This window comes from Lycium barbarum, chromosome 12, assembly GCF_019175385.1.
Source record: "Lycium barbarum isolate Lr01 chromosome 12, ASM1917538v2, whole genome shotgun sequence".
Lineage (NCBI taxonomy): Eukaryota > Viridiplantae > Streptophyta > Magnoliopsida > Solanales > Solanaceae > Lycium > Lycium barbarum.
The window spans coordinates 66,921,418-66,993,506 of record NC_083348.1 but is presented as its reverse complement, the minus strand read 5'-3'; the positions used below and the strand labels follow the sequence as shown (position 1 = coordinate 66,993,506).

Genomic DNA, 72,089 nt, shown 5'->3' with positions numbered 1-72,089 from the left:
CTTGAAACGCCTATAACTTTCTACTCCGATATCGTATCGACGAACGGTTTGTAGAATTGGAAACTAGACTCAATGAACTTCTACTTACATATGTTATTCATTCCATAACTCATCATATTCTAGTAGATACATTTCCCTCAAGTTGGGCCAGAATTTCCAGTCATTATGGGAAATTAGATTTGCTTGATCCCGAACCTCTAGACACTTGCTTAGCACCTGTTAAAAGTATTCCTGTAACAACTTTTCCGGTCGTTATGGGAAATTAGAACTCCGTTGGAAATTACGAGGCCACGGTTGTATTCGTAGGGCGTCGTTTTGTATATGTGCATGTTTGTTTTGAATTTTTGAGGCCTTAGATGAAATGTGGAGTGATAGGGGGAAAACTAGACAAAAGTCGAGTTCACTGCCAAAAATATACCGCTGTGTCGGTGGGAGTACCGTTGCGGCGGTACCGTTATGGCGGTTATCCATTTTACTTGGTGGTCGCTGTGGCGGGCACGGTACCGCTATGGCGGCACGCTATAGCGGTGGATGGACCGCCATAGCGGTCACAGCGATTTCGGGGTGGGCCGCTATAGCGGTACCGCTGCAGCGGCGTGATGACCGTTGTAACGGTCGACATAAAACAATAGCCCAAATTTTATATACTCAGTTTTATTTTCTCTTTTCACAAAACACCAGCACACTTCCGAACAAGCACCTAGGGTGAATTTTCAAGCTAGGGCAAGATACTTTGAGAGGTAAGTTCCTTTGATTCCATTCTATCATTCCATTCTCCTTCATTATTGTAATCCTCTTCATGGGTCTTTAATGGTTAAATTGAAATAGAAACCCTAGAATGTTAATAAACCTTCTAAACTTGATGGGTTATGGTTATTATCGCTTAGTTATCATCCAAATGCATTTGTTAGTTGCTCATGATCATAAATTGAACAATTAGAGACATAAACTAAGTGATTGGAGACGTAGGGTTCTATAAAAAAAGGTATCTTTACCATAAAAGCTGCTTGTAATGGGAATGTGGATAGAATATTGTTATGAATTAATGATTAATGATTAATGATTTCTAAGGGTCTTGATAGGTTGTTTATCACCTAGAAGATCATCCACCCCTTGGAATGGGGTAAGGGAAGGGTATTCTTGCTTTGGTACCTGTAAATTGAGTATTGTGACTCATTGAGCCTTCTATTGCTAGACTGTGAGCATACTGAGGCTTTAAGGAAAGGAAAGGTTGTAGCAGAGTGACCTGTATTGTTCCAGCTCTGCTTTGAGGTAGGTTACGGTCCACTTGAGTTAGACTTTGGTTAGTTGATTGTATGTTTTGTGATTTCCTCAGGAGAAAGCATGTCTAGTTTTTACGCATGTTATTGTGTGGTTAAACTCCTATGTGAATGTGAATTGAGTGTTTGTGTAGGCTTCATGCTATTTTTCCTGTGTGATTGAAATTGCAGTGGATGTATTGTGATGAGAAGCTAATATAATCTTCTCGAAGGTATTGTGACATGAAATGACGAGTTGAGTAGTGATACTGAAAGGTAAGAAGCATTGTTCTGTAAGAGGTATGGAAAGGCACATATGTGACATAGATTATGGGCTTGCGGTCCAAGGATAGTTCCAAAAAAGAGAGGTACTTTGATATATCCCACGTCCGAGGTTCGTTCCGAAGCGGAGGTGTGTGCTCGGGTCTGAGAAGTATTCCGAAACGAGTGGTAGATAGACACCATGGGTCCCCTGCAGGTCATGACTACTGAGCAATGACATCAGTTAGCATGTGTGTATAGTGAGTGAGGTTATTATGGTAAATTTATTTCCGTTGTGGCTTACGTGATTGTGATTCTTGACATCTTGGTGATTTGATTTTGATTATCCTTGGTTGATTTGCTGTGATCTATTGATATTCATGTATGTTGACTGGCTTGTTTATTCTATTGATTTGATGAAATATGCATGATACTAATCTTATTCGGCCTATTTATCTACCGGTACATAGTGTTTGTACTGATACTACCTTGCTGCATTCTTTTGAGTGCAGATTGTGATACAGAGACCGCTACTCGCCCTAACATTTAGCTTGGAGGACGTTTGCTGACAGATTTTAGAATGAGCTCTTTCCCATGCCAGGCCGCCCGAAGATCTTCCTTCTATGATATCTTTTCGTATTCTGGACATTATGGCTATTTATTAGTCAGATTGCATTTCGTAGACATATTTTAGATTAAAATCTTGTACGATGACTTTCGGATTTTGGGGAATTTTTAATAGTTAGACTTCCGCACTCGTTTCAGTATTTTATGGCATGACTTACTTAGTTTATTTTGATGCGTGAATGAGTATAATCGTTGGACTTGTTTAATATAAAATCAGACTTGAATGAATAGAGATCTTATGTGTTGGTTAGCCCACTGGGATTTAGTTGGGTGTCAGTCATAGCGGGTTGGGTCGTGACAAAGTTGGTATCAGAGCTTTAGGTTCGTCGATCTCATTGTACATGGACATCTCTAGCAGAGTCTTGCGGATCGGTACGGAGACGTCTGTACTTATCTTCGAGAGGCTGCCGGACATTAGGAAAACTCCCTTTTCATTCTTTCTTTTGTGCTACTTGATTACAATTGGTATCTGCTGATTCAAATAGGTATCTGACTATCCTTCATTCTCTCGCAGATGGCAAGAACACGCGCGGCAACAGCTAGAGGTAGAGGTGGAGGCAGAGGAGCTGGCAGAGGGGTGGCCCCAGCTGGGGGCGGCGTCCTCGTGGTTGACCCCGTGCCTCCAGTGGTTCCTAACGAGGCAACAAGAGATGCAGTCGCACCAGCCCAGCCAGTAGCAGTGCCAGTTCCACCCAGAGCTGCAGCTGCTCATGGTATACCAGATGCTATGGCACAGGTGCTAAATTGGTTGCATGGGTTAGCACAGGCCGAAACTATACCAGCCGGTCCAGCAGGTCGGGGCACAGGAGTAGCAGACCCAGGTCCGGACAGCGCACAGGCTCCGGGGGTTCAGCATGCAGCAGTAGCACCTCGCTTGGAGGAAGTTTCGGGTTTTGAGGCCTTTCCGAGGCCAGTTTCAGGGCCGGTGATGACTGGCGAGGAAAATGATCTATTTTGGAGGTTTACTAAAATGAAGCCTCCTGTGTTCTATGGTATTGAGTCAGAAGATGCATATGAGTTCATCATCGACTGTCACGAGAGGCTTCATAAGATAAGGGTCGTGGATAAGTACGGGATAGAGTTTGTGCCCTTCCAGTTCTTGGGTGATGCCAAGCTTTGGTGGAGGGCTTATGTGGAGTGTAGGCCAGCTGGGTCTCCTTCGTTGACTTGGATTCAGTTTTACTCTATCACGACCCATTTTATCCTAGGTTATGCAGGCACCTACCATTCCCACCTCGGTAGGCGAACCCTTAACTCAACGTTCACAATCAATAAATATAATAAATAGCGAAAAAAGTAAATAACGTAAGTCTCACAATATAGCATAATATAGATAAGTGCGGAAGTAAATGAATCCATCCTAGTATCTGGTCTAGTCATATAAGAGCATCTAAATCCGAATAACTCTGGTCTGAATAATAATACATAAAATGTCTCAAATCATGTCTTGAAAGAAAAGTAAGATATAAACAATAGAAGAGTCTTCGAGGTTAGAGGACGCCATGCTCGCCCTGGAAAACTCAAGTAGAAGCTAAGGAGTCGATCAGCCACGAGTCAGAGAAGTAGATCCGGCCTGTTACTCTGCATTCATGAAAGAATGCAGCAAGTGCAGGTCAGTACAAACAACAGTACTGGTAGGCATCATAGGCCGACTAAGCATAGTTAACACAATTCAGAAAATAACGCAGATAAATAAGTAAAACAATCACACATGAAGCAATATAATTGTAACTGAGTATCCATCAACACCTATGTAAGTATCTAACCCCAATATAATAAGTCTGAGTATATCAAATCATGGAACCATCAACACCATAAAATCAACCACACAATCCACCACAATACAGTCATCACGACATCTCACTCAAGTCATAATGCAATGCAATAATGGTATGAATGTGATGACATGCCATGCTATGCAAATGAGATGTACACATCTACTCCGGACAGAAATATCGACGCTGGCAGTACAACCTAGTGTGACTCGCAAAGTCTGAGTGCCACCCGTCCCGGATCTTTGCCAAGCAGACAGACGGGACTCTGGCTAATTGCTCATAGGGGGAGTCTTACCGGCACCACTCTGAGGGACTCGCAGAGCTCATGCACTACAATCGAATCCGGGATAACATCGGAAACGGCCATGCACAACGATGTCCGAATATAACCATCGGACATCGGCCTCCGCAAAATCACTCTAAAGAGTTGTCAATATTAGTTTCACAAATCAACGATTCCGGAATTGAACCTCGGACATCGGCCTCCTCACAATCACTCAAGTAAAAAAGTTTAGCAAGTATCAGTTTCATATAAATAACGATTCCAGAATGGATCTTAGGACATCGGCCTATTTCACAATCACTCAAGTAAAAAAGTTTATCAAATATCAGTTTCGCTCAATAAACGATACCGGATCATCACCGGATATCGGCCATGCATGATAATATGAGAGAATGTGTGCAATGCATATGTCAATCATCAACAAGTAAGCTCAATATCACAAGTACCTCAACGAGGTACGCCAACAATGTATCATAGTACAAATACCAACAATAGGTATGCCAGTCCTATCCCAAATCATGACAACAAGCGACATTCGATATCTAATAACTACACATGGCATCAAGCCAACACAATCAAACACATATAACGGGGTGGCTAGTCCCAACACACATCAGGGCCCAACCTAAGGTAATATTCATCCTAAATTCACACCCGACGATTCACATGCTGTCTCCGACATCATAATCTAAATATGTGATTCACTATACTAAGTCTCACCAAAGGCAAACCATAACCTACCTGAACTGCCGAACTGCAACATTAACAAGTCACTTTATCGCCTTGCCCTTCCTCTGAAGCTCAGAACCAAAGCAGTCTAAGCATAATCAAATTCTAAATTATAAATCATGAATAATGATACTACTATTGCTATGATATCAATTAGGTCCAATTTAACCCTAGAAATTGGGGAAACGGGTCCACAAGGGAGAAACGGGAAATTCACGGGTAAAATACCAAATTGAATCCTAGGTAATCATAACCCAATCATTAATTGTTCATTTAGCTCAAGAACTATCCCCAAATTTGATTTCTAGTAAAACCCCCAAATTGGGTATGAACCATAATTCCCCAAATCTGAAATTCAACGTTAAAAGTAGAAGATATGGGGTTACTAAGCTTAGATTAGTCACATTTTAGTGTTAACATCATTAATTTTATCAATTATAACCCTAGGGAGAAGTCTCCCAAAAATCCTTTTTCAAATTCTATTTCTAAGGGATTGAAAAGGAAAGAGATGATTCTAAGATGATAATGATTAAACAGAAGTAAGTGATTTCACAAAGCTTTACCTCCAAGAAATTCCTCAATTTATCCCCAAGAACAGCCTTCCCCAGCTCCAATATCGAGTTATGACATAATGAGGGTCTAGGTCTTATTTTAAGACACATTTAATGAAATTCCCCTGCTCGTGACTGCCACAGCGAAAGAAGGACCGCTACAGCGACGCCGCTACGGCTTCTGGGGCGCCGCTGTAGGGGTAAGACCCATTTTACTCATGGTCACCCCAGCGGTCACTACACTACCACGGCGGTACCACCGAGGCGGCTCTGGTGCCGCCGTTGCCAGCACAAGACACAAGAAATCCCTAAATTCTCTGAGTCTTCCATCGAATTTCCGGGTTATTTCCGAGGCCATATGCTTTTAATATGACCACCTAAACCCATACAAAAATAATCTAAGAACACACTCGTGGTCTCAAATTTCTAACGGATGTCTCGTTAACCGAGTCAACCACCGATGCCTACTTCCTATTTCCCATCTAAAGTCTCGAAATGCACCAAAATGTATTGGGAACCGAACCAATCATACATACAAGTTCTAAACAATCATCCGGACCTCTCGGAATTGACGAAACTCCGGAAAAGGTCTGTTTTCCCAGAAGTCAACCTCGAGTGAAAATGAGTCAATAAACCCTCGGAAGTGGAGAAAGTGCCAAAAGGACTATAACGACCAAACAGGTCGTTACATACTCTGTGTTTCTAGATAAGTATGTTCCGCGTAATCTAAGGGACCGAAGGAAGGATGAGTTCGCTACTATTGATCAGGGGAACTCGTCGGTTGCTGTGTATGAGTCCCGTTTCCACTCCATTTCCCGTTATGCTCTTCAGTTGCGTCCCACTAAGAGGGAGAGGATACAATGGTTCATAAAGTGGTTGAACACTGGGCTTCAGTTATCGGCTCTTCAGTTTGTAGCCAATGGAGCTTCATTTCAGGAGATAGTGGCGCATGTTCGTATTATTGAAGGTATTAGGCAGGAGAGTCAAGCGAAGCAGGTAGAGAAGAAGGCCCGTAGGGATGGAATATTCAGTAACTCTTTCTCGAGGGGTCAAAGTTCATAGGTATACTCAAGGCGTCCGGTTCAGTCCGCGATGCAAGTGTCAGTAGGGGGCCCATCAGGGGCAAATTATCAGGCTTCAGGTCAACATGGAGGCTACACTGCTTTATCATCTTCTGTTCAACGGCCTACGCTGGACCGTGCTTTCTTCGAGTCTGGTGAGATAGGGCATATCAATAGGTATTTCCCCAGACGTAGACAGAGTAGGCAGGGTACTCAGTATAAGGCTCCCCGAGCTCCATTAGCACCAGATCGTGGAGCTAAGGATCGCGCACTGGCAAGGCGGGCGGCCACATCACTGGTAGTGGTGGTTCCCAGCCTAACCGAGGCGGTCCCCGGGTAGGTAGAGGTGGACAGCAGCCAGGAAAGAGCGGGCCTTATATTAGTAATAGTAAACGCGGTGGTTCACAGGCGACGGGAGGGAGCTGTCATTTGTACGCCTTTCTAGGTAGACCGAGGTTGAGGCCTCCGATGCAATTATCACAGGTAATATCTTATTCTATGACCGTATGGCTTTTGTTTTGTTTGATCCAGGCTCCACTTTTTCCTATGTATCTACCTATGTTGCTATGGGTCTGGATACGATGTGTGATACCCTTGACACCCCCATTTATGTATCTACTCCTGGTGGGGACTCTGTGGTGGTGGATAACGTTTACCTGTGTGCAATTACTTTTATGGGGTATAGTACTTGGTCAGATTTGATGATCTTAGACACCGTAGACTTCGATGTTATTTTGGGTATGATTTGGTTGTCCCCGCATTATGCTATACTTGATTATCAATCTAAGAATGTTACACTATCCATGCCCGGGGCACCTAGACTCGAGTGGCAGGGTAACCTTAGTCCCCTCTCTAAGAAAGTAATATCCTTTGTTCGTGCTAGGAAGCTAGTAGAGAAGGGTTACCTAGCTTATCTGGCACCTATCCATTATAACAGTGCAGATACTCCATCTCTTGATTCTGTTCCAGTGGTACACGAGTTTACGGATGTATTCCCCGCGGACTTGCCTGGTACGCTACCGGATCGTGCCATTGACTTCAGGATCGATTTAGACCTAGAGACTCATCCTATCTCTATCCCACTTTATAGAATGGCGCCAGCAGAACTTAGGGAGTTAAAAGAGCAGTTGCAAGATCTTCTGAGTAAGGGGTTTATTCACCCGAGTACCTCTCTGTGGGGTGCTCCTGTGTTGTTTGTTACCATCAACTGAATAACGTAACTGTCCGAAACAAGTATCCCATTCCCCGTATTAATGACTTGTTTGATCAGTTATAGGGAGATTCTATGCTCTCTAAAATTGATTTAAGGTAGGGTAGCATCAGTTGAAGATTCTGGCAGAGGATGTTCCTAAAATTGCTTTTCGGACCAGGTATGGGCACTATGAGTTCTTGGTTATATCTTTTGGGCTTACAAATGCCCCAACTGCGTTCATGGATTTGATGAACAATGTGTTTAAGCCCTATTTAGACTCATTCATAATAGTGTTCATTGATGATATCCTTGTGTACTCTAGGAGTAAGGAAGAGCATGAGAAACATTTGAGAATTGCTCTTGGGGTGTTGCGAGAAGAGGAGTTGTATGCTAAATTCTCAAAGTGTGAATTTTGGTTATCTTCTGTGTCTTTCTTGGGGCATGTTATTTCGAAAAAGGGTATTATGGTGGATCCTCAGAAAATTCAGGTAGTCAGGGAATGGGCTAGGCCCATATCAGTGATCGAGATGCGTAGTTTTGTGGGCCTGTCTAGCTACTATCATCGGTTTGTGAAAGGGTTTTCCTCTATTGCTTCTCATTTGACCCGTTTGACTCAAAAAGAGGTACCATTTTAATTGTCCGACGAGTGTGAGGAGAGCTTTCAAAAGCTCAAAACATTGTTGACCACAGCACCGATTCTGGCATTGCCCGTGGAGGACAAGGATTTTGTTATTTATTATGATACTTCACGTTCTGGTTTGGGTGCTGTTTTGATGTAGGAAAGGAAGGTGATTGCTTATGCTTCTCGACAGTTGAAGGTGCATGAAAAGAACTATCCTACGCATGATCTAGAGTTGGCAGCGGTGGTGTTTGCATTGAAAATCTGGAGGCACTACTTGTATGGTGTCCATTATGAGGTGTACATAAACAATCATAGTTTGCAGCATGTGTTCACTCTGAAGGTTCTGAACTCTAGACAGCGGAGATGGTTGGAGCTGCTGAAGGATTATGACATCACCATCTTATATCACCTTGGTAAGGCAAATGTGGTAGCTGATGCATTGAGCAGAAAGTCGGCTAGTATGGGAAGTCTGACTCGTTTGATTTCTTCTTAGCGTCCGTTGGCTAGAGAGGTTCAGACTCTAGCTAACAGTTTTATGAGACTGGATATTTCTAACACAGGCAAGGTGTTGGCTTATGTTGAGGCTCAATTGTCATTTTTAGAGCAGATTCAGGCTAAGCAGTTTGAGGATGCTAAGTTGTGTAAGATACGTGATAAAGTATTGTGTGGTAAGGCCAAAGAGGTCGTGATTGATGGGAAGGCATGTTGTGAATCAAAGGGAGAGTGTGTGTGCCATGGGTGGGTGACTTGATCAAGACCATTCTGACAGAGGCTCATAGTTCGAGGTATTCTATCCATCCTGGTGCTACTAAGATGTATTGTGATTTGAGGCAACATTACTGGTGGACGGGTATGAAGCGTGATATAGTAGGGTTCGTTGCTCAGTGCCTGAATTGCCAACAGGTGAAGTATGAACATCAGCAACCTAGGGGTACATTGCAGAGGATGCCCATTCCTGGGTGGAAGTGGGAAAGAATAGCCATGGATTTCGTGCTGAGTCTTAAGAAGGTGTTAGGGAAGTTTGACTCTATCTGGGTTAGTTTTGATAGGTTGACTAAGTCTGCCCACTTTATTCGGGTAAAGATAACTTATGATGTGGAGAAATTGGCTAAAGTCTATATTCGTGAGGTGCTTAGACTCCACGGGGTTCCTATCTCCATCGTGTCCGACAGGGGTACCACGTTCACATTCAGGTTTTGGGAGTATTTGCACGAAGAGTTAGGTACGAAGTTACATCTTAGCACATCCTTCCACCCTCAGACTGACGGGCAGTCTGAACGGACTATTCAGGTTCTTAAGGATATGCTTCGTGCGTGTGTGATAGATTTCGGTGGGCATTGGGATCAATTCTTGCCTTTGGCCGAATTTGCCTATAATAATAGCTATCACTCAAGCATTTATATGGCCCCATTTGAGGCGTTATATAGAACGAGGTGTAGGTCTCCGATTAGATGATTTGATGAGTTCGAGGTGAGGCCTTGGGGTACCGATCATTTGAGAGAGTCCCTAGAGAAGGTGAAGGTGATTCAAGCCAAACTTCTAGCAGCGCAGAGTAGGCAGAAGGAGTATGCAGACCGCAAGGTCCGAGATCTTGAGTTTGAGAAAGGAGAGCAAATGTTGTTGAAGGTCTCACCCATGAAGGGTGTGATGAGGTTTGGGAAGAAGGGCAAGCTTAGACCGAGGTACATTGGTCCGTTAGAGATTCTCAAACGTATGAGACAAGTGTCTTACCAGTTGACTTTACCTCCGGGTCTATTAAGCGTTCATCCGGTGTTCCATGTATCGATGTTGAAGAGGTACCATGGCGATAGATCCTACATAATCCGTTAGGATTCGATTTTGTTAGATGAGAATTTGTTGTATGAGAAAGAGCCTGTTGCTATCTTAGACAGGGATGTTCGCAAATTGAGGTCTAAGGAAATAGCTTCTGTGAAAGCTCAGTGGAAGAATCGCCCAGTAGAAGAAGCTACTTGGGAAACAGAATCTGATATGCGTAGAAAATACCCTCAGTTTTTCGCCGAGTCACTTCCCTCAAGTTGGGCCAGAATTTCCAGTCATTATGGGAAATTAGATTTGCTTGATCCCGAACCTCTAGACACTTTCTTAGCACCTGTTAAAAGTATTCCTGTAACAACTTTTCCGGTCGTTATGAGAAATTAGAACTCCGTTGGGAATTTCGAGGCCACGGTTGTATTCGTAGGGCGTCTTTTTGTATATGTGCATGTTTGTTTTGTGTTTTTGAGGCCTTGGATGAAATGTGGGGTGATAGGGGGGAAAAAAAAGACAAAAGTCGAGCTCACTGCCAAAAATATACTGCTGTGGCAGTGGGAGTACCGCTACCAGCAGCCATCCATTTTACTTGGTGGCCGCTGTGGCGGCCACAGTACTGCTATGGCGGCACTGCTATAGCGGTGGATGAATCGTCATAGCGGTGACAACAATTTTGGGGTGGGTCGCTATAGCAGTCACTTGACCGCTATAGCGGTACCGCTGCAGCAGCGTGATGACCGCTGTAGCGTTCGGCGTAAAATAGTAGCCCAAATTTTATATACTCAGTTTTATTTTCTCTTTTCACAAAACACCAGCACACTTCCCAACAAACACCTAGGGTGAATTTTCAAGCTAGGGCAAGATACTTTGAGAGGTAAGTTACTTTGATTCCCATTCTATCATTTCATTCTCCTTCATTATTGTAATCCTCTTCATGGGTCTTTAATGGTTAAATTGAAATAGAAACCCTAGAATGTTAATAAACCTTCTAAACTAGATGGGTTACGGTTATTATCGCTTAGTTATCATCTAAATGCATTGGTTAGTTTCTCTTGATCATAAATTGAACATTTAGAAACATAAACTAAGTGATTGGAGATGTAGGGTTCTATAAAAATGGTATCTTTATCATAAAAACTGCTTATAATGGGAATGTTGATAGAATATTGTTATGAATTAATGATTAATGATTGCTAAGGGCCTTGATAGGTTGTTTATCACCTAGAAAATCAGCCACCCCTTGGAATGGGGTAAGGGAAGCGTATTCTTGCTTTGGTACTTGTAAATTAAGTATTGTGACTCATTAAGCCTTCTATTTCTAGACCGTGAGCATACTGAGGCTGTCACACCCTAATCTCCCTAGGGTGTGATGGGCACCCAACCCCATATCTGGAGCCGAGCGAACCCACAGACTCTTATTACATACATAATCTCTTCGGACTCTGAAATCGAATAAAAGTGAAATACATAGTAAGCTTTCAAAAATCTTCTTTCATCATTTGATTCTGTTAATCAGTGAAAATGACAAACATTATAAATGCTTTTGGAAACTTTCAGAAACAAGTCAAATCTGTAATCACACAGAATTTGTAACATAACATAAAATGACACATCGGCTGATGGAGCCGCTTACAAAACTGACATCCTATACCCACGACTCTGTCTGCAAAGTCTCTAACTTCGAACAAAATATCATAGCACATATACTCTGACTCGGCAACACTCCAGGAGCAAATGGAGTTGCCAATCCAGCTGAAGCATCTTCTAACAATGTGCATTACTCATCTGGGTGTACCAGCGTGGCATGAAACGCAGCCCCCGAAGGAAAGGGGGTCACTACGGAATATGTACTGAGTATGTAAAGCATGGAATACAGAAAACAGAACCATAATCGAAACAAACAGTACAAAAGTGAGTACATTTTCAGAATACCAAAATACTTAGTTTTCAGAATGCAAATCGTGTACACCGATGTCATGTGTCAGCAGAAGTACAGAAAATAAGTAGATCATCCAGAGTGCCAAAATGCGTATTTTCCAAACACAGACCGTACGTGCCAACATCGTATATCATCATATACATACACACATAACTGATTCATATGTAACATAATAGTGCCGAGGAACGTACGGCCGGATCCATATATATATATAACATATTAGTGCCGAGGAACGTTCGGCCCGATCCACAAATGTATTTGCTGCGGAACGTGCAGCCCGATCCATATATACATATTATATTGCTGTGGCACGTACAAAAGGTTAGTACATTCAATAAGCACGATATGCAGAATAATGAAAACAACTTACTGGAAACACGAATCATGAATGTCAGGAACGGTATCCGGCCCCTTACGGGACCCGGGGAACGTGGCGCCACCCTGCCTTTGGCGCCACACACATCATACTCCAGAAGTTTTGCTCCGTAATCTCCGTCACACATCATAATATCACATCATAGGATCAGAATATACATATACACATATATGGTTCGGCGAACCATGAACACATCATAACACCGTAACACACCATACTCCGGAATTCATATATGGCACCCGGCCCTCAAGCAAGGGACCCGGCGAACCATGCGCACGATGTATACCGGCCCGGGACTCGGCGAACGATATAATATTAGTATGCACGAACAGAGTAGTGAGAAACCATATGCACATAAATCAAGACTCAATGAATAAGTATACTTACCGACCCCTGAGGGCTCAGAAACAAGTTTCGGATCAATCCGAATTAGTATAAGAAAGTTATGACCGTTTGAAGTACAGAACGTTCTACAAGCGTTTCGGAAGCCATTTTTGGAAAATCAAAGCCATAATCATGTCAAGTACCTTTCGGATATCGTTATGGATCAAATCAAATAGAGCTTTTGGGACCATATACCCATATCAAAATGTATCAAAGACTCGATGGAATAATCGTACGTGCTAGCATTTGAAAATCAAAACTTTAGTCATATCAATTATCTTTCGAATGCCCTTTGGAACATATCAACAAAATTCGGACATCATAGATATGCAACAAAACCATATGAAACAACTTATGGAAGTCAAGAATATTAGCCATCCTAGTGGCTCTAAGAATAGGAAATTTCTTTGAAATCATACATATACGTCATTTGCTCGTTTCACAAAGATCATGCCAAAAGAAAGAAAGGGTAAGCCTTACATACCTGCTCCACGTCCTATTAGCTACGTTTATTCGTCCAAGATCGTTAGTCTACATTCAAGGAGATTTACATAATCATCAGACATATTGTCACACACTTGCCTTAATCTTTCAAGTAAACTCACTTATAACTGCCGAAATTTCGGCAGCATTTCCCCTGTAAATACACCATCCCCGAGAATCTAACTCGGCCAAATCAACAATCAACTATCCGAGAATTTAACTCGGTCAAATTATTAACAACATTACCAACAATCATACTAACAACTTCAACAATCAATCCCAAAACATATTCTAACATCAACAACTCTTGTCACACAATTCACGGCATTTCATTTATATTCAATTTAATCACATATATTCAAGCTAACGCCAATGATTCCACATTCAAGTATTAATCCGAAATCTTTCTAACATGACTCAAGAATATTTCAAATAATTCACATAATATTCAAAACAACCCATTCAACAAACTACCTCACCTGAAACCTTCCAGATTCAACAAGAACAATAACAACACATTTCTTCTCTTCCAACTTCATAAATTACACCAACAATTCACATGCTAGCAACATTATTTTCCATAAACACAAGAAATGGTTTTAAGATCACATTAGCTTCTAAAACAACTTTCTGACACTTACAACTTCCACTAGAATTATTAAACATTCATTTTTTTCATAGAGTCCATCACAACAACAACCAAAATACTAAGAAAAATTGATTCATTCTCCCCCATACTACACAATAACCACACGGTCACACACTACCTTCACACGGCCACAACATAACTTCCATATTTTCATAAATTTCATTCATTTCTACACTCAACAACATGCATAAACCATTCATAACATATAAAAGCAGATTAATTCTTACCTTTTTCCCTTAACTTCTCACTTGACTATAATTATGAACTTGCAGCAAAGAGAGGATTTCTTGCTCCAACAATTGTACCACGTTAAAGAGGACCTTTGAATTAGTGGGAATACTAGAAGAAAATATTTTTTTGGATCAAAATTGGAAGCTTCAAAAAAAATTTTCCGTGGCCGAATATGGCCCTTGTTTGGGGTCTTCTCCAAGCTTCTTCTATTTTCCAAGTATTAAGAATGAAAAATGTGACTAAATAGTCATCTTTTTGGGAATATATATTAGGCCTCCATGTGGGCCTTGGGCCACCCCACATGGCCGGCCACTTTGGCCCAAATTAGTCAAGCCGCCTTTCTTTTCTCTTTTTTTTTTTTTGTTTTGTAATTCATGAAAATTTATTTTCCGAATTCCAAATTTTCCCTTGGCCTTCCTCCATATTTCTATGAGTCATCTTGCGAATTTCCCTTTTTACCCTTAGCCTTTCTCAATATTTCCATACTAGTAAACAACTTGTTCATCGAAATAATTTTGGAAAATAGTCTTGCCTTTGACTTTTCGCAATTATCTCGAATTATCAGAACGTACAAAATACGGGTTATAACATCGGCTTTGAGAAAAAGAAAGGTTGTAGCTGAGTGACCTGCATTGTTCCAGCTCTGCTTTGAGGTAGGTTACGGTCTACTTAAGTTAGACTTTGGTTAGTTGATTATATGTTTTGTGATTTCCTTAGGAGAAAGCATGTCTAGTTTTCATGCATGATATTGTGTGGTTAAACTCCTATGTGAATGCGAATTAAGTGTTTGTGTAGGCTTCGTGCTATTTTTCCTGTGTGATTGAAATTGCAGTGGATGTATTGTCATGAGAAGCTAATATAATCTTCTCGATAGTATTGTGACATGAAATGACGAGTTGAGTATTGATACTGAAAGGTAAGAAGCATTGTTTTGTAAGAGGTATGGAAAGGCACATATGTGACCTAGTTAATGGGCTCGTGGTCCGAGGATAGTTTCGAAAATGAGAGGTACTTTGATATGTCCAACGTCCGAGGTTCGTTCCGGAGCGGAAGTGTGTGCTCGGATCCGAGAAGTATTCCAAAACGAGTGGTACATGGACACCATGGGTCCCCTGCAGGTCATGACTACTGAGCAATGACATCAGTTAGCATGTGTGTACAGTGAGTGAGGTTATTGTGGTAAACTTATTTCCGTTGTGGCTTACGTAATTCTGATTCTTGACATCTTGGTGATTTGATTTTGATTATCCTTGGTTGATTAGCTGTGATCTATTGATATTCATGTACGTTGACTGGCTTGTTTATTCTATTGATTTGATGAAATATGCATGATACTAATCTTAGTCGGCCTATTTATCTACCGGTACATAGTGTTTGCACTGATACTACCTTGCTGCATTCTTTTGAGTGCAGATTGTGATACAGATACCGCTACTCGCCCTCACATCTAGCTTGGAGGACGTTTGCTGACAGATTTTAGGGTGAGCTCCTTCCCATGCCAGGTCGCCCGAAGATCTTCCTTCTATGATGTCTTTTCGTATTCTGGATATTATGGCTATTTATTAGTCAGATTGCATTTCGTAGACATATTTTAGATTAGAATCGTGTACAATGACTTTCGTATTTTGGGGAATTTTTAATAGTTAGACTTTCGCACTCGTTTCAGTATTTTATGGCATGACATACTTAGTTTATTTTTATGCGTGAATGAGTATAATCGGTTGACTTGTTTAATATAAAATCATACTTAAATGAATAGAGATCTTGTGTGTAGGTTCGCCCACTAGGATTTAGTTGGGTGTCATTCATGGCGGCTTGGGTCGTGACAATTCCTTAACCTTATAAGGGTTCCATGAACTCTCTGAGCTTACGTTAGTTAACTTACAATGCAAACGACGCGAAAATTTTCGATGTGTAACATTCTTCCCCTTTTAAAGACATTCGTCATCGAATGTTAAACACTTAGAGATCTTATGGAAATTTTGGCAGAGCTTCCTCTGTAACTGTAATACTACCAACCTATCATGCAGCAAACCAACAGCACAATGCCACCCAGGGCTATAACAATCAGTAACAACAATGGCCCCACACGACCAATGATAGTAACTAACAACATATACGTACCTGAAGGCTATGATATCTTGGTCTGAACCTCCTCTGGGAGTGATAACTATTATACCCCACATTCTTTTCATATTTTAAAGTGCGTCGTAACTTAGTTAACGTAAGCTTAGGAGAACAAGATTGTATTTTAAGCCTAAATACGAAGATTCCTATTATGAAATAAGTGTTACGTACAAGTTAAGGTGGATCAGATTTTTCTTGAATGGAACATTGCACAAAGAAGTGACCTACTAGCTTAGGATATTAATTTGGAATTTATGGGAAAGTAGTAAGTGGACAGCAAGTACAACATAGATATGCATAAAGCTAAGGTTGCCACATAAGTGATGACTATTAGGAGATTTGGTCTACAAGTGACATGTGTCAAGGGAGGATGGGTGGCACGTATAATATTTTTACACTTCAGTGAGAATGAAATTGAAGCACAATAACGAGATCGGTGTATAAAAGGATGAGGTCCCGTAATTATTTAGGACTTAAAAAGTATGACGGCAGGGATTGAGAATAATATTTGGTTTATGTATAAAGAGGCTATGGACTAGTTCTACCACATGATTATGATATTGAGTATATGAAGTGTATTAGAAATAATTGGTATTAAAGTGAATTGAGATCAAGAAATTAATGGAAATAATTGGATAATTATTAAGTGGACATAATCCACGTGTCATGGTAAGGCAGCAAGTGGGTATGTGTCACAAGGCTGTGACAACCTTAGTTACACAATACACCAAAAGTTGCCAAGTGTGAGGTCAAACAAAGATATGCATTCTTTATCTCAATTTGGTGAATTCATACCAAAATAATCATAATTCACAGCAGCAACGTGATTGTAGAACATAAAGGAATTTCTCATAGTTAATTGGGTGGATTCATTGTATAACAACCACACAACAGCAAGTTCGTGGCAACAACACTTTCTTCTGGTTCTAGCGGATCGAAGGTTACTTCATAGTGAAGCAAGGTGGAAGAAGATTATTTCTTGGAATATAAGGTAAGAATTCTCCTCTACTAGATATATTTAAATTCATCCCCGTTATAGCTAAATTAAGAGACGGAAACTACGAAATTAATTGCGGGAAATCGGATAAATGGTTGTTGTTATCATGTGGACTGTTTGGTGGTTGTTATAAATTGTTTGGTGTGCTAGAATATCGTGGAATTGGCTGTAGTTATTGTTATTGTGCTTGTTGTTATACTATGTATATACGAAAATAAAGAAGTGTATACAAGTATCGATATAGGAATTGATGAAATAAACGCGAACTTACAAATAGAATTATCATTTGATAGAGTTGGAGTTGTGGGCTGTTTTTCTTGTTGTAATTATGTGATATAAAGTTGTGATTTGTGGTAAATGATGCCCTTATCATATTGAGAATATTTTTAAGGTTAAGAAGAAAACATACGAAAAGGTGCCATGGAGTATACGGATTGTAATTCGAGCTTGTCACTCGTTATAGAGTATTATGAAGTTGTTATGGACATGCATGTTGTGTTTTTGGGATTTATTTGTTGTTGGGCTGTTGTGGTGATATACCAAATTGGGAGATACTAATGATATAGGGGAGATGCTGCCTGTTTCGTTTTAAAATTAAGTTATCAATTAATATATATGATATACGAAAGTCTTCTTAAGTCACGTGCATATTCTTACGATTATAGGTTTAGCATATTAATTGTGGAAGTACTTGGCTGGACTGAGCTCTTGAACGTCGTGAGGTATGTTAAGGCTATCCCTTCTTTCTTTTTTGGCATGGTCTATATGAAACAACCAGACGACGAACGTATAAACTCCAAAGAAGCTCCTATTCTTAGAGATACTAGGATGGATAATGTTCTTGATTTCTAGAACCTATTTCATTATGTCTTGATACGTGTCTATGATTCTTGAAGTTCTATTTGATATAATCCATAGTGACATTCGAGGGGTACTTGACATGACTGTCGTCTTTGATACTCAAGTGTTAGTTCATTCTACTTATTCTATTGAGTCTCAGATGATGATTTAGTTTGCATATGGTTGCTCACTACTCTGCTCGTGCATGCCGTTAATATATCTTTCACCGAGTCCCGGGCCGAGTATGTTTTCGTGCACAGTTTCACTGCATTGTTCACCGAGTGTCTCACTAGAGGGCCGGGTACGGTATATATATATATATATATATATATATATATATATATATATATATATATATATATATATATATATATATATATATATATATATATGATATGATGATGTGATGATGGCACCGATACCCCTGATGAGCCGGGCATGGTATACATGTATACGACTTTATTCACCGAGTCCATAATGGGCCGCATATGGTATATGATATGGCTATGCATGATTTTCACTTCATAAGGCACAAGTACAGTGGTATCTTGAATGTCATACTTGTCTCCTGTAATCTCTATTTCAGTCATGATCTTCTTTATTGTATTTCATGCTTTATATACTCAGTACATATCTCATACTGACCCCCTTTTCTTCGGGGGGCTGCGTTTCATGCCCGCAGGTACAGATACTCGATTTGGTGATCCTCCAGCTTAGGACTTTTGCTCAGCTAATTGGAGAGCTCCATTGTTCTAGGGCCTAGACTATTTTGGTACAGATCTTTTGATATAGACTTACGTATATGTCCAGGGGTACGGCGGGGCCCTTGTTATACCCCGTATGTTCATACGTCAAATTATTCGCAAGCAAGTTGACTCAAGTTAAATGAAGAATCATTTTCGGACACGAAATAGAAATCTTTTAATTTGCAATTTTAAGTAGAACATAAATTGTTTATAAATTTTATTTAGTGTAAAAATATTATTGGAGATTAGGGATTAAATAATTGTGATTAGATTACTAAGTAGGAATTAGTAATTAATTTAATTAAGTCTAGTGGTCCCCACCCGAATTAAATAAATAAATAAAAAGAATGGATGACTTATTAGGTTGGACACGTGTAGGATTTAGAGGACCTATATATATATAAGTCAAGAATGACTCATTGAGTCATCACTTTCACACTTCAATTGAACAATAATGGAGATGGAAAGAAAAAACAAAAAAAGGAGCAGCCTTGGCTGCTACTGTTCACGGCCAGCCATGGCTGTTGTAAAAAAAACAAATTGCTTTGATTTAATTCCAAGGTGAATTACAAGTTCAAGGAGGTGATAGCAACATTGGATATTAAGTCGGAGAAGAAGAAATTGTAAAATTGGAGCAATTGAGCGTAGAAATTCTTCCGAGACAAATTTGGTCAGATTTTCTTATTTTATGGTGTAATTGTGTTAATAATATTGTAATGGAATTATTAAAATTGGATTGGACGAAATTGGAAGTAAGAAAATGCATGAAATTGATGTTATAGGAAATGGTGGGCTGAAATGAATTTAGAGAAGTTGTTGGGTTGTTAGAATTGTTATGGGCTGAATTGTGAGAATTTTATGTGTATATCGTTGTTGTTGGTATTTCTGTGTTGACAGGAGGACAATTAGAAATTCGGGTTCGGCGGATATATAGGGGAAATGCTGCCCGATTTTCGTTAAGCCCTTAATTAATGGAAAACCCTAAACGAGAATGTATAGGTTAAAGAACAAGTTCTACAAAGTGATGGGCTACGGATTTACGAACTAGAAAGTATAGTTACTGACGATAACGTTATCTTTATGTTAACTAGGCTAAAAGAGTGACAAAGCGAACGGTTTTGCGATTAGTCGTCAACAAGTATGTAAAGATGTCCCTTCTTTCCTTTTGCATGTCCTAGATTTAAGTGATGAACGATATGAACTTTGGGGTAATTCCATTCATAAGCTTTGAGTGATATTTATGATTCTTATTCACTTCTTGATGTTACAATTCTCAAGTGCTTGAGCCTCCCTCTTCAGTTTTCTGTACGTTGGTTAATAGTCGATATATATCTGTTCCTATTCTTAGGAACTCTATAATAACTAGTGACATATGACTATGATCCTTAAGGCTTTGTGATATACTTATGATGACGTCAAGGGATGTTTGATATGTTTTCGATGACCTTCGAAAGGTATTTGATACGACTATTGTCTTGATTTTCAAATGGTAATTCGTGTTGATTATTCTATTGAGTCTTTGAAAATGTTTTTAAATTGCATATAGTTTCTCACTACTCTGCTCGTGCATGCCTCAATATGTCTTTCACTGAGTCCCGGGCCAGGATATGTATTTGTGCACAGTTTCACTGCATTGTTCACCGAGCCCCTCACTAGAGGGTCGGGTACGGTATATATATATATTATGGTGTTATGCTGTGTTATGGTGTTATGTTGTGTTATGGATTTATGCTGTGTTGCGGAGTTATGCTGTGTTACGGAGTTATGCTGTGTTATGGAGTTATGCTGTGTTCTGGAGTATGCTGTGTTATGGCGCCAAAGACGGGGTGGCGACCATGTTCACCGAGTCCCATAATGAGCCCGATATGATATATGATATTGACATGCATGATTTATGTTCAAAGGCAAGCATTTTGGTATTCTGGTTATTGTACTCGTTTTCTGTACTCCTTATTTCAATTATGATCCTGTTTACTGTATTTCATGCTTTACATGCTCAGTACATATTCCGTACTGACCCCCTTTCTTCGGGGGGGGCTGCGTTTCATGCCCGCAGGTGCAGATACTCGCTTTGGTGATCCGCCAGCTTAGGACTCCCTTTCTGCTGTCTTGGAGAACTCTGTTGTTCCGGAGGCTAGACTTTTGGTTTGAATCTTATGATATATATATATATATATATATATATATGTTATCCAGGGGTATGACGGGGCCCTGTCCCGTCATATTTTGCTATTCGTACTCTTAGAGGTCTGTAGACATAAGTGTGTCGGTTGTGTATGGGTTCTATTCAGCTGTGTCTATACGATGTGCTGTGGTATGATGTTCGTCTCTAGTAGCAGCCTTGTCGGCTTGCATACGATATTGATATGTGATGGCAGCCTTGTCGGCTTGGGTATTATTTCATGATATGATTAGTTGTGACTCCTCAGGAGACCGTTGATCTGGAAATATATATATATATATATGATGAAGTTACGAACTTTGGAGTTCCTTTATAAGTTTCCGTATTGTCGTAGTTTCAGTTTGATGTTATATGTAACAGGTTGGTATACGGGTGCCCAGTTCGGGCACCAGTCACGGCCTCGGGGCTGGGTCGTGACAAAAGTGGTATCAGAGCAGTTCGTCCTCGGAGTGTCTACAAACCGTGTCTAGTAGAGTCTTGTTTATCGGTGTGTTGTGCACCACATCTATAAACAGGAAGCTACAGGACATTTAGGATGTTACCTTTCTTTCATATCTAAGATCGTGCGATAGAGCTCAGCCATAGGAAATGAAATTCCTTATACTAACCTTTGATTTCACCTGAAGAACGATATCGACAGAAGGAAGCGACTGACGATATTAGAAGCTACAAAGTACACAGGTAAGTAACGGTGCGAAAGAGGCATGTTGGATAAGGTAAGAATATTGAAATATGATTGAAATGTAAAGTTGAAGAATGAAAGAGTAGGTAGATAGTAAGGTATAACAGGACGGATCGTTAAAGGATCAGGTACGTCTCGAGGTGCGATATGTGAGGTAAGTTTCGATACCTTTATACTTTTTACTGGAAATCGGGAGCCCTGTATGGCTATGATACGATATGATATAAGCGTATATATGTTGGCCCTGTGAGGCTTTGTTGGTATTTCCTGCGTGCAAGTTTTGGGATAGTAAGAAATACAGAGGAAACTCTGCCCAAATTTTTCCAGAAATAGAAAAAAGAAGAGAATGGGATATAAGTTCATAATATGTCTTGAAAGTCGATACCGATAGGGAAAATTTATTATGCTGGATTAAAGCTTTAAGAGATACCCTCCATGTCATCCGTAAGAGGCATCATTGTTATTTGAAAGATTTTATTTCGAAAAAGCCTATATGAGCAGCAAGGTTTGGAATTCATCTGAATGGACCAGAATGCTTTCCAGCCACACTTTTGCCTTAGAAAAAGCTTATGTTGAAGGGCAAAAACGTCCGGTAATTAAGTTTCACTTTTATTGAAAAGTACAAATCATACAGCCAGTATTTTATGAACTAAATGATTCGTTCACGACTCAAGAATAAATCTGGAGGTAAACCATGTGAATCAAGCACTAGAAGTCCTGTGGTGCTTGTCGGATTCTAGTTTTCTTCTGGTGGTGGTTGGAGAATGCCTCATGGTAACATTTTATTAGTTCTCAATCAACTAGTTGGAGATGGAATTTGTGGAAGGAAAACTTAAATTTGTGGGCTGTCTAGGATCATGTATTTCATATGTTGTTGGTGAGATGCTAGGATGATTTGGAAGGGCTTCTGATACTAAGGGATGATTTAGAAAGAGGTGGAAACTCGTAACAGAACATTTTATTGAGGTATCAAGTGAACCGATAAGTAGGGGTAAATTACGACGAGTTTACAGTCAAAAGGAGCAGTAGTATGATTGAGACAAAAGTACGGGGAAGGAAGAGTTATGACAAATTATGAAGGTATTGATAAGACAGCATGTGAGATATTAAGGGTAAAGATTGATCAGAAAGAGTGACGGGTTAAGTACGCCTAGTCCATATAGTGTAATTAAAACATAGTAAGAATCGTGAATAAGATTAAGAAGTGTTACGTTATAGGATGGATTACGAATAGGATGTAATGTGAATACCATAAGGATTGCTATAGAAATGAGTAAAGCCTAGCAAGGAAGTAACTAAAGAATACGATGTGATTAGTGTGAAACGGAAAAGCAAATGTAGAACGAATAAGGAAGACTTACAAAGTTCTACAGGGAAAGTTCAGAATGGAGATCAAGTGGTAACAAAAGTGAAAGCCAGCACAGGAAGAGAAGGAGTTAATTGAAAGAAGATGATAAGAAGAAAGCGAGTGGGATTACAGTATAGCGATGTGTTATGACGTATAGCTAAGAAAACGAGTAATATAAGCGACAGAATTGTGAAAGCCCAAACTAAGGGAAGATGAGCAACGGGACAGAATGAATGCCAGAGATGACTGGTATGATAAGAACAAATAGGGATGAACAGAATATACTATGGAAATAAGAAAGGGGTTATGTAGAAGTAGTGTTTTCTGAAGGATACAGGAGTAGCATAAGAATCCTCGTGTACAGAATAAAAGATGGACATAGACTGGAGAAATGAAATGAATACTAAATGAAGCACTCAAGACGGACGTAATTAATTAAGTATGAGTATAGGACAAAAGGGAAATATATAGTTATGAACTTAAGGTGTAGTATGACGAGAAGGTGATAAGACAAGACCACTATTAAGACGAATTTGATATGATTTTGAGTAAGTTAGAAGTTAACGTTGGGTATACAACAAGGGTGAAAGAGCATGAGGCATAAAGGAGTACTGCATGTGTATGACTTCACCTTGGAAATGGTGAAATCCTTAAAGGACAAGGATTACGGATTTGCGAAACAACTGATGTATTGTAAATATATTAAAAGAAACAGATGATATCCGTTGGGATAAAGATAGTGTTATGAGAAAGCTTGAGACACTTATCATTAGAATATAAGTGCTACCGAACGGAGAATTTGAAACGACGATAAGAACTAGCTAATTACTGATTGGAATGAATGGAATGTGACTTCGGATAAATTGCTACATCAATTATATTACTCGAGTACCAACCATCAAATAAGATTTTGTATTATATATCGAGAGTTCTCGTCGCCTTATGATTGTGTTGGGGTTTCATACATGGGTAATCTAAGTTATGGGGGATATAAAGGAAGACATGGATGTGGTGCAGTAACCAAATGTATTGGAAAAGAATCATATGAATTTGAAAATTGGAAATGGGGGCATAGAGCGGAATATAAATAGATAAGGATGTAGGTACACCCTAAAGGGGGGAAGCGGATGAGAAAAATGCAAGTGTAAGGTGAAATCAACTGACACTGCAATACATTTGATGTGAAAACTTAAACTTTAAGTGAGATCCCTTGCTGAAACAAGTTAGCGAGATTTGAAGGCCAACAATAAACGGATAGAAGCCAAGATAGTATTTGAGACAGTGTAGAGAATTATTGGTAAAGATCTTGGATAATATGACATCAGAAGGTGGATGCTCCTAAAAAGGAAGAATACGACAAGAAAATGGCAACGAGTAACTTAAAAGATATTATAAAAGATAGCAAGGTCATACTAGATTAGAGGTTAAGATGTGGACAACAGAGTTATTGGCTAATGATATTGTGACAAATAAGTAGCAAAGGAGAAAGGATAGGAAATCTCTCCTATAGTAGGATATGAGAAAATCAAATGGCGAATAAAGGAAGGGAAAGGAGCGTGACAAGATAGACCGCAACTGAGTTTTAGTACAAATAAGATATGCAAAACGGGATGAACCAGGAGAGAGAAGGACTATGACTAAGATTCGATATACTTTGTACAAACTGTACAAGTAGAACATAAATTGTTTATAAATTTTATTTAGTGTAAAAATATTATTGGAGATTAGGGATTAATTAATTGTGATTAGATTACTAAGTAGGAATTAGTGATTAATTTAATTAAGTCTAGTGGCCCCCACTTGAATTAAATAAAAAAAAAGAATGGATGACTTATTAGGTTGGACACGTGTAGGATTTAGAGGACCTATATATATAAGTCAAGAATGACTCATTGAGTCATCACTTTCACACTTCAATTGAACAAAAATGGAGATGGAAAGAAAAAGAAAAAAAGGAGCAGCCATGGTTGCTACTGTTCACGGCCAGCCATGGCTGTTGCAAAAAAAAAAATTGCTTTGATTTAATTCCAAGGTGAATTACAAGTTCAAGGAGGTGATAGCAACATTGGATATTAAGTCGGAGAAGAAGAAATTGTAAAATTGGAGCAATTGAGCGTTTCTATCTATCAAACATGAAAGTTGACGTTTGATTATCGTTTCTATCTATTAAATTTTCATATTTTTGGGTTGCTTATTTATTCTTGGTCTTAATTGTTTGATTACTTGATCACTAATTGAACACTATCTGTGGTGCGTGAATTGGACTTGAGAGAGGGAATTCACGTACGCAATAAGAATAAATAGAGTTTGTTCGATTTAATCGTTTCGCTACTGAAGATAGAGATACACCCTTTAGCCCTACTTAATTGGTTATGGAGAAATAAATGGGTTCTTGTTACCTCTGGCGACCATAGAGATATAGGCGTTATAGTAGCATCTATAGGCTTGTGAGTAGTTCGAGAGAATATCATAAAGTTACAATTAACCCGTCAACTAGTAACTCATAGGCAGAACGATTTGAAGACTCAACTGGATTGCTAGTGGTCATAGCCCTAGATCTATCTCTTCTCCGATAAAATCCGTTCTTTCTTGGTTGAAGTTCATTATTTGCTTTCTTTTATTTTTAGTTAGTTTACAAATATAATCTTGGGATTTTATTTCTTGTATGGATAATTAGGATAGTTTAATTTAGTAAACAGTTAATCATAAGTCTCTGTGGGTACGATATATGGACTTTAAAATCTTATATTACTTGTACGACCGCGTATACTTGCGTGTGCGTTTGGGAGCAACAGTCATTGTCGCTCTTTTTATTCTTGTTGATTAACAGTATTTTGGCGCTTCGTTTTTATTGCTAATACATACGGTGAATATTATTTCTTAATGTTATTTTTCCCAAAAACTTATTGGGAAAATGATTAAGCAATGGGGCTCACAATATGTAAGTAGATACAGCTTCTATCTCAATTTATTTGACACTTTTTTTTAGTTAACTTTGAATTTTCCATTTTACTATTTATAATTTATTTTAGACCACAAATTTTAATACTTTTTCTTTTTACTTAATCAAACATCATCACATAAATTAGGACGTTAGGAGTAATAATGTTGGAAGGTAAACTTAACCAATCGAATAGTCCTCCCACCCAAAAATGTTACCATCACATAAATTAGGACGTTAGGAGTAATAATGTTGGAAGGTAAACTTAACCAATCGAATAGTCCTCCCACCCAAAAATGTTACCTTGTCTTTCTACTGATCATCATTGATAGAATTCAACTATGCAAAATAAGCCTGTCAACCGGTCCGATTTAACCGGTTCAAATCGAAACCGGTAGAACCGGTTGTGGTTAACCGTCTATTTCTTACCGGTCCGGTTTTGATTTTTTTGAAACCGGAACCGGACCGGTTAAACCGGTGAAATTAAAAAAAAAAATTGGGCCTGGGCTCAGCTGTCCGGTATTGGACCGTTGGCAACGGTCCATTTGCAAAAATGGTCGTTGCCAAACGGCCATAAACTCATTTTTTGCCCCCCCCCCCCCCCCCACCAACCCCCACAAACTTTTTTTTTAACACTTTAACCCATCCCCCACCCCTATATAAACCCTTCTTCATTTTCATTTTAATCCACACCAATTCGCTCTTCTCTTTCTCTCAAATCTCAATTTCTCAATTATAGTTACTTTACAATAATTAGCCATTTTAAATTTCTCTCAAATAAATATTATAAAGTCTTATTATAGTTTCAATTATTAATTTTGCAATTATAATATTGTTGGTAGAGTTAGTGATTTTGCAACAATCCGAAGTAGCTTTGGTGGATTTGCAATTCTAGCCGCCTTCACTTTATTGGAAATTAATCCGGCAATTTGGTACCTTCGTTCCAACTCTATCTTTATTTTTCGCAATTTAATTCTAGCAATTTAATTTGTTGCAATTTATTTTCTTGTGATTTATTTGATTGTGATTTAAATTAATTCTATTTAATAATGGCAAAGAGATTTAGACGTGGTGCCGGTAGTAGTAGTGGTATTGTTAGGGGTGGGCTTAATGAGGAAACATTTGTGGAAGAAACACCTAATTTAGGTATTGATGTTGGTGGAAATAATCCACTTTTAGGTCATGAGGCAATGCAACAACATTTTACCGACACTTTTAATGAAATTGATGATGATGATGATGAAACACAACCCCCTAAAAATCTCATAGGAGATACATGTCCTGCACAATCACATACACAAGACAAACCGCCTAGAACTCGTAAGCCAACCGCTAAAATTTGGAAATTTATGACTAAGGATAGGGAAAACCAATCAGTTACATATACCCTATGTGGACAAGTATTTGCTTTTAGGCAAGGAACTAGTAAGGATGGTGGAACGGGTACACTAAATAGTCATATGAGAAAAAAAACATATGGATGTTTGGGGAGAGCAAACGGGTTCAAATGTGGGGGGGTATTCAAATGACTATAGACTCACGAACCGGTAGAAATTTTAAGTATGACAAGAAAAAAGAGCGTGTAGAAATAGCTAAAATGGTAGCTTATGATTGTTTACCATTTTCCTTTCCCTCGGGTTTGGGGTTTGTTACTTACATTCAACGTTGTTATAATTCGTTATTTGAGGGTATTCCTTGAAGTACTTGTAGAGCGGATGTTATAGATTTGTATAAAAAATATAGATTTTATTTGCGCCATGTATTTAATTCTTTAAATTGTAATGTTTCTCTTACCGCTGATTTGGATCTTAGTCTTAACAAGTTAGATTTTTTTGTTATTACATGTCATTGGGTTGATGACAATTGGGTTATGCAAAAAAGAATTATAGCTTTTTTATATGATGAAGGAAAAGGTCGTCACGATGAAAAAATTTTAGCGGATTCAATGTCTACTATAATGAAATTTTTTAATATTTATAGGAAAACACTTTGTATTGCTTTAGATAATGCTTCTACTAATACAAAGGCGATTGGTCTTTTAAAAAGAGAAATAAACCCTCCGCTAAAAATATTTTTCATCTGAGATGTAGTTATCACATTTTAAATTTAATTGTTAAAGATGGTCTTGTGTGTTTTGACGATTCTATTCAAAAAGTTAGAGATGCGGTTGCGTTTCTTTTTTTGTAATGCTAATAGGGGAAGACTTAGAGATTTTAAGAATGCTTGTGTGGAAAATAACCTTAGACCTAGGAAAATTCAAGTAGAAATTGAGACTAGGTGGAACTACACTTACATTATGCTACAACAAGCATATGAGTATAGGATTCCCATACAAGAAGTTCACAACAAATATAATATTAATAGTGATGATTGGTTAAATTTTACGCATTGGGAAGATGTTAAAGAATGTGTTGAACTCTTAGAAAAAATTTATAATGCAACTCTTGCTTTTTCTAGACAATTCTATCCCACGGTAACCGGAATTTTAGCCTACTTAGCGGAAATAGCTAGAGTTTTACAAGAGTATAAATATAAACCCGGTTATCAAGCGGCTATTTTTGAAATGATAATAAAATTTAAGAAGTATTTTTTCCCATCCCAATTTTATTTATTTTGGGTTCTCTTTTAAATCCTTGTTTAAAAGTTTCTTATACTAAAGCATTGGTTGGTCAAATTTATACATTTTTAGAAATTGAACAGGGAGTTCAACCATCTTTAGCTGAAGCCGAACTCGCTATTGATGACGAGTTTAGAAAAGTTTTTACTCATTATTCTAATTTGGAAGAACGTGCTACACCCGTTGCTCCACGCCCTACTACTTCTCAAAGTAGCAAAAAGGGCTTGTCGGGTTTGTCGCATTTAAAAGTTTTACATTCACAGCCAACTTCTTCTTGTAGTGCAAACTTTGATGAATATAACTTTTATTTGATGCAGCCAAATGTGGATATCAAGGAACTGGATGAATTGGACGTCTTAGCATGGTGGAAGAAGTACAAGGCAAGTCATCCGATACTCTCAAGAATGGCTCGAGATATCCTTATGGTTCAAGTATCAACCGTGGCTTCGGAGAGCACATTTAGCCAAGGAAGACAACAAATTGGAGACCATAGACATTCATTATTAGGCTTTAGCTTGCAAGTACTAGTATGCATTCGCGATTGGATTAGATCGGAGCAACGCAACCAAAACTTAGAAGCGGAGGAAGGCGAAGAGGAAGAAATTGAAGATTTGATAGCAAGTGGACCGGACCAAATGAAAGACTTTGAAGATATCTCCATGGCCGAATATGATATGGGGAAAATTAACGAAATGATTCAGAATTGGTGAATTTATTATTCTACTATTTCTTTACAACTCATGTATTATTTGCAAGTTAAAAAAAAAAACTACAACTTGTAAATAAATGTTATCCAAGAATGAATAAAATATATGGCTCATTGAGCTTTCTTCTATTTACTTGTGTTCATGTTTTTACTTATATTAAGTTAGGAATATACCTAAAATATACTAAGAATATACTTATGATATACATCTACTTAAATTAAAAACTAGAAAGTTATATACTTGAAAAATAACTAGAATATACTAAGAATATACTTATAATATATAATAGGGAAAAGTGTTCAAAACACACTTAAACTATGGCGAAAGTTGCCATAACACATCTAAACTTTGCGGGGGTCCTATGACCCCCCTGGGCTTATTTTTTGTGTATTATCTACGCTTTCAAATGGACAAAGTCACCCAAACTCGTTTGAGTGTATGCACGCGCTCCACTACAGGAAATTTGATATTTAGCGACCATTTCTTAACGAAGGGAGATGAATCCGGTCATTATAAGTGCACTTATAGTGACCAAATTTTTTTCCAGTCGTTAAAGCTAATTTTTCTTTCAATTATCGTGCCTTTTGCTTTGTGCCTTTTGTGTTGAGTTTGTGACTGTTTAAGAATTTGTGCCTTTTTGCTTTCCTTTGTGTTGAGTTTAAAAGATTTAATTATTCTTGAATTGGGTATTTTCATTTCTCCACTTTCCAAAATTTCAAACCCAAAAAAACTCCATTGTAACGACCAAATCAAACGGGTCTTTTGAAAACGTGATTAATCATAGTGGATTAAGATAGTAGGAACCCAGTAAACAAAAACTCCATTAGGGACGTCGAGTTTCGACTTGAAGCTTTCATATCTGGGTCTTCAAATTTCGGATTTGATGAATAAAATTCTTGGTTGCTGATTGTTTGAAGCTGAACTCGAGCTTAGAAGACGTCTGGAACGTGAAGAAGAACTGAACGACTCCATGACTTCCATGAACAAAGCTTGAAGCTTCGAACTCGAATTTTCGGGTTGCCGCAAATGAGCTCCATTTCGAGTGGGTGATATATCAAAAGAATCGGAACGTCGAGAGGAATTCGAATCTGAAATTTTGTGATGTTTGGTTGAGATTTGAAGTGCATTAGGATCAAATTTCAGTCCAGTTCTCTATGAAAAAGATGAACAGTAATTTGTTGATCAGATTTTGCCAAAGTTGTCATAACACACCTGAACTTTGCAGGGGTCCTATAACCCCCCTGGACTTATTTTTTATGTATTATTTACACTTTTATATGGAATCTTACGCGCTCAAAGAGAGTAGATACAATCGCTTGTACAGGTCACCATATAAAAGCATACAAAATACACAAAAAATAAGTACAGGGGGGTCATAGGACCCCCCCGCAAAGTTCAGGTGTGTTATAGCAACTTTGGCCATAGTTTGAGTGTGTTTTGAACCCTTTTCCCTATATAATATACATATAACTTAAACATATATATATATATATATATATATATATATATATATATATATATATATATATATATATATATATATATATAAGTTATATAACCTAAGCATATTGATATATATAAGTATATTCTTACTATATTTTAGGTATATATATATATATATATATATATATTTATGTATTGCTGACTTGCTGTTAGCCTGTTGGTCAGTAAATATTTAAACTTTACTTATAAACTTATATAACATATGTAAATATACCTACAATATACTAATAAATACTATAATATATATATATATATAATACAAAAAAAAAAAAAAAGTTTTGGACAGTTTGAACCGGACCAGTTCCGGTTTGGGGTTTCAAACTGGTAAATCGGAACCGGCCATTTTTTTAACCGGAAACCGGCTAGTTCCGTAACCGGTTACCGGTCCGGTCCGGTTCGGTTTGAACCGGTTGACGGATTTAGTGCAAAATAATTGAAATATCAAAAACAAGTCATATTATTTTGTTACAACATATTTGATTACATTGATAAATGAACACTCTAGAGTCTAGTGTATGTACGACGGTAAAGTCATAATCTGGAAGGAAGGCAATGACGACTAACGGACACAAGCTAATGCTTTTAATGACCGCAAGTCATGCTTTAATAAATCTATTTGGTGGTCCCACCATGAACTTGGGCTTTGCTTAGCCTGTGGTTCTTTGGATGGTGATATCTCAATTCACATTTCTAGGTCGGATGGTAGTTGGGACGCCACGAAAATAAACCAGCTCATCCAGTCGGTGTAACATCTCTTTCATGGGTACTGTCAATGTCTCGTTAAACTTTAGTAGGTTCGGGTATGCTTGAGCCTGTTGAAAAGCTAGCATCCGGTGGTTGTGATATTTAGAGGTGTCGAATGGGCGGGTTGGGTTGAATTTGGACAGGTCAAAATGTGTTGAGTTAATAAACTTTTTTTGGCGCGGATTGCCCTTCATTTGGGGTGGTCTTTAATTTTTACCCTTCAATTTGATGGTCTTTAGTTTTACCCTTCGCCTAATATTCCGAGGTTATGGATTCGAACTCTAGTTCAGTAAAAATAAAAAATAAAAAAAAATCGCAAAGCAAAATTTGCGAAACTATCCATGAGGCAGAATTTGAGCCTTAAGGGTAAAAGTTAAAGACCGCCAATTTGAGGGACAAAAATTAAAGACCACCCCCAGCGAAGGATAATGCTGCAAATTGCCCGTTAATAAATGAGCGGGTTATTTACCCGCCCAAAAGTTTTTGGGCTGAAATGAGCTAAAATGGGAGTTATTACCCAACCCGCTCAATTCTTACTATGTTATAATTGTATTGTTGTTCTTTTATAATATTTTAGTACCTTATAAATTATATTATTTTCCTTTATTATGCTATACATAACATATCAAATAAAATAAAAAACTGTTTGAAACTATTTTGACAAGATTTCTCATACGTCAATTTGGACTACATATTAGCTCAATTTTTGATGAGCTGAAATGAATTGAGCTAATAAATGGATAAGTCAATAACTCGCCCAAACTCAGACGGGTTGGACGGTACATATTCTTATGGGTTAATTTTACCATCTCTAGATAATACCGTGAAGGTCTAAAAGTTATATAATGGCATATGGAAGATGAATTGCTTCCTGCACTTCGGATGCATAGTAATTGGGAGAGAGATGTAGCCTGGGCGCCAAACTTGGGGCTTCCAAAGTCAACAATTGCTAGTGCTTCAGAGGATGGTACGGTTGTCTTATGGACATCACAAAGGAGGGACATCAGTAGGAGCGGAAGGTTCTTAAAGACTTGAAAAGTCCTGTTTGGAGGCTCTCATGTTCGCTAACGGAAAATTTTGTTGGCACTAGCTGCTGGTAATAACAATATCATATTGTAGGAAAAAGTAGCTGACGGTGAGTGGCAAGAAGTCAACACTGTTGACCACTAGAATTGGAGTTCTCTGTTTTCTTTCCACCATCCGAACCTTTTTTCCTGGCTCGGGGGTTGGTTTTTTATATTTCAGGACTCATTATTCGCTATCTTGATAATCCTTTTCGTTGTAATTGATAAATGTGATGACTCAGCGTACCAGAGCTAGGAAGTTGCAAAAAAGTTGACATTGTTTTAAAAAAAAGGCACCTAGGACCCCCTGGACCAGTTTAAAGCTGAATCATTGGACCCTTTTGAGGTCACCTGGCATTGAGCGTGTATATGACTCTCTGTGGGAGCGTGAAAAATAAAAAAATTAATTTTTACAATATCGTTTTGTTAAATATATTTTTAACTTTTTTCTTTTTTTTTTCTTTCTCTTCTCTTTTTTCTTTATTTCTTCTTTCTTCTCTTTTGAAGAGAGCTCGCACTGACCGAAAAATTCGACTCACCGGAATCACCAAATAATTCAAGCAAACACCCTCCTAAAACTGAAGTGAAAATTTGTTTATGTGTGGCTGGGTTTCAAATGGCGGTTGAGGAGGTGCGTACGATTGAAACATGGGTGGAGATCCGATGGAGTTAGCACAGTGGACGGAGGTGTTGCTGGGTGCTCCCATGGTGGTTTCTAATTGACTGAGTGATTAACGGTGGTAGGGTCGGAGCTCATGAGGGGCGCCGTGAGCTCTGTTTTCTCTTCAGATTCCTCCGGCGTCCGCTTCACCAAAGCCATATCACCGGAACTCTCATTCTGTGCCTCCACATCTAATTCAAAATACTCACGCCCATTCGAAGCAGCCATTTCAAACTATTAGTTCACTATGAGTTGATAAACATTTTTGTTTTTTTTCATCCGATCACATATTCAACTTCCTATCAACTTAATTAATTCAATGTTAAATATGCTGAAACATATATCACGTGAATTAGATTTTTTGATTTTGGACCAAAAAGGCAAAGGATTCAAATGGCTGAAATTTGATTTTTGCGGAAAGGATGCTGAAGAAGATGAAAGGGTGGGTATAATGGGGAAGAAAGAGAAAGAGCCAAAAGAAAGAAAAGGAAAAATGTTTTTAAAGAAATTGACACGTGTCACATAATGATTGGTACATGACACCACATTTTTTTCTTATAATTGGGGTTGAAGGAAAAAAGGTACTCCCTCCGTCCCAAAAAGATTGACATTTTTCACTTTTTGAGAGTCAAATAATTTGTTCTTTGACCGTAATTTTTTCATATGTCTTTAAAATATTTTAAATTATTAATTATGATATGATTTATAGTACTTTTTACGTAGTTTTCAAATATGTAAATTTTATTTCGAAAAAATTAAAAATTCTATGTCAAATATACGGTCAAAGAACAACTCGTTTAACTTTGATTGTTTGCACCCACATTGTTCTCAGATGACACAACCACATTGTGAGCTGATGAATCTCCAGAATAAGGGGCTTGCCTGAACTGATCTTGCCTGTACTGAGAATGACCACGTTGTTGTTCATTTAGTGCACCATAGGGCCTCTTCTTGAACCTATAATCCGGTGGATACTCCACTATTTTATAACACTGATTTCTTGTATGTCCTTTCAGTTTACGCACATCACATTGCAAGTTATAGTTCTTTTTGACCCTTGAAGGTCCAGCACCACTACCATTACCATGAAACATTGTTGTTACCACCATTACCATGAAAACCATTATTTCCCCTTGAATACATTGCCATATCAATATTTCCTACAGATGCAGGATTACTACACAAAATACCAGGTGTAGCAGCCACAAATTTCTGTCCTTCATCACTTATTATCATGGAATATGCTTGATTTATAGATGGCATGGGATTCATTAATAAAATCTGACTTCTAGCTTATTGATATGAATCATTCAACCCCAACAACAATTGAAACATTTTCAGTTTTGTGAGTGCGCGAAATTCTTTAGACTTGGCACAATTACAACAAGGAGTTGGGATTAGAGCTTCTTCAATTTTGTGAAATAAGTCGAAACAGATGCAGTACCTTGAGATAATGTTGCAATTTCGTTATGAATATTGAAAATTCTTGAACAATCATTTTTGTTGAATCTTTCGCACAACTCATTCCACACCACTTGTGCACTCGTGGCATACATGATCCCACCTAGTAAACTCTTGGATACTGTACTCATCACCCAAGAAAGAACTATTGCATTGACCCTTTCCCAATGGTTTCCCATTGATTCTGGAAATTGATCCATCTACCAAACCAAGTTTGTTCCGGCCTAATAGAGCAAGTTTCATCGAATTGTGCCAAATTGCAAAGTTTTCAACACCAGTTAATTGAAATGTAATGATTTGTATCCCACTTAAATCGGAAGAATGCAAGAAAAGCGGGTGATTATAATCGATTCCTGGACCTTGACTTGTAGTCGAGTTTTGCCCAGAATTTTCAGCATTAGTTGGACCATTTGTCCCAATTTGGGGTTCAGTAATCGCCATTGAGGAATCTTTAGATCAGAGATGAAAAGGCGGAAGAAAATCAATACAAACTGAGCTAGATTCACAAATGTATTCTGTACATAGTTATATCATAACGGAAATTTTACCTGTGATCATTCAGAAAGCATCAAGGTAGTGGATGTCATATTAAGTAGCACGGACCACAATTTCTCCAAGATATAATGAGACAACCCTCTTTTAGGGTTTATTATAGAGTTAAGAATAACTGGAAACATGCATTAAAAGATAAAGGTCACTCTTCTTTGGTATCAGAAAGGTCAAGCACTTGCTCCTGAAGACGTGGCGATTTGAATTGGTTGATCGAACAGTGAAATGTCTAAGCTCAGTAACTGAGCCATGTAAAACCTAGGCTAACACAGTAGTTGCACTCCTATGAACGAAAATAGTGCTACTCATTTATGATTTAGCGAATGAAAATTTGATTTAGCGAATGAAAATTTGAAGCAAAAAGGGAGTAGATATAAATGAAAATGTAAAGGTTCACTTTTGGAGACAAGCAATTGTGATTGTTAATGACATTTAGTTTGAGATTATCTTTATATATCTGAATCAATTTTGAATGCAATCTAGTGAAGAAAACAACCATTTCAGTCTGTCTATCTCATTCAAATGTCAATAGCAAACAATAAATTTTAGGCTTAAATTTGGGCGTCACTTTGGGTCGCTGAAGAAGCCATTGATAGACGGCATAATCTCTGGAGACCTGTTACGAACGAACTTCCTAAGAGCATGCTCTGCATATTTCTCCCCTTCTGAAAAGTTCTCCAGCACTCCTGCTCCCCTGTTTTCCTTGGTCACCCTATGTTTTGCAAAACACAAAGACATCAGCGAAATAATAGAATATATTGCAATATTCTACTTTCTGCAACTCCACTTCTTATTTCTTTGTTAGGAAAAAACAAACATCAATTGCAATGGGTCCAAAGAACAAAGAGCAACATCCATTACAAGTAGCAATAAGCTGCAGCTCAGAGAAGTTGAAGGTCCTATTTACAGTTACCTTCTCTCTTTACATGTTGGTTTTAAAAAAAAAAAAAAAAACATCTGATACAATAATGAACAACCAAATATGCAAAACTCTTAACACACAATCAGAACAGAAGGAAAAAGTCCACTAAAAGTAGCAGAGAACTGTAGTATAGAGAAGTTCAAAGCCCTCCTTCACACAGTTTTCTTTCTTCCCTTTCCATATCAGATTTTTAAAGGAAATTTCTAACATAGAAAGGTCTCAACCAATGTAGATCTCCCCATTACATGCCCCATAAGCTCATTTTAGACACTGAACAAAAGTTGCAGTTGAAATTGATTATACCTCTAATGACCAAACAAAGTTGTAGAAGTAACTAACGGATCTTAAATCCTTGTCCTTTTAAGTCATGTAAATAACTGATTTAGTTTTTCGACAAATTTTTAAACACGAAAGAATAACCTCCCAAAAAATTCCTCGCAACCCTGCCCCGCAAAAATTCTCCTTTTTTGAAAATTGTTTGCCTTACTTTTGCGTTCTTTTTTCCTCGCAGTATCATTCTTCCTTTCATATTTACATAAATTGAAAAATTGCCCTAAATTTTCACACATGTATAATCTATGCATATGATAAGATGTAAACAAAAAAAACAAAAAAAATTACATATTCAGTCTCTATTGTTTAAATATGTGTACCAAAATTTTTGCTGTCAATGAATTTAACCAAATTCAAGAGCAACAATACAAGTATGAAACTAAGGAGATGCATTATGCTGACAGAGACACATCCAAAATATAAATGTTGTGGATGCACACCTGACCTACACCTATGAATATATTATACAAGTTTAAATTATTATCTTCCACTTTTATATGCTGGATCAACCTTTATGCATGTCTTTTCATTAAGAAGTTCGCTGCTTAGGAGGTCCAAATACGGAGCATGTCAAATGTAGTGCAAAATAAGATTTCTAATAGTAATTTCAAGAATCAGGCAATTCATAGTTATATATATATATATATATATATATATATATATATATATATATATATATAAAAACCCAACGGCATGAACAGAGGAAAGGTTACCTGACTTCAGGGTTGCCGCAGATATTGCGAACTAATTGAAACCCACAAATTCCAACAGCTACTCCTACTGCTGCAAATAGTGGATACACCTGTAACACCACAAATTATTGCATCATCGTCAGTATTCAGTTACTCGGATCTAATAAGCGAAACTATAGAGAACCCAAAAAACCTCATATGTAGAACTAGTAAATGTACTATCATATCACACATGCACCCGTTGCTTCTATACTAGATCTATGTCCCAAACAATAAAATATTTCTTCATTTTTAATTTGTTTGTCTGGTTTTGACTTAGACATACAGTTTACGAAAAAGAAAACTTTTCTAAAACTAAAGATACTTTTTTTTTTAATCTTATTGGTAAGAATTCAAATCTCCACATTGTAATCCTCCCCATTTTTCCTTCCCCTACCCCCTATGTAATAAAACTAAAGATACTCAAAATATACCAAAATGCATTTTAATCTTATTGTGCTTATCATGTTATATGGAAAGAGACAATATGACTAAAAAGAAAAATAAGACAAAGAAATTAAAACGGAGATAGTAGCAAAACAAAACTTGAAGAGATGGAGAGACAGACCTCGGGCCTCAACCATCGGTTAATGGTGGAGGAAGCCATGGGAAGATGGAGCAGCAGAAATTGGAAAGTGAAGGCACTTCAAACAATAGAGCCTTTACCTGGCAGACTGCCTAAAATGTGATTGCCCATATTTATAGTCCCTCTATCCTAATTTATATCGGATTAGATTAATTTAATATTTTAAAATTAAAATTTATATATATAAAAATTACATAAAAAGTATTAAAATTTATAATTTTTTTATATTAATTTAGTGAAAAAATATATCTTAAAATATTAATCAAAGTTGAGTGAATTTTAAAAAACGAAAAGTATTTCCTCTGGAATGTTCTCATTGGCTGTAATTTGTTTTGGTTCAATCAATGTACGCAAAGGCCCATGGATTTGAATAGAAATCCAAGTGGCTCTGTTCACCTCGTAAAACGAGATTTTTACTTCTTTTCATTTTTGAAAGAACTTTTTTTTTTTTAACATAATTTGGGGGAAAAAAGAAAGACACTCTTGATTTTAATTGAGCACCAAATATTATTCCTCTATCCATGTGGCATTTTTTTTTTTTAGCCGTGCAAAAAAAGTGATATATTTTTATATTTAGTATTAATTTATCTTTAAAATATTAATTTTATTTTTAATGAGATGATTTATATTCACATAAATTCTATGACTTATTCTGAGCACGAATTTAAAAAAAATCTTTTATTTGTTAAACTCCATTTAATTTAAACACCACACATAAATTGAGATAGAAAGAGTTTTTTTTTTATCTCAAATACGAATAATTTCATATTAGTATTTTCAGAACCTTAAAATATTAAAATACTGAATTGTGAAGCACTTTAAGTGACCGTATGATTCTATCCAAGGCTAAAAAGTTGTGTATTGTGCCAAGGTGAGAATCATTTTACCTCTCAAACTCTAAACAATTTTCTAAAACTCGTATAATCCTTCAGTATTACGTTATCTTTAAATAATTTTCTTGCTCACTCGTAAAACTTTAATATTCAAATATCAAAATGCCATCAGTAATATAAAATTAGTATAAATACACAGATAGTGGACCGACTATCAAGAATTCCATTTGGCTGACTGGTGCAACTTGCAAGACAACTATCCAGTTCTAAAGATAAACATTTTCTCACAAAAATATATTGAAACTAGGTAATTTACCGCAGTTCGCGCGGTCGTGAATGACCTCATTTAGCTTATAAATGATCCTTCACTAATATCCAAATACAAAAAATAACGTAAAGGTCATTTCTTGTAAAAAGTAAAGACATTTATCACAATATTTTCTAACATAAATGTGGAAATTCGATATTGTCACATATCTCAAGAAGCTATAATAAATGATAGCAAATGTCAGTATTTTTTGATCAATTTTATCTTCTAATACGTGTTTTCTGACTGTAACATTTTTTCCTTGATATAAAATTTTCTCTAATTTTGTATGCACAAAAAGTATTGATTATACGATTCCACGATGGACAATATACTTTATAATGATTAAAGACTTATGGAGATCAATGATTTGTCGAGCCTGGACTTTTACTGCTCTCTTTACAGTGCAATTTTAGCAGTCTTTCAACACAGTTTCAGCACAAATCACCAGCCCATTTCAGCACACTATACTTCATCAATAAAAACTGTAAATTTCAACACATTTTCTGCGCATTTTAGGACTGTAAATGTCACATTTTAGCACATATTCTACCCATTCCGGGACTCTAAAACTTCAGCTAAAAAATCTCCACATTTCGGCATATTTTCTGCAAATCCAGCACTCTAAATTTCACAATAAAAGTTCTAGTATACTCATTTATTATGTCTATAAAAGGAAAAAGTTTCTAACATGTTATTTTCTTAGATGCCTAGATTAATGTCTTGGTAGTTACCATCCAAATGACTCATTCAATGTGTGAATTTTCAGGAACAAACTTCAGATCGCAAGTTAATATTTAAGGCGATATGGTGCAACTGTTCTCTTTTTCCAAGAGGCATAACTGCTATTTTTATGATCACGGGATCATTTGTCTTTTCTCCTCCTTAGAGCCCGTTTGGATTGGCTTATAAGTTGCTTATCTGTTTTCAGTTTTTTTGAGTGTTTGGCTGGTCAGCTTAAAGTCATTTTGTGCTTAAAATAAGCTCAAAAAAATAATTGGGTCCATTTGACTTAGCTTATCTAAAGCAGCTTATAAGCTGAAAACGGCTTATAAGCCAAAAAAAAAATAAGTTAGACTACCCCAACTTATTTTTTTTAGCTTATAAGCAGCAAACAGCTTATAAGCATAAGCCCATCCAAACAGGCTCTTAATTGCTTTTGGTTTCTTCTTCTTTCCTTCTTTATTCTCTTAAAATCAAAATTATAAATAACACAAAAACAACAAATCTTTGAGTATTAAGAATGAAAATGGAAAAAATAACTGAGAAGTTTGTGAAAAGAATTTAGAAATACAAAATTATATGCATAATTCTATAATATGGGGAAAACGAATATCAGATAGCTTGATACTATTAGAAGAAAATCACTACTCAATATTACTTTCACTTATAGAGCATACATCCAATTATGATACCATTAAAAATCATTATAAGTTGTGTCATGTGTGATAGTACGATTATGATTCTTGCCTCATTGTGAATTTGCAAAGAGTAGCAAATTTTGGAAGTTGTTGACCTGAACTTCTTCACAGATTAGATGCATTATTAAATGTAGTTACGTTTGGTGCACTTTTTCACATATTAGATGTATGAAGTAGCAATTACAGAACACAATCATGGCCATTGTATCAGTTAGATGTGAAAAATGCCTTCTTGCATGGGGACTCGAATAATGCCGAGCATGACTCGTGAAACCAATACAGAGCATAAAACCACTCGCTCCGAAATAGTTGTCAAAGCAAAAACTAAAATAATCACGTTATATTCAAGTTTTTACCACTAGGAAAACCTCATTGTATTTACGAATTAGTATTTTTCTAATATCCAAATAATAAAGAGTATTATCTCTTCAAATGAAAAGGAGACAACAACAACCTCACAAAGGAAGTTCCATTTATTTTTTAACTATCCCATACTCTAAAGTTAAAGCGAAGGCATTGACGACCATCAATCCCCAGTGGTGGAGCTTTGTCAAGGGTGTTCGAATTCATATAATCTATATATTAAGGGTGTTCAATATGTAGTATATGTTTGTAATACGTAATAATTGACATGTCTACACGGTATAATTTTTCGGTCAAGGGTGTGCAGGGCTGTGGCTCCGCCACTGTCAATCCCAAGTGTGGTATTGATGTGATCAACACTAACACATGTTCAAAAGTAGAGATGCCAACAAAAGTTGATGAATAAAAATGATTTTCAGTTGAAGTCGAACATATCAAAGCAACTATTTAATTGTGAAGGATCATATAGTAACAAAGCCGAAGAAGAGATGAAAAAAATAACAAAATAAAAATGCTAAAATAAGCTACAAAGAATAAATTATAGGAGTATATATATTTGTAAATCATTCAAACTTAAAACTAACTGAATAGTATATTTATGCTTACCAAACTCATGTGACCATATCTGAGGATGAATCTTCCGCCGTCATTGAACTTCCTTTTTCGTGTTGATGAATGTATGTTCGCCTATTATGACACAAGAAGAAATTCGGAAGAGTAGGTCTCTTGATCTGCACCAAAGTGATGACCTTCTTTGACACAACTCGATCATTCTAACATTTTTTTTTTTATGCTCTTCTTGTATTCTTATTGCAAATTACTCTTCCTGGGATAATTTGGAACAGAAAGGCAACAGTCAACACATCTACCTTTCTGGTGTGGTGTGAGAAGGGAAGGAAGAAAAGAAGGAAAAGTAACAGTTAGAATGTTTTTTTTGTTAATAACTTTAATTGCCACCATTACCTAGCAACGTTTAAAATTGGTACGTTATTTTAGGAAGTTGCAACCATTCCACTCTTTTAGGAAGGCAATAAATGCGACTCTTGATTCTTTTTTGCATAATAATTAGGAAGATAAATGGGGGAAAATCACAAAGATAAATAGCAATACTCATCTGTGAGAGCACCATGTCACCGGGCCTTTGTCTCGGAATTATATAGATGACACTAGGTCGCTGCTTGTAGCAGAGAAAATGATCAAAATGGTCCGGTTGTTTCATTTTGGTCCTTTACAATCACCCTTAACTGATAGTACCTAATGCCAAGTCATTTCCTTTAATAGAAGGATTAAAACCTCTCTCTGAGCTTAAGGTGACCTATAGATTTGTTGCGAGTACAATTTTAAGCTGACTGATGAGTATCCCATGGCAATTGATTCTAAGGACTTCGAGTTCTCATAAACCAGAAAGGAATTTGACCGCTAAATTTAATTAATTTTCCTCTTGCTTCTCCATGGATGCTAGTATGTTACACTAATGCCAGCTCTAAGGTTAAGGTGGTAGTGTCAGAGTCCGGAGCCTAAAGGGCATAAAAATACACGGTATAAATTAAAAGGGGGTTGCCTTTCAGAAATATACCAAAACGGGTATAACGTGGACTCCTCCACGTTATACCCCAAATTTTTTCTTCATTGTCAGAAATCACAACAGAAAAAAAATTATTTAATGGTATAACGTGGACTGATTTGTATAACGTGGATCAGTCCACGTTATACCATTAATATATATTTTTTCTCCCTAACGTTTTACAAAATAGTTTGTAAGACGTTGCCTTTATTTAAATCATATTCGGCTATGTTTTTAATAAAAAAAAATTATTGATTTTTTTAATTTTTAAAGCATATAGTTAATTTCAGTGATTAACTCAAATAAATATTTTAACACATGCAATAATTAACTATGTGTTATATATGCGAACAAAAATAAAAAAATAAAATATAAGTTAAATAAACGCCACACATTAACTGAGTAGTAAATGTTAAATTACATAATAACTATTAAATGGCACAAGACATGTTATATATTCTTGGAAGATTACATAAGGAAACAACGATCGTACAACTTAAGAAAAAACATAAAAACCAACAAGCAACAACAACTACTGATTTCTGTCAGGGCAGCGATTCTTGTTATGACATGTTTGCTTGCACGTACTACAATTTCTAGTCATGCGAGCAGGAGCTATATCCATTTCATTCCTCCTTCTAGTTGTAGTTCGCGCTCCTGAAGTTCGCTCGTATTTAGTGTTTGCAATTAAACTGAAGGGAGAAGGTGGCCAATATGCCTCATCACCTAACGGTGAAAAATTTCCACTGTACGTTTACTTGTAAAACCTGCAACTGTAGTACTTGCTAACATAGGTCTTTGATTGAATTCCGCGGATATCACAAAATTTAATTGCATGTGAACATGTCATATGGTAGTTTCTCCACTTCCCACACGAACACTTTTTCCCTTCGGCAGAGACTTTATGGATATTTCCGCCCTTACCTTCGTGTGCAAATGTCAGAATCTCAAAGACCCCTTCAGCTGCATTGTATTGCTGCATGTCTGTATGCTTTAGGGATCTCTCCCAATATTCATCAAACTTCTTTTCAACAGCGCGCAGCCAAAACTTTTTATCCGCAATCAACAAATCAGCAAGGGTGCTTCTCTCAACAAACCGATCAACAAGATTTTTAAACATATAACGGACCATGGCAGTAATGGGAAATCCACGAGTTTTCTTCAATAAACCGTTGTAAAACTCGGAGACATTCGTTGTCATAGTCCCCCACCTATGACTGTTGTCCTTATGCAATGTCCATTTCTCCTCCAGAAGAGCTTTTAACCACAGATGCGCTGGAGGTGACATTCTTTTGATTTGTTCCATCCTCATTCTATACTTCTTCTTCTGGTGCTCTGTAGCCGCCAACCATAGTTTCTCAAGGTCACTGTTGAGGAACTTTTTATTAAAGTTGCTTTTCAAATGCCGAACGCAAAACCTATGGTGTGTGGATGGTAGTTGTAACCAATCATGTGTTTGGACACGTTGCAAGGTGCCCTGATGACGGTCAGAAATAAGTCCAATTCCTTGTCTCTCACGAACAATATGTCTCCACAACAACACAAGGAACCACGTCTAGGACTCAAAGCTCTCACGTGCAACAACAGTATATGCAAGTGGAAAAATGTTATTGTTCGCATCAATTTCAACAGCAATTAGCAGTTTCATCTCATACTTACCGTACAGATGAGTACCGTCTATTGAGATGACAGGCCTACAACTTTTGAATCCATCGATGCTTGGTTTATAAGCCCAGAAAATAAACTTGAAGATGTGTTCACCTTGCATTGTAGTTGATTAGTGCTCCCACTCAACAACGATCCCCTAATTGAAATATTTTAAGGCAGCCATGTATCGGGGCAATGTCTTGAAGAGGTTTCAAAATCACCAAATACCATTTCAATAGCTTTCTTACGCCTCTTTTGTGCTTTTCTATAACTAGGAGTAAACGTATGCAATCCTTTTATTTTTTGCTGAACTGACTTAATACTGATGTATGGATCGACCATAATATATGGTATCAACGTAGTAGCAATTAGGTGACTGTTCAAATTGGAATGATCCTTTCTGTAATCATCTGTGAGACAACTGTGGTGGAGAACCGCTTTGTCTGCCTTCCACATACCACTTGAAATTTCTCTAAAACGGATCATCCACTCACATCCCAACATATGACGCTTGCAAATAACCCTCCAAAATTTACCTTTGGACTGATCACAAATGAACTCTTTCTTTTCTTTGAGACAATAATGTCTCACTGCGCCTTTCATTTCCTACTTGTTCTGAAATAACATACCTAATTGCATAATATAAGGAAAATTATCAACCCCCTAAAAATGGGCCAACAAAGAAAAAGAATATTCATTGCCACCATACTAACCTAATCTGGTAAATTCAGATTTTTTACAATCCCAAAGTGCAGATCGAACTGGACCGTCATCTCTCATGAAGGCAAAATCATCTGGGCCTTCTTCTGTGTTATCCAAATATGGAATCGCATTAGAATGGTAGCTAATGTTACCATCACTTCGAGCAGTAATGTCTTCATAAGAATGACCATCATCATCAGATGAGTGATCATCGTCTGTTTCTGTGTGATCTAATGGGATATCACTATCTGACTCATCGGAGTGATCATTAGCTACATCATTATTGCTCATAATTTGTGTGAGCGGAGTTAATACTGGGTTTTCTTCAAAATCGTTACACCTACAAACATAGGAAAATTCAAGGCGTTCAAATCTCAAAAACAATTAGTTAGAAGTCTCCTAGTTTAAGCGAAAAAAACATCATTATATTTACCTTTCCGTAAATGACTCCACTTGAGTAGGGAGATATCGAACTATACTCCCGCCACCTAATTCACTTGTATCTGGAGCACTACTCGGTCCAGGAATATCACAGCTCTGCATAGTCCAACCAAATTTATGTGACTGGCTACCAACTCCTACCATTGTTTCTTGTTGAAGTGTACCTATTTGAAGCCCAATATTCATAGCGGGAAGATACGTAGTACCCCAAATATCAAACTCATCGTCAGTGGGTGCTTCAACATTAGTAGAGCGTTCGACAGTTGCATACATGTCAAGTGTCGCTATACTGATATGATTGTTAAATATATCAAGACTTTGAAGAAATAACGATAAGGAGTCATCGTCCGAAATAAGAGTTTCCTCGTAAATGAGAAATCCCCTAGCCGTAATTGATGTTGGATATCGTCCAGTGATAACCACTGAAAGGTTAGGATCAGTTATGGCCATTTTGCTTATGAAAACACGTTGTAGACGATCATATTTGCGGGAAATTGGAAACCTTTGTACGGCTCCCAGACGACAGTTATATCTCACTGAACCTTCTTCGTACACAACTTCACCACCCCAATATAAATTAACTCTTACATAATTTTTCGCCATATTATTTTCAACAGAATACAAATGTAAAAATTAATGGAGAATGCAAGAGAGATGTGGAGAATTCTTGAAAAATGAAGTCTACAAGAGAGAAGTGGAGAATTCAGAGAGATATGCAGGATACAAATCTTAACTGGTATATAAAAAAAATGATTCACGGACCTTTGAATGTCATAATGCTGATGTTGAAAAAATTTATTGACTGTTTGATTTTACGAATGCATGCTTGATTTGATTATTGCATGGCAGATTTGACGACTGCATGAATTCTGCGCTTTAACAAAAAACAAATTACAAATTATTTTACTATTTTGCTTTTACAGATGCATGCGTGATTTGACGACTGCGTGGATTCTCTGGCGTAAAAAAAATTCAAGAATCAATTATTGCTACGTTGGCCAGCCAACGTTTACCAATCAACAAAATGAATTGTTGCAAAACGTTGGCCTGCCAAGGTTTTGCAACAATTCATTTTGTTTTAAAACATTGGCAGTTTTGCAGTAATTGATGCATGAAACATTTTTTATGCACGTTATAGCTGAGAATCCATGCAGTCGTTAAATCTGCCATGTAGTCGTAACATCAAGAATGCAATTGTTTTTGTTATAAAACATTGGCAAGCATTCAAATCTAACCTTTATTTGTTGCAAAACGTTGGTAAGCATTCAAATCTAACCTTTATTCAAAACATAATATTTATTCTTGATGGATTACATAACTATTGAGATTTGAGATAAATTCAATAATTAATAAAAATTCAATTTTTACAGTGTCCCTTTTTTCCCCCCGTGCCACACTTAGTTTGCCGGCGCTCTCGTTTTGATCTACGTTGGTGAACCTCCTCTTGTATCACACCCGCATCCTGTGAATGCCATAAAAAATAGAAGTTATTTTTGCATGATTGGATTCGTTAGATAAATTTTCTTAGCAATTATTTTGATTGTCTACGTAAAATCGGACAGCATCTCCCCTGTAACAAGGACTTCCTCCAATACCATATACCAACAAAAACAACCAAAGCAACCAAGACAAAACACCACATAACAACCACAAGTCACCAAATAGTTTGAATAAAAAGCTAACCTGTAGCTCTAAAGTCTGTACATCCGGCACGGGAATGTGTGAGGATCCAACATCAAATGCCATGGAAGACTATGCAAATAAATAATATAGACACATAAGGTAGCCATTACATTAATGAAATTAAACAAGATACAAGTTATTTGAGTGGTTAGAATACTCACGTCAGTAAAACTCAGTCTCCTCCCAATTGAAGAGCTCTGTCCAGTGAATGCAGGTAAAGGCCCCTCAGTCATCCCATAAGAGCTGCCTGTCTGAACACCAAACTGTTGGGCCATAACTGCGAGGCTAATAGGCTCAGACGATGCGAATGCCTGAAAAGGCCCCTCACATCTGATTACGGCCGGTGATTGGACCTCGGGAGCAGACGTCGATGAGTTGTACATACCAAAATCTATTATTGGGTAATATGCATCATCAGCTGCAGGCATCGTTGAGCTGGGCATATCTTGATCAAAACGAACCTCTTTCTCATCAACCAACTGGTGATCCACGGGACCTCGACCCCGTCTGTTACCTGCTGGGCGTCCTCTACCACGCGCCACAGGTCTTGGTACATTAGGACATTGACGACGAGGAACTTGCACAATAGGCGGCTCAACATACTCTGCTGGTGGTGTATAATTGGGAGCGAAACTCAACATCGTCCCCAGAGAGGCAACAACCATGGACTCTGTATTAATGTGGCTAAACATCTCTGCTAATTCCTTCACTTCATTAGACTTGGTTGGATCTTGGATAGTCTCCTGAGCCAACCTGTACGATTCTCTAAAGCCTAAAAAAAAATTAAATTATAAGATTTGATAGTGTGGTCTAAGACACATATAAAGACATCAAACATCTAATGGAATGTAATGTACGTACTAGTGCCTCATGCCTGCCTGCCATGTGTTGGTATCCTCTATCCACATTATGCGCAGGATTTCCTATGAAAGTGCGCGAGTGACGTCGATACCAACAAAAATACTCTGATAATGACTCTGGGTCTTGAGTTTCATACTTGGCCAGAATTACCCTTTGTCGACGATTTTCCCACAAAAAGTCCATTTGTATAAAATTTTGTTGATCCTCCACTGTTATAGCATACCGCTTGTCACGTTTGTAATGAGAAGGATCAATCTCAGCACATGGTCCCGGAATATGTTGCTTCCTACCAAACTGTCTGAGAACGCGGTCTACCATGTGCCACTCTCGATAGATCCCACAAATAAGGGGAACCTGCGCCATCCAAATAGCCCGGCCACGCCGACACCACTCAGGGAGTCCATTAATGATGGCCTCTGAATAAGGCTGTCACACAAACTACGATAGAAAGAACATAAAATTACATGATAATAAAATAAATAAATTACACATAAGCGTAACTATTATATCAAAACGCCATTAACAACCATAATTATGATAAAATACCTGACCATCTGTTAGGTTGTCTAATACATCCCTACATATGGGTAGCACAACACGTGCCTCATTTTCGCGAGCTACGATGAGTCCACTTTCGTGCAAGAGCCGTGTGTGCCTGAAAGGCCCTGGGTGGTGGCTGCATCGGTATAATTCGCTCCCAAGCCCAAACCTATATTAAAAATTTAAAATAAATACATAAAAACCTTATAACTATCAAATAGGACAACCAAATAAAATATAATTTTAAAGGTCACGTACCTGCAATAAGGAAATGAATCCACACACATCCTTGGCTTTCTTCAACGAAGCGCGACATAAACAAGTATACAAATATGACAATGCAGTCGCTCCCCAAGCTTGTCTACTCATTGCTCTAAGGTCATGCATGTCAAGCAAATAGTCTAAATTAAGTAAGTCACCGGACTTATCCGAAAATATCATGCCGCCACAAAGCCATAGCAAGTACAACCTAACCCGCTGTTGCACGACAATTTCTGGGGTCTGATCTGTAATGTCATCTAAGCCTCTAATATATTCAATTAATTTATTTACTTCTAACCTACTAACACCATTAAAACAATTCAGACCGGGTGCCCAACCAATAAGCTCATGGATTAATTGTTGCCACCCAACAATACTTATATTTCTAGCATTAACATCATTCAAGGGATTACCATCAACAACCATGCCAAACATGAGCTCAATATCTTGTAATGTGATGGTCGCCTCACCCATACGCAGATGAAAGGTGTGCGTCTCAGGACGACATCTCTCTATAAGTGCAGTGATGACTGCCCAATCTTATGATACACATCCTACCTCTACTACTCCCCTAAATCCACACAGGCCAAAGTAGTCAAGGATGCCAGGATGAAAAGGATGACGCTTCACGTGCTTCCAAAATTCGGTATCCGCGCGGCGTGAAAACAGGAATCCGGTCGATCCTCTCAAGGAACCATCCCACACAGCCTGTGATCGATGCTTCTCCTGGAGTGTTAACACATCGTACACTTCTGGCCCCGGATGTAGGCATACCCGTGGAAGCTCCATACCTTAGATAAAAAAAAAATTGAAGTCCAGATCAAGCTATTTGGAGTAACTTACTATTAAAAAAAAATATATTATTCCAATTTTAGCAGAACAAATATCCACTGGCTAGATAAAGTCAACTTCCATACGCCTTATTTAGAAACCACTGATAGTGGACCACATTAATACCTATAAGGTATAGACAAAATAATTGTCCACCCACTTAGACTTAGGTCCCATATAATAAAGCATTATCATGACATTTTAAGTATCTTTTTTTTGGGGCTACTGAGGCATCAATTAAATTTCACTTTTCAGCCTATATAAATATCACATTAAAGGTACAATGAAAAACAATTAGTTATTCAGATCTTTTATATAACAATCCACAAAAATAACAGTAGCATAACAACAAATTTCTACAAAAGTGCTACTAAACAAATCGGACCTATTATATAATAATGCTTCTAACAATCATATCTTAAGTTCAAATTAAAATAACACAAATAAGACAAACATATATCTTATACGTATTAAAATAACACAAATAAAAAATAACAATTAAGATATATAAGACAAACAGATATCCTACATCTACTATAAATATACAATATTATATGAGTTAGAAAAAAAACCTTAATTTAGATAGCAACAAAGATAAAGTTGAAGAAGTTGCTCCAAAAACTAGACTGTAACGCAGGGTTTAAAAAAAAATGGAGGAGAAGGAAAGGGAGAAGGAGACGGAGACGAAGATGAAATTCTGTAACTTCAAAAGGATGGAGGAAGAGGCAGAGGAGAAAGTAAAAAAATTAGGGCAACAATTTTTTATGAGTCGTGGACAGTCCCACGTTTTACAAATATATGTTGTAAAACGTGGAGTGATCCACATTATACAAAATTATTTGTATAACGTGGATCAGTCCACGTTATACCATTAAATAATTTATTTTTTTTTTTTTTTGTTGTGATTTCTGACAATGAAGAAAAAATTTAGGGTATAACGTGGAGGAGTCCACGTTATACCCCTTTTGATTTATACCGTGTATTTTTATGCTCTTTAAGCTCCAGATTCGTAGTGTCATAAATATACTTAAAACTGGAGAAAAAATATCCAGAGGCTGTGTAGAATCATGTCAAAAACCACATTGACAAGCTTTTTTAGGAACCTATTCAACCAAGAAAAGATTTAATCAATATGATTGATGATTTACTTATTACAAATGAGAAGCATTCTTTGTGGTTTGCTTCCCGGTTGTTATCTGAATTCATGTGATGGTACAGCAAGTAGACCAATTTTTAATTGTTTTTTCTATGGCATCACTTATAACATTGAATAGCGACTTCAAAAATTGAGTTTCTTCACTGCAATACCAAGACTATCAGCCCACCATTAGAAGATCCTCGTAATATATCAATCAATATAACCCATCAGCCATTGGAGCACATGCATCTTCATATTGTTGGACTCATCAACTCCAGAATGGGGACTGAAGGAAAACTAGTTTGTATTCCCACCACGAAATGAAACACATGTACTTCTCTTTTTCATTTGAGACATTAGGAATTCAGAACTCACTAACCCGACTAATCCACATTTGCACAGGGAAACCTACTAAGAAGAGAGTAAAAAGCTCCCTACCAAGAGGTTCGCCAGTCCCTGAGCCCGAATCTTCACCTCTGGTTAGGATGAAAAAACACACACTTCAATATATAACTAGACAAATACATAAATGAATGATTAAACTAAACACCTTGCCAAGAAGGGAACAAATCTCACTTATGTTTAGCATAGTTCAGGAATTGGAATATGTATTATGTACAAGATTAGGGACTAAAACCCACTGAAATATCTAATATAAGCCTTTCCACTATACCACTTTCACCTAGTTCACTTCACAGGGGACGCTTGAACAGACTGCTGCTGAGGAGAAGCACTCTAGGCTTCTTTGCGCTCCCATGGAAGCGATACAATTCAATAAACACAACTCTACAATTAACAATTTAACATCACGAGGGAAACCCATATTTACAAGAAAACGGCTTGATTGCCATTGACCAGTATAATACAATTAACGAGAACATCCACGACTCGATCCTTGCTCCGAGGGTGAAGTCAATTCGAGAGAATTCCGCCACCGAGTGCAACCAGTTGGGTCAAGTAAGTTGTACCAAAGAAACCAAGACTATCTGAAGTACACAGAAATAAGTAGGGAATAAGAGTGAGAAAGCATTCTTTTCTCCCACCTTTTTTTTTTTTGGAGATCAATGAGTGAGACAAGTTCTTTGAAATAGCAACAAATACTGATGTGAATTTAAAGCAAGTACGCCGAATAGACCTTGATATATATACTGATTTGGCTAGATAGCTGATGCATACCTTGATTGCAACATATTTACCAAAACAAGGAGGTCACTCATCATCATAATGAGGACGTCAAAACACGTTGAAAGCGTTCTACTCTCGCCTGGCCATGACATGATAATCTGCTAGCAGAAATGTTTCTTCTTTTCCTTCCAAGACGGTAAAAGAAATCCTCTGTGTCCAGTACATAAGAAATCTGCAAAGCTTTATCTTATCAGTGGAATACTTATCCTAATATTGTTTTTATCTTTAGCTGAGAACTGATACATCACCAAACCAAAGATAGAGAGCAAAAAGAGCTTGAGAAGTGCATCTGACACTTGCAGTAACATCCTATGATTCATAGGATTTGGACAAAACACAGGCACTAACTTTCTCATTTACAACCAATGCCACATAAGGTAAAAAGTACATATTTTCGAGATTTGCAAAAACCCACTTTAACATATCACCAAGTTGTAACATTTGCAATTTCAGCAGGTGACGTCACTAGAAATTCATGTACCTTTGATGAATTCGAAGCCATCTTACATTCCAAACCATTTACGAGTATAATATTTTCCATCACCATGCACAGGGCAGAAGGTACGTCATGGTCGGTGCGCTTTCTCTTGTTTCTGCTCACAGATCTCACAAAAAGGAATTTAAATTAGACATGGAAACCATTGAATGCTTATTCTATTTTTTTGATACATAAATCGAAATATTTCCTTGACAAATTTCCACCAAGAAAGTGCTGAAAGTACAAAAGGAAGGTGGGGAGATGAGGTGGCTTCTCCTCTCTTTAACAGTGAACAGAACTTAAAAATTCCACCAGGATGTCTAAAATTCTGCAAGCATTTGAACTTTACAAAGGGCAAGGATGAATTATCATTCCTCAAAACACCTAAAATTTCTCTCTCCATAGAATCTCAAGGCAAAGGCAGGTGTGCTCCCCTGCCTCCCCTCGCAAGTAAAACTTTCCTAGGGCAGTCAAGCAAGGCTATCCAGTAAGCACCAAAAAGCAACATGATCTTCACCTCTGTCGACAGTCTGTCCATATCTGACATATACTAGAGTGGAACAGTAGCTTCTGCTTTAATTAACCTACAGTGACTGTATATGCAAGGAGTCAAAATTTTCTACTTTTTAAGGTGGGTCTAACACAAATGAAACTCTAACCTTTTCAATAAATTTGAAGATTCAGAACACAAAACCAAGTTCCACGTTTAATTGTACAAAAGCTGATGAAATATATGTAATTTGTTTTAGAGCAACAAATCCAGACCAACAAGAGCAGAATATAAAAATGGAACAAAAACACAAGGTTGGACGGACATCAACTCATACAACCCATGACCTCCCTACTCCCACTCTTCAAACCAAGAAGAATGTCTGTATTTTTGGTTGAGCTCTTGATACAAGCTGCATTCCAAACTTTTGGATAGGAATCAAATTACCTCTTTAGCATAACTGCGGACGACTCTTTCTTCCCATGTTCAACAGAAAGATAATCATTATGCAGATAACCAGCAAAACTGGGGTCTATATAAACTGCAACAACTTCAGACTTCTCGCTTCCATCATCCATCAACTGGATGGACAGACGAGTCGGGGAAGATGTCTGCAAGAATCATCACATAATAACACAGCACTTTTATGTACTTGAACACGGTACCCAAAAGGAAAAGGAGAGGGGTGCAAAGACAAAAACAGACAAAGTAGTGAGGGACCTACACAATTAAACCGGTAAATGTTCTCCTCATGGAGGAGGACATGAGCATTTTCGTAATAAACTGAATCAACATACTTCTCAGGTTTCCGCGATTTTTCATATTCGTATAACTGAAGCAGCTTGCCGTCCAGCTCGTCACTTGAAACAGTTTGAAGCTTAAGTAGAAACAAATAAATAAACCAAAATTGTGGTCAAGATCAAGAACCACCAAGCCATAGCATACCAGATTACGTTTAAACAAAAATACCTGCTTAACCAGTTTATATATCAGTTTGTCCATAGTAAATAGCACATACGACTGATTCCCGATGATTGATCTGCATTCATCCTCAAACTTTGCATTATCTGCAGATCCATCTAGCAAACTATGCAGTGCACTCATGAATCTGCACACAAACATCCACTGTTGTTAAAAAAAACAAGCAGACCGACCTTCTGATCTATCCAAAAAACTTGCAATCCACCTGGCATAGGGATCAGAGCCAGTATCCTTTCCAGTTCTCCACTTTGATTCAGATGATGTTGCATTCCACTTTGCAGATAATAACCTTGCATACAAAATCTGGAAAAATAAAGGGGAAAATAAGGAAAACAGCTTACACCTCTGTAGGTTCAGACAAGAAACAGGGCGGGCTTAAAGGAAGTTGACATCTAGCGGTACCACAATTTAAAAGTAAACCTCCTTACCTGATGAAGCCTATAAAGCACGTAGAAATCGTCATTTCCATAAAAGACCTGCAGGTCGCTCTTGACACCCCCAAATTGAGGTGAAGCCACATGTTTAGCAAGAGGCTTCGAAGTAAGCAAAAACCGTTCAGACATTTGACACACAGTGCCATCACCTCCAACAAAGTTTGCTTCACTCGTGCCCTCAGCCTCACCTTCACTCTCAACTTTACCATTAAGCTCATCATGCTCTCCATCATCTTCTTCCTCATGCTCCTCCCGAGAGCACTCATCAGCAGCGGACTCACTACCTGAAACATCTTCTCCTGTCTCAGAAACATTTTCACTATCTTCATCATCAGCATCTGCATCGTTATCGCCAGCAGCATCCTGACGACCAACAACTTCAGCACCCCCAGATTGATATTGCATACTTCTATTACGGGAGGCACCATCTCGAAAACCAAAAATGTCCTCTTCAAAGTCCCCATTAGGCGACAGCTCACCTTCTTCCTTCTCATGTTTGGAGGGATCAACTGAATCAGCATTATACCCATTGATTCTAGAACCTTCAGCAAACCCGCCATTTACCAAGGGAAGTGATCTTGAAGTGTCACACTGTCAAAAAAAGAATCCACATTTACCTTTGAGTAATCATGATCATCAGCAGAAACCAAACTTAACATAGTTATGAGCTTCACACCTCGGAAGTTGGTATGTTATCAGTATTAGACTTGGCTCCTTGGCCATCCTCAGCAGTGCCATTACTAGGTCGTGTACTGCGCCCTGGATAAACAAAATCGGTTTGGTAAATAAAGGAGCTTGGTCAAAACTACACAGCACCAACAGTAAGTCCAACAAATTCAGCATGACCTAGACAGTGAAGAAACATCCATGAATCACCACAAATCAGACATAGTCCGAATACATATACCTGAAGTACTTTCCAATCTTGCACAAACATTATCTGCTCCGAGGGCAGTAGCTGCATCAGAACTAATTAAGTGTTCACCAGCTGCCGCTAATCCATCTTCCTTGGGGTGAGCATCTGTATTTGTGAAGCTTGTCCTGGAAGAATTTACTCGTTGAGGAGAGGAATTAGCATCTCCATTGCAGACAACTTTCGATTGCTTAGACTTAGTAGTGGTAGCATCTGCACGAGGACTTCCATCACTTTCGCCAATGCTAGTTCCATTGTTCTTCAAACCAAGATGCTTCGACAAGACATCATCGTCAGTAGTCTCAGAGCCATGAAGACGATAAGTAACACCAAAGATTGGCTCAAGAAAGGTGGTCCATAACCTCAGTACTTTATTTAATTGCTCCTCTGTGGAACAAACCTCTTCGCAAGAATACTTGATAAGTTTGTACAGGTCTTCATGAATTTCAGGATCAGCAAATTCAAAATCAAGATGAGGACTTATTGGATGTCTACTACCAGCAGCAATAGCAAGAATCATGTCATCTTCTTTCTGCTTTTTATCCTTAATTTCTTTGATCTCCGCCAGTAAGGCTGTCAAATCAGAATCATGAAAACTATAAGGAACAACTATAGGAAACATCTAACTGAAATTATCAATGTTGATACACTAAACAGTCATGTGATACCTAGGCTTTACATTACTGATCTCACAGTCAAATACTCAGAACTGTGTAGCAGTAGCACAAAATAAATAGAAAAAAAACAGATAGAAAGGAAGCTAGAATAACTAGGACCAGAGAACAGGAGAAACTGCTTAAAAAGTGTGGCAAGCGCACTAGATAACAAGCAGTCTATATTTCCGAAATACCGGCAAGAACATATATGTAGCGTGTATCAAGTAACCAGAATGCTAGTAGTATTAAGAAGCGCAGAAAAGAACATACACGAAGGTGCAACTGGAGAGGCTAGCATGTATTAAGGGAGTGAATCTCCAATTAAGATGTGAAGAAAGCTAGACTGTAACTCGAAAAGGAACAAGAGAAAGTACTATAACATGATATGATTCACTAACTATAATGACAGTCTCCGAGAGAAAGTATCAACATTTCCATCAAATCAACAATGTTGCTAATGATGATATAAAGTAACGTCGCTGGTGAATTTAGAAGAGGATGATTGCAACGTCAACAAGTTACCAACATGTTGTTCGAAGACATCTAATAAAACGACTTGAGAAATAAAACAGGTTTTACAAGTCACACTAAAAACCTAAAGCAGCAGATTCTCTGCATGGACGAAAGTAGTATGTTCAGGCTGCATCTATTACAAAATAGAAAAGAAACAATTTAATTTAACAGTGTGAAGGAGAGAAGGAATCGATGGCTTGTCCTGAAGGTGTAAGAATTGAAAAGAATGGAAAGATATGGAACAGACAGAACAAATGAATAATGGAAGGCACACAAACATTATGGTGCAGTAATATAAGCCTGGTAGAAATAGCATCCGTTAGCTCCATATGACCATGAAAAATGAAGGTCGAGAATCAAAACAACTGTGAGAAAATCCACAGCAAAATCCATGACCATCACATACAAACTAAACACCGGAACTTACATTTTGTGCTAAGGTCCTTTGAATCTTGTTGCTTGAAATAGAAACTTCGGTGGTCAAGCGACTTGTAATGGTTCTTAGCATAAATTTCAGCCCAAACTTTGTTGAAGTCTGAGCGACATTTCGTCCACTCCTCCTGTTTCTGCTTCAAGCGGGTTAACACAACAGGCAGCGCAAGAGACGGGTTTCTCCGCAAAATGTCCATCACATCCAGTCCGTGGTCACCATAGATACGTTCAATGCACCTTAAGTTCAATGCTACATAAAGGAGAACTTCATGCATCAGCAAGCTACAAATCTACATTTCTTTTATGTTAATGAACTGTAAGAAAGAGACAGCATCTTGATGATATCAGAAAAGCCAAACCTGTGAAGTGGTCTTCAATACGGGCGGGACCATCCACACCAACTGAATTATCATTAAGGGAATTCAACAACTCTTCTGCACGCTTAGTGGTTGAACTCACTGACTCCAAAAGCATGTCTAGCTCAAACCTGATGTTAACAGAATGCAACCAACCATCATTGATGAAATCATGAAATACAGAAGAAAACCACTAAAGGAAAGCCTTAAGAAGATATAATAAAGAAGCTTTTACGAGTCAACAAGCTATTTCAAGAACCATATACATTTGATAATTCTTATTTGTCATGATAATTGAGACCATAGGAGTGATGAGCTTGTAGAAGTGAAGGAAAGGCCAGATTACCTGCAATCTTCTTAACTGATTGATTCCTTTGGATTTATTTTGTTTTCTAATACTCATCATTCCCAAGTTATTCTCTTTCTCTTTCTTTTCTCATTTTCTTTGGTTTGCAATGGGTTAGGGTTAACCGGTTAACACTTGTTAGAAAACCTACCTATCATCTTCGCATCGAAACAGGCTTTCTTCATACTGGTTTCTACGCATGTGCTTGAATGAGTAGTCCTCACTTCCTGAGGTCACAGATACCCAGTGATCATTCAATACTTGAGCCCCAAGCTCTGACCTTTGGCTCGCTGTAGGTATCGGATACTGCCGCACATTTAACAAGTTCAAGTCAGTATATGGTTCAGAATGGACAGAGATTCCTCTACATAAGAGCTTATCAGAAAAAAAGATAGAACGATTTCTTACATCTTCAGGAAGAAGTCGATAACTGGGTGTGCAGCTCTGACAGTTTGAAAGGTCAAGCTCTTGAATGGACTTTCCCCAGTATTTCTCCTTGTACCGGTCCTTTTCTTTACCATCAATTTCACGCTTCTGTTCTTTGTCTTTCTCCTCCTCCTTCACTGACTTTGATGTATGCCCTTCATTCCACAAAGATTCTGTTATTAACAGAACACTTCATCAGACTACAGTGGTAAGCAACAGGCACCCAAAGAAGATAAAAAGACGTGATTTTCTCCTCTCTTTTTCTTTTTTTGGTTGTTAAGTGTAAAGCATTGTCGCTACTTACTTTTGCTCATAACACCTGCGAGAAATCCATCTGCAAAGTAGGTATCATTCAGAGAGGAATACCACAGATGTAACATTACAATTATACAAACTTAAAAGTACCAGAATTACCAATTCGTTCACAGCGCTCCAAAAATTCATTGAACCCCTCCATAAGATCAGGGAATTTTCCTAGTAAATCAGCAACCTGAAAATACCGTTTCGTACCAATTTGTGATGCTTAAATGACAATATACAAGCAAATTGTCTGGTATATTGATAAGAAACATTGTAGTGTCATTCAATCCTGTGGAAACCATTATTTCCACCTCAAGGAGAGGGATAAAGTGGTCAAACCCCTGACTGGATAACTCCGAACCAATTTGTATTATTAACATTGCTAGTGCCTAATCAATGTCCATAATATGATATATCACAATTTTGAATGTCTTCTATCTGTTAAAAAAACACAGAAGGAACACCATAATAAAGGAATAAAAGGTACAAGCTAGACATACCAAACTTTGTAACTCCTTTCTTGTAATTATTTCTGTACTATAAATATGGAGGCACTTTAAGAATGCCTGGTAATCAGTTGGACTGCGTAGTCTCTCCTTTACTCTTTCACAGAAAGTGAACTCTTGGCTATAAATATCTGGCACAATTAAGCAAATCATAATTAAAGGTCAATCATCAAATCTAGTGACAGTAAGTGGGATACAAAAATCATAGATTAAAAACTCCAAAATGAAACAACAAAGTGGAAGTGGCACGATAGGAACACTTTACCAGAATAAAGGAGCACTCAATTTCTTGCTACCAAACGACCAAGTAATAGCAAAAATGACAGAATCTTTTTAAAGGATCGCCCTTTCAAATTTTTATCATAAGATGGAAATTTTGTGATTAAAGATGAACTAACAAAAATCAAAACTTCAAACTCAAATAGAAACCTAAGATAAATGAAAATCATACAGCAGAACAAACTATACTGAGGGGTCATAAACTTAAAGAAGAATTGGAGAAAATGCTAACAGAACAAATCATAACAAAACCATTAGCCTCCTTATGTAACAATAGAATGCTAACCATGCACTCACTTTTCACACCATCTTTATCATCGTAAGTGCCTCCAAATTCTTCAACCTTCCGACCAGATTTCCTTTTATCAGCAATGCGGTGCATGCCTAAATCTCCATTATTCTCATTATCAGGTTCTCTGTAATCCTGATCGCGACTTCTGCGGTCCCTGTTCTCTTTTTCAGCACGCCTCTTTTGCTCTTTATGCAACTTCACCATTGTTTTATCATCATCCATCTCAGGGCGCTCAACACTAGGATCACGTTCTGCATGAGAACTGATAATCCTATCCCGGCGGAAACGTTGCTAGAACAAAGAATTCGCAGACTCATCAATATGGTAGTGGAACAACTAGCACTGAGAAACTAGAATAAGATAAAAAATTATAGAATACTTTGTCCATGTGTGGTTGCCGAAGCAAGGGAATAGCAGAGCTCCTCTCATCATAACGATTGAAGGAAGGGCGGCCAAACGACGTTTGTGTTGCTGATGCAGTACCTGAAGTATCTGGCAAGAATCTCGTGAACTCATCCAGCAAATCTGGGTGGTCTTCGAAAAGAGCTGCAACCTACACATATACAGAGTACTGAATACGCTAAAATTATAAGATTTCCCTATCATATTTATGCATCAAATATGAAGTGTTGTACCTCCTGGTACACCTCAGTGATGCCCTTGTGTTCCTTCCTATACATGTTCAAAATGTCGAGGAAAGACTTGTACACATGATCATCATTTTGGAAACGTTTCTGCAGGAATCAGAACCCATATATTATTAGCGGATCTCCTAATGAATAAAAGGACTTTATCATCACTACAATTTAAAAGCACCAAAACCATTACCTTTATTTTGTTCACAAAGCTGATTGCTTCTTCAAACTCAACTGTTTTCTTTTGAGGAGCCTGCTCTTCATCAGTGAGGGTTATCTCAAAGCCCTTGGGCAAGAAAGTATTGAAGCCAAGGATCAAATTTGGATGGCCTTTAAACAAGTCTTTGACTCTTGCTATGACACCCGCAGTGTCAATTCTGCGATGAAAAATCAACATAATTATGCAAAAGTCCTCCATGAATCATCAGTTTGGAGATTACCTTTTTTCTTTTTTGGAAAAAAAAAAAAAAGAAAAGGAAAGACTGAAGGACAGACAGCAAACCTTTGAGCCTTAAAGTCTTTCATAACATCAAGGAACAAGTCATATTTCTCCCTTTGGTCTTGAAACATGTCCTTAACTTCCTTCAAATAAGATAATGCATCATTAGTTGTCAACTTTTGGGTACTAACACTGGCACCAGCACCCCCTTCACCGGTGCCGCCGCCGCCGCCTCCGCTGCCACTGCCTCCTCCACCAGCGCCACTTCCAGGAAGCTGTGATTGGCCGTATCTTCATTGGGAGAAAAAGAAGAAATTATACATAAAATCAAACCAAAAATAGCCACCAAATTTATTGCTATAAACCATAAAATTGACAAATTTCCTCCCACCATATACTTTTAATATTAATAGGACTAAATATATATCTCACCCACTCTTAATGCCTTGGTTACTGTAGACCCAAAAGTCATAGTTTTAAATTCTCCACTCAAGATTGTCAACAACTCAACAAAACAAAAGCAAACAAATACTGGTTTTGTTTCAAGTTTTCCTTTGCCCGAGAACGAATTTCTTATGGTAAATCCACGGGCATCCACCCAAAACCCCCCAGTGCAGGAGCCAAAAGTGACCCTTTTCCACTTAAGCCCCTTGATGATTCGAACCCGTAAAGGACCCTTTTTACTAACCCCTCGCTCCCTCAGCAACCCGTAGTTCCATTTCTGGGAATCAAACCGGGTCTCCTTAACAGATTGATGTTGAAACAGTCTGTTAAAGGAGAAATATTTTTAAAGAAAACAAATTTGATATGGTAAACCCAACCCAAACCCCCATTCCAGGAGCCAAGATTCGAACCCGTAAAGGACCCTTTTTACTAACCAACCCCTCCCTTAGCAACCCATAGTTCCTTAACTAGATTGTTGTTGAAAAAGTCTGCTAATACTTAGATAACCTTATGAAAAAGATAGCAAATTAAATCCACCAAAACAAAATCAGCATGCATAAAGATCAAAACTTTATTCAAATATCCACTGAGGGTTACAAGAAAACAAATATATTACCTAAAATAAGTCTTTAGGGCATCTAACAACTTCTGATCAAAGAAATATTACACACATGGGAACTAAAAGTGCCTAATTTACTTAAAACTAGCAAATTAAGAACCTCAAAAAACTACCATAATAGATTTTTTTTTTTTGTTTTTTACATGAAAACAACCTGATTTAAACCTATAACACCAAAAAAAAAAAGATTAAGAGCTTACGATTCTCCACGCGAAGAACCAAATGGGCGTTTAAATTGAGGATTAGCACAAACATCATCCCTGAATCGCTTCATAGCATCTGTAAAAACAAACAGTAACTAAAGCTTATAAATAACACTTCAAAATTCAAAACCAAAAAAAAAAAAATTACTAATCTCAGTTTCTAGAAAACTCACCTGTTTTTCCTCAGATTTTCTGAGGAAATTCTTTGCAGATCTAACCACTGGTTTGAAGAAAATAACAACAGTTTGGATCAAAAATTAAATAATTGTTATTCTATATAATTTTCGCCTTTTCTAACACACAACACAAGGTTTGAGAAACAAAGAGGGTAGTGAAAATGTATTAACGTGAGAGAGAAAATGTATGTGTGTAGTATTATCTTGTAACATAACTTAAGTTTTTTATATAACACGATACTTACATTATTATATATTGTGTCCTAAATTTGATTTTAGGGAAAAAGGCTTTTCGGTTTTCAAATTTCTTGCCCTATTTTTGGGCTGTATTGCATTTTTGCTTTTATTTGGGCTCAAAGTCCGCAACACATGTGGTCATTTGCACTTTTGGCCTTATTTTGTGCTGCTCTTTAATTTTTGTTCCTCATAGCAAACAACTTTTTCATAGAGTATAAGTTTATATTTTCGCATCATAATATTTCATAGGTTATGCCCACGCGCTTAAAGAACTTACGCCCTACTAGGCATAAGTTTGATTTTAAAAGGAATTTTTTTCAAAAAGACCTGGCCATTTGAAGGGAAAACTTACAATTTATTTTCTTGAGGTTGTGAATGAGCCCAATTTTTTTTTTCAGCCCAAGTTTAGGTTGAAAGGTGTTTCCATTCAATGGCAACTTGATCAACTCTTTAATTGATTGAGAAATGTTTAACATAAGTTATATATTCATTGATAGGTTTATGTTTTGGTGTTTAACTGTTTATGTTATAACTGTTTAATACGCGTAAAAATGAAAAGGCTTGCATGTTACGTTTTAACAGGAAAAAACTACTTCTTGTAATAATCTTGAAAATTCCAAAAAGATTTGTAGTTTACGAAATATATATCACGCATGTCCGTAATGATAAAAATAACAATATTTACTTCCAGGAGGATGCTTGCATAAATACAAATTGATTTCTTAACTTAAATTGTTAGTTCAAGTTACAGATGTAGTCATTTGCACTTTTGGCCTTATTTTGTGCTGGTCTTTAATTTTGGCCCTCATAGCAAACAATTTTTTCGCAAAGCACAAGTTTATATTTTTGCATCATAATATCTCACAGATTATGCCCGTGCTCTTAAAGAACTTACACCCTACTAGGCATAAGTTCGATCTTAAAAGGAAATTTTTTTAAAAAGATCAACCTATTTGAAGAGAAAATTTTACAATTTCTTCTTTTCTTGAGGTTGTGAATGAGCCCAATTTTTTTTTATAACCCAAATTTAGGCTGAAAGGTGTTTCCATTCGATGTCAACTTGAATCAACTCTCTAATTGATTGAGAAATGTTTAACATGAGTTATATATATTCATTGATAGGTTTAAGTACCATCATGTTTATGGTATAACTGTTTAATACGCGTAAGAAATGGAAAGGCGTGTATGTTACATTTTAACAGAAAAAAAACTACTTGTTGTAATAATTTTGATAATTTCAAAAAGATTTGTAGTTTATGAAATATCACGCGTGTCCGATGTAATGATAAAAATTACAAAATTTACTTCCAGTAGGGTGCTTGCATAAATACAAATTGATTTTTTAACTTAAATTGTTAGTTCAAGTTACATCTAATTCACTGTTTACCTTTTTTGTAAAAATAAAACTACCATCAATATGAATATCAAGTAACTTGACAATTTTTTAGGGCTAATAAATACATTAAAATTTCCTTATTTGATTTATCGGTACTAGCTTACTTGAAATACGATTGCTTAAAAATTTGTAGTGACTACTAATTAGTACATTATCTTGCATGTTAAACAGCTAAAAAGATTTCGATACCACTGCCTGCTAGAAAAAAAAAAAAGATAAATATTGTGTATTGTATTGAAATGAAAATTACAAATTTAAAGTAAATTGAGTTGTAGATAAAACAATCATCAATTAGAAAACATTAATACAACTGAACTTAGGTCAATTAGGTCAATTCAACGTAGCATTATATTGATTAATGCCTAATAATTGGTGGTAGTGCACAAAACTTGTTTCAGTGAGCACCTAACAGAAATTATTGGAAAAAACTAAGCATTAATGTACTAGTAATGGTTATTTATTTACAACTTTTATAGGGCTATTGCAGATAGGACTCTCGGACTAGTATACGTTGGACTTTAGAAGGGTCCTTTGGGTGATGATATAGGAATAAGTAATTTTTCATGAGATCATATTCAATAACTTTGATAATGTGTAGTCTTGAAATTTTGTTTTCTCATTCCTTATTGACAAACTTTTAAGGTCAAAAACCAAAAGCATTATATATGGATAAAATTTGTTAAACTTGAAGTTTTGTTCATTGAACAAGCGGGATCAAAAATTCAAACCACCAATGTTAAAGCCATTTTTTATAAATCGCTTCTTTGACATCAGATATCGTACTTTATAAGATAAAATAGTATTGTGGTAGCTGCATAAATAATCTTGTAGCATTTGATTGACGGTATTAAATAATATCGGCATTAAGTAATATAGATTTCATGTATTATTTTATTTTCTCCTTCTCAATTTACTGACACTTTTGACTTTCCGAGTGTTAAATTTGACTAATCTTTAAAGCTAAATTGAATTAGATAAACTTAATATTCTAAAATATTAGGTATTCAAGCCTCGTGTCAACATGATGAAAAATATATCTTAACAAATTTTACTTAGATTGAATCTCAAAAATCAAAAAGTCACACAAATTGAGAGAAAAAAAAGTATATGAAATAACATGGGGAATTAAAATACATATATTAGCGAATTAAACTACTCAAAGACAAAGGTAAGCAATTTATATAACATTCGTTGACATTTCAGCAAAGATAAGCATCCACTTTGGATAAGTTTATACTCAATGAAGCTACGGAAACTTAAACGGTGCGGTCCAATTCTTAAACCAAAGTTCAACTCCCCACTGTATGACGTTCTAGAAACATTCTTTGGCAGATTGTTTTCAAAATGACTTGACTTCACTATTTTTTTAAAAAAAATAAAAAGTACTACACATAAACAAAAAACTGCGAGTAACTTGAGAGGCATGACTTCACATATCCAGCGCTCCCTTTATTTACACTAAAGCATAAAAGTAAATTTTCTAAATGAATATGTACCATCACTACTCTTACATATTAAAATAGAAGTACAGAAAAATAGTAAAGCGAGAGGCTGAAAAAACACCGTAGCTTTTCCCAAATTTATAGATCGTCATTAACAACTCAACATAACGACTACCAGTAGAATGGATTGAAAAATTGAAACTGAATTATACCAATTTAACTTAGCAAACCTTCAATAAGTAAAATATTCTTATAGTATACATCACATTTTAACATCAAAGTGGATTTAAATTATTTTAGCAGAACGACACAGAGAAATTGAAAAAAATTAGCGGAGTAACATCTCGTCAAAGTTATAGAAAGACTAATTATTAGAGCAATTTGTTTATTTCCTGTTTCCAAAATACTTGATTTGAGGGGTGGGGTTGGAGTGGGGGGGCGGGGGAAGAGGTTATACAAGTACAATTACATTTTCTCATTACCAGCACAATATATAAATGTAAATTTAATCTGAAATTCGTACATTACAACATTAGAAATGGCGATTAGATTAGTCCAGTGGTTGCGGGTATTTATTATCTTTAACCTTCAAATTAAATAAAAAATATAAACACTTAAAAGCGCACAAGCAGAACAAAAAAATGGGCCGTTAAGTTGGACCAAGCTGAAAAACGTTGGACTAGAGTTGGTGGGGTGCGCCAGGCCTAAGCTGTAATTAGACCCATCAACCGGTTCGAGTTAACCAGTTCAAATCGATAACCGAACCGGTAAAATTGGAACCGATTTAACCGGTTCCGGTTAACCGTATATTAACTATCGGTCCGGTTTTTATTTCTTTGGAGCCGGTCCAGTTTTTATTTCTTTGGAATCGGAACCGGTTAAACCGGTAAAACCGGAACCGGACCGATTAAACCGGTCGAATTAAAAAAAAATGAATTGTAGTCGTTGGGCTGCTAATTTGGACCGTTGGCCAACGGTCCATTTGCAAAAATGGTCGTTGCCAAACGATCCCACACCCATATTTTGGCCCCCCAAACCCCCCCAAACTTTTTTTTAACACTTTAACCCATCCCCCACCCCTATATAAACCCCTCTCCATTTTCATTTTAATCCACACCAATTCACTCTTCTCTTTCTCTTAAATCTCAATCTCTCAATTATAGTTACTTTGCAATAATTAGCCACTTTAAATTTCTCTCAAATAAATATTATAAAGTCTTATTAGAGTTTCAATTATTAATTTTGCAATTATAATATTGTTGGCGGAGTTGGTGATTTTGCAACAATCCGAAGTAGCTTTGGTGGATTTGCAATTCTAGCCGCCTTCACTTTGTTGAAAATTAGTCCGGCAATTTGGTACCTTCGTTCCAACTCTATCTTTATTTTTCGCAATTTAATTTACGCAATTTAATTCTAGCAATTTAATTTGTTGCAATTTATTTTCTTGTGATTTATTTGAGTGTGATTTAAATTAATTCTATTTAATAATGGCGAAGAGATTTAAACGTGGTGCCGGTAGTAGTGGTATTGTTAGGAGTGGGCTTAATGAGGAAACATTTGTGAAAGAAACACCTAATTTAGGTATTGATGTTGGTGGAAATAATCCACTTTTAGGTCATGAGGGAATGCAACAACATTATACGGATACTTTTAATGAAATTGATGATGATGATGATGATGATGAAACACAAGCTCCCGAAAATTCCATAGGAGATACATGTCCTGCACAATCACATACACAAGACAAACCGGCTAGAACTCGTAAGCCAACCGCTAACATTTGGAAATTTATGACTAAGGATAAGGAAAGCCAAACAGTTAAATGTACCATATGTGGACAAGTATTTGCTTTTAGGCAAGGAGCTAGTAAGGATGGTGGAACGGGTACACTTAATGGTCATATGAGAAAGAAACATATGGATGTTTGGGGAGAGCAAACGGGTTCAAATGTCGGGGGTATTCAAATGACGATAGACCCACGAACCGGTAAAATTTTTAAGTATGACAAGAAAAAAGAGCGCGTAGAAATAGTTAAAATGGTGGCTTATGATTGTTTACCCTTTCCTTCAGGTTTGGGGTTTGTTACTTACATTCAACGTTGTTATAATCCGTTATTTGAGGGTATTCCTAGAAGTACTTGTAGAGCGGATGTTATAGATTTGTATAAAAAATATAGATTTTATTTGCGCCATGTATTTAATTCTTTAAATTGTAATGTTTCTCTTACCGCTAATTTGGGTCTTAGTCTTAACAAGTTAGATTTTTTTGCTATTACATGTCATTGAGTTGATGATAATTGAGTTATGCAAAAAATAATTATAGCTTTTTTATATGATGAAGGGAAAGGTCGTCACGATGGAAATGTTTTAGCGAATTCAATGTCTACTATTATGAGATTTTTTAACATTTATAGAAAAACACTTTGTATTGCTTTAGACAATGCTTCTAATAATATAAAAGCGATTGGTCTTTTAAAAAGAGAATTAAACCCTCCGCTAAAAAATATTTTTCATGTGAGATATAGTTGTCACATTTTAAACTTAATTGTTAAAGATGAACTTGTGTGTTTTGACGATTCTATTCAAAAGTTAGAGATGCGGCTGCGTTTCTTTTTTGTAATGCTAATAGGGGAAGACTTAGAGATTTTAAGAATGCTTGTATGGAAAATAACCTTAGACCTAGAAAAATTCAAGTAGAAATTGAGACTAGGTGGAACTACACTTACATTATGCTACAACAAGCATATGAGTATAGGATTCCCATACAACAAGTTCACAACAAATATAATATTAATAATGATGATTGGTTAAATTTTACGCATTGGGAAGATGTTAAGGAACGTGTTGAACTCTTAGAAATTTTTTATAATGTAACTCTTGCTTTTTCTAAACAATTCTATCCCACGGTAACCGGAATTTTAGCCTACTTAGCGGAAATAGCTAGAGTTTTACAAGAGTATAAATATAAACTCGGTTATCAAGCGGCTATTTTTGATATGACAACAAAATTTAAGAAGTATTTTTTTCCTATCCCAACTTTATTTATATTGGGTTCTCTTTTAAATCCTTGTTTAAAAGTGTCTTATACTAGAGCATTGGTTGGTCAAATTTATACATTTTTAGAAATTGAAGAGGGAGTTCAACCATCTTTAGCTGAAGCCGAACTCGCTATTGATGCCGAGTTTAGAATTTTTTTTACTCATTATTCTAATTTGGAAGAACATGCTACACCCATTGCTCCACGCCCTACTACTTCTCAAAGTAGTAAAAAGGGCTTGTCGGGTTTGTCGCATTTAAAAGTTTTACATTCACATCCAACTCCTTCTTGTAATGCAAACTTTGATGAATATAACTTTTATTTGATGCAGCCAAATGTGGATATCAAGGAATTAGATGAATTAGACGTCTTAGCATGGTGGAAGAAGTACAAGGCAAGTCATCCGATACTCTTAAGAATGGCTCGAGATATCCTTACGGTTCAAGTATCAACCGTGGCTTCGGAGAGCGCATTTAGCCAAGGAAGACAACAAATTGGAGACCATAAACACTAATTATCCAGATTTAGCTTGCAAGTACTAGTGTGCATTCGCGATTAGATTAGATCGGAGCGACGCAACCAAAACTTAGAAGCGGAGGAAGGCGAAGAGGAAGAGATTGAAGATTTGATAGCAAGTGGAGCGGACCAAATGAAAGATTTTGAAGATATCTCCATAGCCGAATATGATATGGGGGAAATTAACCAAATGATTGAGAATTGATGATTTTATTATTCTACCTTTTCTTTACAACTCATGTATTATTTGCAAGTTAAAAAAACTACAACTTGCAAATAAATGTTATCCAAGAATGAATAAAATATATGACTCATTATTTACTTGTGTTCATATTTTTACTTATATTAAGTTAGGAATATACCTAAAATATACTAAGAATATACTTATAATATACATCTACTTAAATTAAAAACTAGAAAGTTATATACTTGAAAAATAACTAAAATATACTAAGAATATACTTATAATATAAATATACTTAATTTATAAAATACGAATTTATAAACTTAGAAAAAATTAAGCTATAAATAACTTAAGTTATAATATATAAGTTATATGTTTAAGTTATATGACCTAAGTATATTGATATATATAAGTATATTCTTAGTATATTTTAGGTATATGTAGTATAACTTAAGCATATAACTTAATATATATATATATACGAATTTATAAACTTAGAAAACAATTATTGAAAAATAAAATTAATTAAAAGAAAAATAAAAATATAGCTTAATTAGTAAGGTTGTGCTCAGCAGAGGGAGATGTATATCAACAAGCTTTTATTTATGTAAGAAAGGTTTTTTTTTTTTTACAAGGAAGAGAGCTGGAGAGAGCTTGTGCTTGGGGGATCCAAGACTTGCCTCTCAACTAAGAAGAATAATCCTTATATAGCGGATCATGGATACAAAACAACAAAAGTAAATGGCCGACAACATAATGGCCCAAATAAAAAGAAAGACGGAAAGTAAAAAGGAAAAGTGGCCGAAAGTGGCCAAAGTAGAAAACACAATTATTACAATCTTTAATAATTAAAGTTGCTTTATAAAAGCAGATTCCCACTTTATTAAAGTAGCCGCCTAGTGACGGGTCCCACCGATCACTTCATTGGTGACTTGCCCTTGTCTTTTGTGGTGCTGGAAGATTCTTCCGGTTGGCTAAGAAATTGAGCCGCGAATTTTTCAAAGTCCTCCGTATTTTCTGGACTCTGGGATTCCCCTGCTAAGACCTGTGTATTATAGTCTTCATCTTCTTCATTATCATTGTCAGTGGTATGACCAACAGATGCCATTGATATGTCTGACATAGCATTCATATTAAGATGCTGCATTAAATTGGATTTAAATTCCTCCATATAAGTAGCTATAAGGTGTTCTGGGGGAATTGCTCCTTTCTTCATTTGAATTTTTCGAGAAATATGCTCAAAAGGACTGGGAACTTCCTTTTGTCTCGAATGAATAGAGTCCTTATAATGTGCAATAGTAGTTTTAATCTGATTTATTAAATCTTGTCCTGGGATAGTGCCCTTTTTGATTTTTGAATCAATTTTTTCTAGAATTTTGTATAAAAAATTCTGTTCAAGCAAGGCATATTTTGCGGGGTATAACCCACTTCGACTGACCACTTCATGATCCATGGAATAGAGAATTCAATGAAGAAATACATATTAGAAATTTCTTCAGAGAAAGTAATATTATTTTCCAAATCTATTATTTTTGGAGAAACATCAACCCATTCAGTATATAAACTCTTGAAGGGTTCTGGTAAAATTTTTACGGTGGGACCATAATGGATCCACCATTGACAAAACCAGTTTGGAATGCCCTGTTTATAAACATTGGCACAGATTTTTATAAACCAAGAATGTTTTTTATTATCATTCTCGTATAAAAAAGCTTTATTAAAGCTTTCAACATAATCCCAATAATTGAATTTAACTGGGACCTTTTGTTTGGGTGGATATAATCCCTATCCTTTAACGGACTTATTCCCCATTCATTTGGAGAGAAGATCTTTTTTTTAATAATTTTTGTAAAGTTATAAACTTTTTTGGTATTAGCCGGATAAAAATGTTGAAATTCCGCTGATCCTGTATTTGAAAGGACCATTTCATAATGCATCCGATATTTATATGTCGGAGTAGCGTATGACGCTTTATCAAAATACCTTTGCATTATTTGCCAAGGTTCATCTTTCCATTGGAGATCATCATTTTCAAAGAGAATTATTAACTCTCGTTGAGTATTTTCTTCATAGGAATCAGTGTCCCCATTATCATCGATTATGAGAGCACTGGAATATGATGGAGGCATATTATCCCCTTTTTTCTTTGCTTCTATAAAAGCCAGATATTCAGTATAAGTGATATGTTTCTGGGTATTACCAGAGGTTTCTGCAATATTGTCGGCTATTAGCCTTTTGTTACCCATTTGGGCAAGAACAGTGCCTCTGCCCGTTCCTTTTTGTCCTCTTCCCCTTCCTCTCTTAGAGGGAGGTGTCAATGTGGGTCTCATCCTACAAATGAGAAAATGACAGCTATGAACTTAAATATTCTCTAGTGAGAAAATCAGGGAGACTATTATCTGATCCCTTTTTATAGTGAATTTCAAAATCAAATGGTGCCAAAAGAGCTTGCCATCTGGCAAACATTTGTTTAGAAACATTATGTTTGCAATCTTTATTAAACATAAACTTGGCTGCTTGGCAGTCAGTTTTTATTAAAAACTTTTGATTGTATAAATCACCTTGAAACTTAAGAACACATTTTACTATAGCAAGAATTTCTTTTGCTACAGTAGCATAGTTCTTTTGGCTATTATTCCACTTGCCAGAATAAAACTGGACTCAATATTCTTGTTTATCATTCGGAGAAAGCTGTTTGAGAATTCCTCCATAGCCAATATCAGAGGCATCCGTTTCAATAATTTTTTGCCAGTTAGGATTGGCAAGAGTAAGACAAGGAAGATTATTAACTTTCTCCTTGATTTTTTGAACTGCTTGCGTATGAGCATCAGTCCAAGGTTTTGGAATCTTTTTTAATCTATCATATAAAATAGATGTATCTTGGGCCAAATCTTTATAAAATGGCGAAATATAATTCAAACTTCCAAGAAATCTTTGAAGTTGAGTTTTATCAGTGATAACATCGGGGAATTTAGAAGCAAATTCAATACTTCTATTGATAGGAACAATTTTTCTCTTTTCAATATTATGACCTAAAAATCTGACTTTTGTTTGAAAAAGTGACATTTTTGGTTTAGATATAACCAAACCATTTTGAATAATAATTTTCTTGAATATATCAAGATGTTTGAAATGCATTTCAATTGTATTTGAGAATACTAAAATATCATTGATATAAACAATGATAAAGTTGCTATAAGCCATAAAAATATCATTCATAATTTTTTGAAATTCTGAAGGGGCATTCTTCAGTCCAAAAGGAATAACATTCCATTTAAATTGCCCGATTGGAACATTAAAAGCAGTTTCATATTTATCTGCTTCAGCTATTTGGATTTGCCAATAGCCTGATTTCAAATCGAATTTAGAAAATATGATCACATTATGAAGGCGATCTAGTAAATCCTTTTTATTAGGGATAGGATATCTAATCCATTTTAAAACATTATTAAGAGGTTTATAATTTATGACCAGTCTCAGAACACCTCGTTCCTGTTCAGCATGTTTATTAACATAAAAAGTTGTGCATGACCATGGAGATTTTGAAGATCTTATAAGACCGTTTTGTAAAAGAGTAGAAATCTCATTTTTACATAATTCCAAATATTCAGAATTCATTTGACATGGTCTGGCCTTAGTAGGAATATTAT

General features: G+C 36.8%; 2 protein-coding genes and 1 pseudogene across 5 annotated transcripts; 1 reads left to right on the top strand and 2 right to left on the bottom strand.

The window, feature by feature from the left end:
• The first annotated feature begins 31,397 nt into the window (after nucleotides 1–31,397).
• LOC132624370 (protein transport protein SEC13 homolog B-like) lies at nucleotides 31,398–32,887 on the top strand (annotated as a pseudogene).
• Nucleotides 32,888–35,735: 2,848 nt separating this feature from the next.
• On the bottom strand, nucleotides 35,736–38,072 carry LOC132623660 (uncharacterized). The gene is made up of 3 exons (XM_060338449.1): nucleotides 37,916–38,072; nucleotides 37,330–37,418; nucleotides 35,736–36,073 (listed from the first exon to the last, which is right to left on the bottom strand). Exons 1-3 carry the CDS (start codon nucleotides 37,952–37,954, stop codon nucleotides 35,926–35,928), a joined length of 276 nt encoding a protein of 91 aa, XP_060194432.1. The 5' UTR covers nucleotides 37,955–38,072; the 3' UTR covers nucleotides 35,736–35,925.
• A 12,975-nt stretch (nucleotides 38,073–51,047) lies between these two features.
• LOC132623658 (paired amphipathic helix protein Sin3-like 2) lies at nucleotides 51,048–61,852 on the bottom strand. 4 transcript variants are annotated; one of them, XM_060338443.1, is made up of 24 exons: nucleotides 61,626–61,852; nucleotides 61,450–61,528; nucleotides 60,250–60,477; nucleotides 59,941–60,124; nucleotides 59,748–59,846; nucleotides 59,492–59,665; nucleotides 59,118–59,403; nucleotides 58,536–58,672; nucleotides 58,150–58,225; nucleotides 58,040–58,069; nucleotides 57,718–57,908; nucleotides 57,461–57,615; nucleotides 56,967–57,094; nucleotides 56,603–56,857; nucleotides 55,001–55,579; nucleotides 54,770–54,852; nucleotides 54,088–54,684; nucleotides 53,865–53,962; nucleotides 53,648–53,786; nucleotides 53,403–53,555; nucleotides 53,126–53,289; nucleotides 52,192–52,315; nucleotides 51,702–51,882; nucleotides 51,048–51,511 (listed from the first exon to the last, which is right to left on the bottom strand). In XM_060338443.1, exons 2-23 carry the CDS (start codon nucleotides 61,521–61,523, stop codon nucleotides 51,745–51,747), a joined length of 4,092 nt encoding a protein of 1,363 aa, XP_060194426.1. In that variant the 5' UTR covers nucleotides 61,524–61,528; nucleotides 61,626–61,852; the 3' UTR covers nucleotides 51,048–51,511; nucleotides 51,702–51,744. The 4 variants fall into 4 exon arrangements, with proteins under 4 accessions (XP_060194426.1, XP_060194427.1, XP_060194429.1 ...); XM_060338444.1 differs by having other exon boundaries at nucleotides 52,192–52,303; XM_060338446.1 differs by having other exon boundaries at nucleotides 57,718–57,890.
• Between the last annotated feature and the right edge of the window lie 10,237 nt (nucleotides 61,853–72,089).

Excerpts from the sequence above, each read along its gene's own strand:
- LOC132623660 (XM_060338449.1), bottom strand. The coding sequence starts at position 37,954 with ATGGCTTCCTCCACCATTAACCGATGGTTGAGGCCCGAG. Across the intron at positions 37,419-37,915 it reads ACCGATGGTTGAGGCCCGAG|GTGTATCCACTATTTGCAGC; the intron begins GTCTGTCTCTCC and ends GTGGTGTTACAG. Across the intron at positions 36,074-37,329 it reads TGCGGCAACCCTGAAGTCAG|GGTGACCAAGGAAAACAGGG; the intron begins GTAACCTTTCCT and ends TGCAAAACATAG.
- LOC132623658 (XM_060338443.1), bottom strand. The coding sequence starts at position 61,523 with ATGAAGCGATTCAGGGATGATGTTTGTGCTAATCCTCAATTTAAACGC. Across the intron at positions 58,070-58,149 it reads GGAGCGCTGTGAACGAATTG|ATGGATTTCTCGCAGGTGTT; the intron begins GTAATTCTGGTA and ends CCTACTTTGCAG. Across the intron at positions 53,963-54,087 it reads TGCTTTATAGGCTTCATCAG|ATTTTGTATGCAAGGTTATT; the intron begins GTAAGGAGGTTT and ends TTATTTTTCCAG.